General features: G+C 38.2%; 4 protein-coding genes across 4 annotated transcripts; 3 read left to right on the top strand and 1 right to left on the bottom strand.

The window, feature by feature from the left end:
• Window positions 1-16962: 16962 nt before the first annotated feature.
• Window positions 16963-18098, bottom strand: LOC113888716 (olfactory receptor 2M5-like). Its single transcript, XM_027535746.1, has one exon. The coding sequence runs from the start codon at window positions 18075-18077 to the stop codon at window positions 17139-17141; it is 939 nt and encodes a 312-aa protein (XP_027391547.1). The 5' UTR covers window positions 18078-18098; the 3' UTR covers window positions 16963-17138.
• A 24649-nt stretch (window positions 18099-42747) lies between these two features.
• Window positions 42748-43686, top strand: LOC113888712 (olfactory receptor 2T27-like). Its single transcript, XM_027535742.1, has one exon. The coding sequence runs from the start codon at window positions 42748-42750 to the stop codon at window positions 43684-43686; it is 939 nt and encodes a 312-aa protein (XP_027391543.1).
• Window positions 43687-58793: 15107 nt separating this feature from the next.
• Window positions 58794-59893, top strand: LOC113888715 (olfactory receptor 2L8-like). The gene has a single exon (XM_027535745.1). The coding sequence runs from the start codon at window positions 58951-58953 to the stop codon at window positions 59884-59886; it is 936 nt and encodes a 311-aa protein (XP_027391546.1). The 5' UTR covers window positions 58794-58950; the 3' UTR covers window positions 59887-59893.
• A 7480-nt stretch (window positions 59894-67373) lies between these two features.
• On the top strand, window positions 67374-68501 carry LOC113888714 (olfactory receptor 2L8-like). The gene has a single exon (XM_027535744.1). It carries the CDS (start codon window positions 67531-67533, stop codon window positions 68464-68466), a length of 936 nt encoding a protein of 311 aa, XP_027391545.1. The 5' UTR covers window positions 67374-67530; the 3' UTR covers window positions 68467-68501.
• Window positions 68502-72089: the final 3588 nt, after the last annotated feature.

The raw sequence follows: 72089 nt of genomic DNA, 5'->3' as shown, positions 1-72089 counted from the left end.
TATGGAAAGATGTTAACTCTCTACCCAAGCCCACAGAGCATATAGGTGATGGGGATGAAGTTTTAACCCAATTCTATCATACTCTGGAGCCCATGACCATAATCACCATCATTAATATAAAATTTTAGGCCCAAAATACATGTAGGCTTATCTATTATTAATATATAACTTATGAGGAAAAATTGTCTTAGAGATGGAACATTAAAAGTCTAAATACCATTAAATAAAAACTCTTATACAGAATGAAGATAGGCACTATTTATTAACCACCCATATCGCTATGACTTTGTTTCTACATTCTCAGTATAATTTGACATTTTGATCTGCTTGGCCCATCAGAGTTAATATACCAGGTAATTAAAATCGTATTTAATAGCCCATGATTTCATTATTAATGTAAATTACCTGTAAAATGTCAATATGATTAACTTTGTTTAGGAAGTATGAGAAAATTATAGGCATATATTCTGCTATCTTATGCAAAAGTAAATATTAAAGTTAGCTACCTTGTGAATTCTGTCACTGTCACCTGGAAATCCAGGTGTCTTCTGTGCTTCTCCCTGGGTGATAAGTGCTATGTTCCCCTTTCCTGTGTCAGAACTAAGACTAAGGATTGGTTGAGGGTGTAGGTAGATAGAGGCTCGTTTTATCTTCCAAGAGGCCCTAAATCATCATTAATATGAGTAGTGTCTGTAAATTAAGGTTACTGATCAGACGCAGGATGTGTCTGACAGTCCAGCTTTGCTAATTGAGGACCTCAGGGGGAAATGTCCTGGAAACTTGTCCAAAGGCTTTAATTAGCATGACTTTATACCCACATATTGTGATAAATTAACATATTCATCACATCTAATTATTTACAATTATTCTCTGAAGAAAAATAGCCACCATTCACCATTCTTTTCTTCAGGCTGCCATACATTTAGCCAACATTTTGCTTAACTTTACTTCTGCTTTATCCCATCACTGGACTCATTATTATGGCAAAGGATGACAAGAGGCTGGTGTGACTTACCTGGATGTGGTGTTTACAATGTACTTAAGTAAAAGTGAGAAAATATGCATTATACAAACCCGCTTCCCTGATGGCTCAGACAGTAAAGTGTCTGCCTGCAATGCGGGAGACCTGGGTTCGATCCCTGGGTTGGGAAAATTCCCTGGAGAAGGAAATGGCAACCCACTCCAGTACTCTGGCCTGGAAAATTCCATGGACGGAGAAGCCTGGTGGGCTACAGTCCATGGGGTCACAAAGAGTCAGACATGACTGAGCAACTTCACTTTCTTTCACTTAATTAAAAGTGAGAAAATATGCATTATTCAAACCAATAAATAGAGGAGAGGGCTAATGGAAATTATGGGAAGATAGTTTAGCCAAGTGTTTCTAAATCATGTCACCATTTTAATCCATATTCTTTAGTCTGGGATGTATCTACATGAGCAGATATCTGAGTAATCATTATATTAATGATTGAGTCAGTGACCTTAGGATCCAAGGTTAAATCTCTGTTTAAGCCAATTCACTTTAGAGTGAATGTAAAGGCTTCACAGACTACAACCTTTTTCCATAATCCCTATCAAGTGCTAGTTAAGATTCAGGCAAATATACCTTCTCATAAACTGTTGGTGGTAGGTTAAATTGTCACAATCTTTTAAGAAAGTAACCTGAAAACACATTAGAACACACATACCTTAAAACTATTCTACAGAAATGAAAGCACCACAATTTAAATATATGTTTAAGAATTTTATTGTAACTACCATTAACCATGGAGGCAAAATCCTGCAAATGAGCTGAACATTTTGACACACATTCATATTTTTGTATTTTGTATATGTTAAAAGCAATGTGCTACATCCAAATCTATTTACTGAGAAAAATGTCCATGAGGTAATGTCAAGTGAGAACAAGTTGCAGAGTGGCATATAGAATAACAAAACTGTAAAATTTGATAAATGTGTATTTATGTTAGTATATTTTTCTTTGATAATGGAGAAAATTGAAGAAGCATCACGGTGTCAGGATTGCATTCCTAAAGAGAGCATGAATTTAAAAAATAGGAAAGGTATATTTGAGATGTTTCTTTTGATTCCTTTATTTATTATAAAATAAATGGTGTTACAACAAATACCTTTTTAATTTTTACACGTGTAAATTCAGTTTAGGATTTTAGAAGTGGAATTGTTAGGTTGGAGGGCACTGTGAGTGTAATTTTACTAAATACAAATTTCTTTGTATATGGATTGTATCATATTCTGTTTCTACCAGCAATGTCTGAAAGTGCATATTTTGGGGCAACAGAGGATGAGATGGTTGGATGGCATCACTGACTCAATGGACATGAGTTTGAGTAGGCTCCGGGAGTTGGTGATGGACTGGGAGGCCTGGCGTGCTGCAGTCCATGGGGTCACAAAGAGTTGGATACGACTGAGCAACTGAACTGAACTGATTTTCCACAGCCTCACCAATAATATGTGTTGCTAAACTTTAGGAGATTTGTCAATGTTGTAAGTGAGGCATTGTGTTTTTAATATCAGTTTTAATATAGTATTATTTTAATTTGTATTATGAGCATCAGATTGATCATTTTTTAGTATTTAAGAACCATGTGCATTTCCCTATCTATAAACTGTCCTTTCAAAGCTTTTGCCATTTCTCTAAGGGGTTGTTGATTTTTAACTCTCATTTTTAAGAAGGTTTTAAATATTAGAAACACTAATTCTTTGTAGTACAAGTGTAAACATATTTTCTGCAGTTTTTCATTTATCATTTGACTTTGCTTGGAGATTTTTATTTTTGACAAGCTAAGGTTTTTTTTATTTTCAGATGATCAGATTCATCAATTTTATATGTTATAGTATTTTAGATTATAAATACTTTATATTTATAAAAGATAAGGTAGATTTTATTGTATGAATTTGCTTAAAAGACTTTTTGTGCTATTTTTAAGTTTTATAATCAATACTATATTTCATTAAGTTATTCTTCCATTTCAATACTCTTGTTTTTTTTAATTTTTTGTCACTAAGGCATGTGTCATGGAAGAGAAGTCATGGACTTCCCTGGTGGCTCAGAAGGCAAAGCGTCTACCTACAATGAGGGAGACCCGGGTTTGATCCCTGGGTTGGGAAGATCCCCTGGAGAAGGAAATGGCAACCCACTCCAGTATTCTTGCCTGGAAAATCCCATGGATGGAGGAGCCACGTAGGTTACAGTCCATGGGGTCACAAAGAGTCAGACACAACTGAACGACTTCACTTTCACTTTCAAGTCATGTGTGACTCTATCTGACCCCATGGACTACTGCACACCAGGCTGCTCTGTCCTCCATTATCTCCCAGACTTTGCTCAGATTCATGTCCATTGAGTTGATGATGCTATCTAACTATCTTATTCTCACTGCTCCTTCTCCTTTTGCCTTCACTATTTCCCACCATCAGGGCCTTTTCCAATGAGTTGGCTCTTAGCATCAGATGGCCAAAGTATTGGAGTTTCAGTTGCAGCATTAGTCTTTCCAATTAATATTCAGGAATGATTTCCTTTAGGGTTGACTGGTTTGATCTACTTGTGGGCCACTGATTCTCAAGAGTCTTCTCCAGCACCACAATTCAAAAGCATCAGTTCTTCAGCACTCAACCTTCTTTATGGTCCAGCTCTCACATCTGTACATGACTGCAGGAAAAACCATAACTTGACTATATGGACCTTTGTCGGTAAAGTGATGTATCTGCTTTTTAATACGCTGTCTAGGTTTGTCATAGCTTTTCTTTCAAGGAACAAGCATCCTTTAATTTCATGGCTACAGTTACCATCTGCAGTGATTTTGGAGCCCAAGAAAATAAAATCTGTCACTGTTTCAACTTTTCACCCTTCTGTTAATATTTGCCATGAAGTGATGGGACTGGATGCCAGGATCCTAGTGTTTTGAGTTTCAAGTGAGTATTTCACTCTTCTCTTTCACCCTCATCAAAAGCTCTTTATTTTTTTTTATTAGCCCCATTTTTATTTTATTTTTATTATTATTATTATTTTTTTACTTTACAATATTGTATTGGTTTTGCCATACATCAACATGCATCCACCACGGGTGTACACCTGTTCCCCATCCTGAACCCCCCTCCCACGTCCCTCCCAATACCATCCCTATGGGTCATCCCAGTGCACCAGCCCCAAGATTCCTGTATCCTGCATTGAACCTAGACTGGCGATTCATTTCTTATATGATATTATATATGTTTTAATGCCATTCTCCCAAATCATCCCCGCCCCCGCCCCCCCCCCCCGCCACAGAGTCCAAAAGACTGTTCTCTACATCTGTATCTCTTTTGCTGTCTCGCATACAGGGTTATCACTACCATCTTTCTAAATTCCATATATATGCGTTAGTATACTGTATTGGTCGGAGAAGGCAATGGCACCCCACTCCAGTACTTTGCCTGGAAAAACCCATGGATGGAGGAGCCTGGTAGGCTGCAGTCCATGGGGTCACTAAGAGTTGGACGTGACTGAGCGACTTCACTTTCACTTTTCACTTTCATGCCTTGGAGAAGGAAATGGCAACCCATTCCAGTGTTCTTGCCTGGAGAATCCCAAGGACGGGGGAGCCTGGTGGCTGCCATCTGTGGTCACAGAGTTGGACACGACTGAAGTGACTTAGCGTACTGTATTGGTGTTTTTCTTTGTGGCTTACTTCACTCTGTATAATCGGCTCCAGTTTCATCCACCTCATTAGAACTGATTCAAATGTATTCTTTTTAATGGCTGAGTAATACTCCATTGTGTATATGTACCACAGCTTTCTTATCCATTCATCTGCTGATGAACATCTAGGTTGCTTCCGTGTCCTGGCTATTATAAACAGTGTCGCGATGAACATTGGGGTACACGTGTCTCTTTCAATTCTGGCTTCCTCGGTGTGTATGCCCAGCAGTCATATGGGTCATATGGCAGTTCTATTTCCAGTTTTTTAAGGAATCTCCACACTGTTCTCCATAGTGGCTGTACTAGTTTGCATCCCCACCAACAGTGTAAGAGGGTTCCCTTTTCTCCACATCAACACACAGAAATCCCTTGCATTCCTATACACTAATAATGAGAAAATAGAAAGAGAAATTAAGGAAACAATTCCATTCACCATTGCAACAAAAAGAATAAAATACTTAGGAATATATCTGCCTAAAGAAACTAAAGACTATATATAGAAAACTATAAAACACTGGTGAAAGAAATCAAAGAGGACACTAACAGATGGAGAAATATACCATGTTCATGGATCAGAGGAATCAATATAGTGAAAATGAGTATACTACCCAAAGCAATTTATAGATTCAATGCAATCCCTATCAAGCTACCAACAGTATTTTTCACAGAGCTAGAACAAATAATTTAACAATTTGTATGGAAATACAAAAAACCTCAAATAGCCAAAGCAATCTTGAGAAAGAAGAATGGAACTGGAGGAATCAACCTGCCTGACTTCAGGCTCTACTACAAAGCCACAATCATCAAGACAGTATGGTACTGGCACAAAGACAGAAATATAGATCAATGCCACAAAATAGAAAGCCCAGAGATAAACCCATGCATCTATGGACACCTTATCTTTGACAAACAAGGAAAGAATATACAATGGAGAAAAGACAATCTCTTTAACAAGTGGTGCTGGGAAAACTGGTCAACCACTTGTAAAAGAATGAGACTAGAACACTTTCTAACACCATACACAAAAATAAACTCAAAATGGATTAAAGATCTAAACATAAGACCAGAAACTATGAATGCTGAGTTTTAAGACAACTTTTTCACTCTCCCCTTTCACTTTCATCAAGAGGCTCTTTTTCGCTTTCTGCCATAAGGGTGGTATCATCTGCATATCTGAGATTATAGATATTTCTCCCAGCTATCTTGATTCCAGCTTGTGCTTCATCCAGCCCAGCATTTCTCTTGATGTACTCTGCATATAAGTTAAATAAGCAGGGTGACAATATACAGCCTTGACGTACTCCTTTTCCTATTTGGAACCAGCCTGTTGTTCCATGTCCAGTTCTAACTGTTGCTTCCTGACCTGCATACACATTTCTCAAGAGGCAGCTCAACTGGTCTGGAATTCCCATCTCTTTAAGAATTTTCCACAGTTTGTTGTGATCCACACAGTCAAAGGCTTTGGCATAGTCAATAAAGCAGAAGTAGATGTTTTTCTGGAACTTTCTTGCTTTTTGATGATCCAATGGATATTGACAATTTGATCTCTGGCTCCTCTGTCTTTTCTAAATCCAGCTTGAACATCTGGAAGCTCATGGTTCACATACTGTTGACGCCTGGCTTGGAGAATTTTGAGCATTACTTTACTAGCATGTGAGATGAGTGCAATTGTGCGGTAGTTTGAACATTCTTTGGCATTGCCTTTCTTTGGGATTGGATTGGAAAATGGACCTTTTCCAGTCCTATGGCCACTGCTGAGTTTTCCAAATTTGCTGGCATATTGAGTGCAGCACTTTCACAGCATCAATTTTTAAGATTTGAAATAGTTCAACTGGAATTCTATCACCTCCACTAGCTTTGTTCGTAGGGATGCTTCCTAAGGCCCACCTGACTTCACATTCCAGGATGTCTGGCTGTAGGTGAGTGATCATACCATCGTGATTATCTGGGTCATGAAGGTCTTTTTTGTATAGTTCTGTGTATTCTTGCCACCTCTTCTTAATATCTTCTGCTTCTGTTAGGTCCATACCTTCTGTCCTTTATTGTGCCTATCTTTGCCCGAAATGTTCCCTTGGTTTCTCTAATTTTCTTGAAGAGATCTCTAGTCTTTCCCATTCTATTGTTTTCCTATGTTTCTTTGCATTGACCACTGAGGAAGCCTTTCTTATCTCACCTTGGTCTTCTTTGGAACTCTGCATTCAAATGAGTATATCTTTCCTTTTCTCCTTTGCCTTTCACTTCTCTTCTTTTCTCAGTTATTTGTAAGGCCTCTTCAGACAATCATTTTGCCTTTTTGCACTTCTTTTTCTTCGGATGGTCTTGATCCCTGCCTCCTGTACAATGTCATGAACTTCCGTCCATAGTTCTTCAGGAAATCTGTCTATCAGATCTAATCCCTTGAATCTATGGTGCTCCCTTGTGGCTCAGCTGCTAAAGAATCTGCTTGCAATGCGGGAGACCTGGGTTCAGTGCCTGGGTTGGGAATATCCTCTCAAGAAAGGAAAGGTTACCCACTCCAGTATTCTGGCCTGGAGAATTCCATGGGCTGCATAGTCCATGGGGTCGCAAAGAGTCAGACATGACTAAGAACCCCATGAACAGTATGAAAAGGCAAAAAGATATAACACTGAAAGATGAGCTCCCCAGGTCGGTAGGTGCCCAATATGCTACTGGGGAAGAGTAGAGTAATAACTCCAGAAAGAATGAAGACCCAGAGCCAAAGCAAAAACAATACCCAGCTGTGGATGTGACTGGTGATGGAAGTAAAGTCCGATGCTGTAAAGAGCAATATTGCATAGGAACCTGGAATGTTAGGTCCATGAATCAAGGCAAATTGGAAGTGGTCAAATAGGAGATGGCAAGAGTAAACATCAACATTCTAGGAATCAGCGAACTAAGATGGACTGGAATGGGTGAATTTAACTCAGATGACCACTATATCTACTACTGTGTGCAGGAATCCCTTAGAAGAAATGGAGTAGCCATCATAGTCAACAAAAGAGTCCAAAATGCAGTACTTGGATGCAATCTCAAAAACAACAGAATGAGCTCTGTTCGTTTCCAAGCCAAACCATTCAATATCACGGTAATCCAAGTCTATGCCCCAACGTGATTAGGTCCCATCTGTTTATATTTTTTCCATTTCTATTGCCTTGGGAGAGTGATCTAAGAAAACATTGGTATGATTTATGGCACAGAATGTTTTTCTTATGCTCTCTTCTAGTTTTCTAGTGTCATACCTTTAGTTTAAATCTTTAAGCCATCATGAATTTATTTTCATGCATGGTGTGAGAGTGTGTCCTAATTTCAATGATTAACTTTCTCACCTTCACTTGCTGAAGAGATTTTTTCTCATTTTATGTTCTTGCCTTCTTTGTTGAAGATTAATTGATCTTAAGTATGTGGGTTTATTTCTGGAGTCTCTATTCTGTTCCATTTATACGTCTGCTTTTCTACCAATACCACAAGATTTTTGACTAGTGCAAGTTTGTAATATTTTCTGAAATCTGGGGAAGTTATGCCTCCTGCTTTGGGATTTTCCCCCCTCAGGATTGATTTGGTACCAGGGTCCAAGACATTTCTAATCACATTCCACAGAGCAAAAGCATCTACAGGAACCTTTTCTGGCCCAAGCAAAGTAAAAAACAAACGTAGAAATTTAGACAGTCTTCCTGTGCCTTCTTAATGCCTCTATGGGCTAACATGTAAAGTAATATCTCAATAAACATTTGTCTATTCTTAGATGCAGAGAAACACATTTTTCTAGAGAATATTCTTGTTAATTCTGTACTCTCTTCACCCTGCCGGCAGTTAGGCAGGTACGATCCCAACTGACCCGCGTTACGGTCTCAAATTATTTACGCTTCAGATTCATGAGCAGGATCTAAAGCGTCCCTAATCATGTTCCATAGAGAAAAGGTGTCAGTGGGGACTTTTTCTAGGCCATGCAAAGTGTAATAAGTTTTTAGCTGTTTTCCTACCTTTTCCCAAGTATCTAGATTAATAGTGCCCTCTTCTGGAAACCAAAGACACTGCTCTTGTTCAAATGTAAAAAAAGGATTGAATACTAGCTTTCTTAACTTTAATTCCTCTTTTATTTAACAAATGCAAGATTACTCCTATAAAGAGTTGTTGTTCTTTTGATTTATTTTTACCCGTGTCAGAAATTTCTGTCTTTTTGCTTCTGTCTACGCAAAAAGATTCCACTTCCCACCCCTTCTCACCCTACCTATCTTATGCAGGGGGGTCTGCGACACCCTGAGTGGGGTCCTAGCCGTCGGAAAAACTGCACAATGGGAGAGACTTACCTTCGGGAGCCTGTTCCGGGCACCACTTATGGGGGTCCAGCCCCGGCAGGATCCAGGGGTTCCCTCAGGATGACGGCGTCGGCGATAAGGAAAGTAAAGGGGAGAAAAAGAGGCTTGATCTTCCTTGGTTTACACAGAAATCCAATAAAGCCAGTGACGCCAGACTTGCTCTGTTCACGGAGGCCACAGGCGCCCTCTCAGTGGGGTGAAGACGCAGGGCACCCTTCCCCTGAAGAAGCTAGGCGCCTTCCCAATTGAGTCTTAGAAGCCCGGGAGAGATAAGTGAACTCAGAGAGCCCCTGTGCTCCAAGGAGTCATCCTGAAAAAGAAGAGAGAGAGAGAGAGAGAAAAGAAAGAATGACACGGGGAGACCAAGCTTCGGTGAGCAAGGCCCGTAACTTTATTTTTAAAAGGAACTTTTATACCTTCAGTTGTACATAGAGGATAATGGAAGATACAGAGTCATGCAGGGTCAGCAGTCCTTGACCCTTATTGAGACCAGGCTTTCTTTCTGCAGACTTATCGTATACAAAGGCTTTAGGTGATTTACATCATCTTCTGGCCAGGAGGCCTGTTAACATTTTTTCTCTGATAAAGGTTAGTCAACCAGAAAACTTATTTTCTGTAAGAGTAATTTTTCTAAAGTTTGGCGCCACCCTCCGAAAGCACTAGATAGTTTGCATTCCTATAGGGCAAAGGTGCAATGGGGGAAAACAAGGAAAGAATTTATTAACTCAAGGGTCTAAGGTTGTTAACATCTAGGCTACTACTTATTTTTCTATATACCAACTATATTAATTAATATACTCCCAGGGACACAGTGGGTAAGGGATATGGAAACTTGGCAGCAAGCATTGGCTCAACAATGAAATCCTCCACCAGTTCTATTCTAATAATTTTTAACTCCCCAAAAGGCTCTATATTGTTAGAATGTCTTGAGCTTCCTGTGCCTCTCCTGGTTGGGAGGCTGTAAACAATCACATGCATAGCTGTAAGAGTCCGGATAAACCTGTCAGGCAGGTTAGAAAGCCATCTGAGGGGTTTGGATTGAAACACTCCTATTGTGCCCAGGAGACTTATTAACTAGAGCTCTAAGTTGATGTCCTTCAAAGAAAGGTGGTCGGGGATAGCCCCCCGTTAATGTCAGAGGAGTTGGTGAGAGTCATAAAATAGTTAAGACAGACAGATTCTGGTTTTGGGGTAGATGCTCGAGCAGGTCCATGGGGTCCCTGGAGTCCTGATCCACCTTTGCCTGTCAGGTCCTCTCTGCATGACCTTTGTCATGGGTGGGATCTCCCATGGTGGCTCCTGGCAATTTGGCAATTCTGGGTCTTTTATAATTTCATATAAAATTCTGGATTTTTTAATCTAGTTCTGTAAAAAAATATCATGAGTAATTGGATAGAAATTGCATTATTTGTACATTGCTTTGGGTAGCATTGCCATTTAACAATATATTTTTTTCTAATCCAAGAGCTTCAGATATATTTCCATTTCTTTGAATTTGCTTTATTTTCTTTTTTAATGTTTTATAGTCCACAGCATATAAAATTTTTTACACATATCCTTTAGAAGAAATAGAATACCCTCATAGTCAATACAAGAGTCCAAAATGCAATACTTGGTGCAACCTCAGTGGGTTCAGGCCCAAAAAATGAGAGAATGATCTCAGTTTATTTCCTAGGTAAACCATTTAACATCACAGTAAATCAAGTATATGCCCAAATAAGCTGAAGAAGCTAAAGTCAAACAGTTCTATGGAGACTTCCAAGACCTAACACCAAAAAAAGATGTCCTTTTCATCATAGGATGAAAAGTAAAAGTGAAGTCGCTCAGTCGTGCCTGACTCTTTGCGAACCCATGGACTGTAGCCTACCAGGCTCCTCTGTCCATGGGATTCTCCAGGCAAGAATACTAGAGTGGGTTTCCATTTCCTTCTCCAGGGGATCTTCCCGACCAAGGGATCGAACCCAGATCTCCCACATTGCAGGCAGATGCTTTAACCTTTGAGCCACCAGGGAAGCTCTCATCATAGGATATTGGAAGGCAAAAGTAGGAAGTCAAGAGATACCTGGAGTAACAGGCAAATTTGGCCTTGAAGTACAAAATGAAGTAGGGCAAAGGCTAACAGAAGTTTGTCAAGAGAACACACTGGTCATAGCAAACACCCTCTTCCAACAACACAAGAGATGAATCTACACATGTTCATCACCATAATACACATAGTTCAGCACCATAATCAGATTGATTATATTCTTTGAGCCAAAGATGGGGAGGCTTTATACAGTCAGAAAAAAACAATATGTGGAGCTGACTATGACTCAGATATATTACATTTACATTTAAAGTCACTCAGTCATGTCTGACTCTTTGTGACCCCATGTACTATGCAGTCCATGGAATTCTCCAGGCCAGAAAACTGGAGTGGGTAGCCTTTCCCTTCTCCAGGGAATCTTCCCAACCCAGGGATCGAGCCCAGGTCTCCCGCATTGCAGGAAGATTCTTTACCAGCTGAGCCATAAGGGAAGCCCAAGAATACTGGGGTGGGTAGCCAATCCCTTCTCCAGGGGATCTTCTCAACCCAGGAATTGAACCGGGATCTCCTGCATTGCAGGGGGATTCTTTACCAACTGAGCTATCAGGGAAGCCAAAAATCTGACCCTTGTGACTCAAATAATGAGCTCCTTATTGCAAAATTCAGACTTCAATTGAAGAAAGTATGGAAAACCACTATGCCATTCAGGTATGGCCTAAATCAAATTCCTTACAATTGATTATACAGTGGAGGTACAAACAGAATCAAGGGAATAGGTCTGATAGACAGAGTGTCTGAAGAACTATGGACAGAGTTTTGTGACATTGTACAGAAGTCAGTGACCAAAACCATCCCAAAGAAAAAGAAATGCAAGAAGGAAAAAGAAACGCTGGACTGGAAGAAACACAAGATGGAATCAAGATTGCCGGGAGAAATATCAATAACTTCAGATATGCAGATGACACCACCCTTATGGCAGAAAGTGAAGAGGAATTAAAAAGCCTCTTGATGGACATGAAGTGTAGAGTGAAAAAGTTGGCTTAAAGCTCAACATTCAGAAAACGAAGATCATGGCATCCGGTCCCATCACTTCATGGGAAATAGATGGGGAAACAGTGGAAACAGTGTCAGACTTTATTTTGGGGGGCTCCAAAATCACTGCAGATGGTGACTGCAGCCATGAAATTAAAAGACGCTTACTCCTTGGAAGGAAAGTTATGATCAACCTAGATAGCATATTCAAAAGCAGAGACATTACTTTGCCAACAAAGGTCCAACTAGTCAAGGCTATGGTTTTTCCTGTGGTCATGTATGGATGTGAGAGTTGGACTGTGAAGAAGGCTGAGCACCGAATAATTGATGCTTTTGAACTGTGGTGTTGGAGAAGACTCTTGAGAGTCCCTTGGACTGCAAGGAGATCCAACCAGTTCATTCTAAAGGAGATCAGCCCTGGGATTTCTTTGGAAGGGATGATGCTGAAGCTGAAACTCCAGTACTTTGGCCACCTCATGCGAAGAGTTGACTTATTGGAAAAGACTCTGATGCTGGGAGGGATTGGGGGCAGGAGGAGAAGGGGACGACAGAGGATGAGATGGCTGGATGGCATCACTGACTCAATGGACGTGAGTCTGAGTGAACTCCGGGAGTTGGTGATGGACAGGGAGGCCTGGCGTGCTGCGATTCATGGGGTCGCAAAGGGTTGGACTCGATTGAGTGACTGAACTGAACTGAACTGAGGAGGCCTTACAAATAGCTGAGAAATGAAGAGAAGCAAAAGGCAAAGGAGAAAAGGAACTTATACCCAACTGAATGCAGAGTTCCAGTGAATAGCAAGGAGAGATAAGAATGCCTTCTTAAGTGAACAATGCAAAGAAATAGTGGCAAACAACCAAATGAGAGAGACTAGAGGTCACTTCAGGAAAATTAAAGATACCAAGGGAACATTTCTTGCAAAGATGGGCACAAAAAAGGACAGAAATTGCAATGACCTAACAGAAACAGAAGTGATTAAGAAGAGGAGGCAATAATACACAGAAGAACTACACAAAAAGAGGTCTTAATGGCCTGGATAACTATGATGATGTGGTGACTCACCTAGAGCCAGATATCCTAGAGTAAGAAGTCAAGTGGGCCTTAGGAAGCATTATTATGAACAAAGCTATTGGTGTGTTGGAATTCCTGTTGACTTATTTCAAATCCTGTAGTTATAGAAGAAATAAATGTTATAGTGCTATATTCAATATATTAGCAAATTTGGATAACTCAGCCATGGCCACATGACTGGAAAATGTCAGTTTTCATTCCAGTTCCAAAGAAGAGTAATGCCTAAGAATGTTCAAACTACCATACAATAGCACTCTTTTCATGTGCTAGCAAAGTGATGCTCAAGATCCTTCAAGCTAGACTTCAACAGTATGTGATGTGAGAAATTCCAGATTTCAAGCTGGATTTAGAAAAGGCAGAGGAACCAGAGATCAAATTGCCAACATCTGCTGGATCATAGAAAAAACAAGGGAATTCCCGAAAAGACATATACTTCTGCTTCATTAGCTACGGTAAAGCCTTTGACTGTGTGTATGACAACAAACCATGGAAAATTCTTAGAGATGGGAATACCAGACCACCTTACCTGCCTCCTGAGAAACCTGCATTCAGGTCAAGAAGAAACAGTTAGCACTGGACATGGAACAACAAATTGGTTCAAAACTGGGGAAGGAGTACCCTGACCCTGTGTATTTAACTTATATGCAGAGTACATCATGCAAAATGCCAGGCTGGTTGAATCACAAGCTGAATTAAAATTGCCAGAAGAAATATCAACAACCTCAGATATGCAGATGATACCATCCTAATGGCAAAAGTTGAAGAGGAACTAAAGAGCCTCTTGCTGAAAGTGAAAGAGGACAGTGAAAAAGCTGGCTTAAAACTCATTCAAAAAACTAAGATCACAGCATCCAGTCCCATCACTTCTTGACAAATAGGAAAAATGGAAACAGTGACAGATTTCTATTTTCTTGGGCTCCAAAATCACTAGAGATGGTGACCACAGCCATGAAATTAAAAGACAGTTGGCTCCTTGGAAGAAAAGTTATGAGAAACCTAGACAGCATATTAAAATGCAAAGACATCACTTTGCTGACAAAGGTGCATATATTCAAAACTATGGTTTTTCCAGTAGTCATGTACAGATGTGAGAGTTGGACTATAAAAAGGATGAATGCTTAATCTGAAGACTGATGCTTTCAAATTGTAGTTCTGGAGAAGACTCTTGAGAGTCTCTTGGACAGCAAGGAGATAAAACCAGCCAATCCTAAAATAAAATCAACCTTGAATATTCATTGAAAGGACTGATTCTAAAGCTGAAGCTCCAGTACTTTGGCCATATGATGCAAAGAACTGACTCATTGGAAAAGACGCTGATGCTGGGAAAGATGCAGGAGGAGAAGGGGATGACAGAGCATGAAGTGGTTGGATGGCATCACCAACTCAGTGCATATGAGTTTTACCAAACTCCAGGAGATAGTGAAGGACAGGAAAGCCTGCTGCCCAAGTGATTTCAAGGAACTGGACATGACATAGCAACTAAACAACAATTCCTAGATATTTTATTTATTTGCATTTTTTTTGGTTGACTTTACTTGGTTATGTATGATTGTTGTTATGTTTTGTTGCATTTGATTGGGTAATATACTGTTGAGAATTCTTGGACCTATATTCATTGAAGATATGGCCTTTAATTTTCTGTTTTGGTGGTATCTTTGGTTTTTGTATTAGGGTAATTGTGGATTGATAGAATATCTTTGGGAGTGGCCCCTTCTCTCCAACAGTTTGAAAGTGTTTGAGAATGATTAGTATAATCTCTTCCTTGTATATTTGTTAGAATTCACCTGTGAAGTCATCTGGTCTTGGACTTTTTTGTGGGGAATGTTTTTGTTTTTTTAAATTACAGATTCTATTTCATGTCTAGTGATTGTTCTATTTAAATTATTTGTTTCTTCTTGATTCAATTTGGTGGGCTATATGTTTCTCAGACTGTTGTCCATTTCTTCTAGCCTTTCAAAAATTTGTTGTCATATAACTGCTCATAGTATTTTCTTTTCTTATTTCTGAGATATCAATTGAGATTTCTCCTTTTTCAGTTTTTATTTTTTGAGGTTCTTTTTTTCTTCGTAGTGAACCTGGCCAGAGTTTTGTCAGTTTTGTTAACCCTTTCAAATAATCAGCTCTTGGTTTTATTGTATTTTTGTCTTGTTGTTTTTTCTTTTAATATCTATTTATTTCCTCCCTGATCTTTGTTATTTCCTTCCTTTAGATAACATTGAGTTTTGTTTGTTCTTTATCTAATTATTTTAAGTGGTCTGTTTGGTAGTTTGAGTTTCTCTTGGTTTTTGGTTTTGTTTTGTTTTGTGAGGAAGGCCTTAATTGCTATGAACTACCAAGAAATGGTTTTGCTCCATCCTATAGATTTCATATGGCTGTTCTTCATTTTCTTTTGCCTCAAGGTATCTGTTAATTTCTTTTAAATTTTTTTTTTTAGTGTTTTCATTGAGCCATTTATTTGGTAGCATGTTATTTAGTCTCCATGTAATTATTTTTTCCTCATTTTTTTTCCTGTGGTAATTTCTGGTTTCAAGCTGTTGTGGTCAGAAAAGATGCTTGAAATAGTTTCTACACTATTAATTCATTCTATGCTAATAAATTAATTTATTTGGTTGTGCTGGGTCCTCATTGCTATGCAGGCTTCTCTAGTTGCAGCATGCAGAGGCTACTCTTCCTTGTAGTGAACAGGCTTCTCGCTGCAGTGGCTTTTCTTATTGTGCAGCATAGGATCTAAGGCACATGGGCTTCAGGAGCTGTGGTGCATGGGCTCAGTAATTGTGGTTTCCATGCTGTAGACCGTAATTGTGGCTCACAGGCTTAATTGCTCCGCAGCATGTAGGATCTTCCCAGATCAGGGATCAAATCCATGTCTCCTGCATTGGCAGCTGGATCTTGACCACTGAATCACAAGGGAAGCCTCTACTATTTTTTTTAAATAACAGTTTTTGCCATCTATGTAACTCATTCTATGCTTCATTATAAACAGATCAGGAAACTTTAAGACTGAAAAGTCATTTTGTAATGATGCTCTAGGAAACTAAGTCATTAAATAGATCAGTGGCTCCTACCCAGTGTTTCATGAAAGAATCAATGGAAGAAGGCCTTCCACTCAGATTCCTGAGGCTCACATAGTATATTCTAATTCTGCTGGTCTGAGATGGACACAGAACTGAACTTTATAGATACTATTAATAAAGGCAATAAGTAATTCTAAAGCAGATGATCAAAGAACTACTCTGTAAACAGTGATGTGGATTGAAGACTTTGCATTTTCATATTATTTAGAGGTACTACATTCCTGTTTGGTGGAACAAAACAACACTGGAAACTTTATAATGCTCATTAATTTAACAAGTGAATGATTTTGAGCACCACCTGTGTGCTTGACAATATTCTTCATTTTACAGGTGCAGATATTGACCTTTCTCTCATGAAACAACAAGAAACTTGGCAAATATTATGGTACATGAGGTTATCAAGTATGAATGGTGTAGAGGGCTGATGAGCATAATATCTTTTCCCTCATCAGTGTATCATCTAGGATGATTGAATAGAAATTCCAAGATGGAGAAAGGAAAGGATATCAAACATTTGTTTTTTCTTCTAGATGAAGTCAGGTTGAGGGACTCTGTGCAACCCCATAGATGGCAGCCCACCAGGCTCCCCCGTCCCTGGGTTTCTCCAGGCAAGAACACTGGAGTGGGTTGCCATTTCCTTCTCCAATGCATGAAAGTGAAAAGTGAAAGTGAAGTCACTCAGTCGTGTCCGACTCTTAGCGACCTCATGGACTGCAGCCCACCAGGCTCCTCCATCCATGGATTTTCCAGGCAAGAGTACTGGAGTGGGGTGTCATTGAGGGAAGCAGCTCTTAAAAACTGGTTGACTTTTTCAGGGATTAGAAAATATAATTCTTACAGGGATAATATTTTAATTAAAAAATGCCTCTTTGCAGGTGCATCACTAAGATTGTTTGCAGCTAAAAGGAAAACTCTGCCCTCTATCTGGTGGACTGAAACCTCCCCATCAACTTTTTTAGTGAACATAGAACTTCTTTGTTTCTAAGACTGTATGCAAGAGGGTTCAGGAGAGGGGTAAGGACAGTCCCAAAGAGAAAGAGACCCTGGTTCAACTTTGGAGTCTTGGCAGAACCAGGCCTCATGTAGATGCACATACCTGGACCAAAATAGAGACCCACCACACAGAGATGAGAGGAGCAAGTGGCCAGAGTCTTGTTCCTGCCTTCTGGGGAGTTCATTCGGAGTACAGCAAGGAAGATGAGAATGTAGGAGGACAAGATGAGAGATAAGGGCAGCAGCAGGACTAGGATGCTGGTCACCACTACAGCCTTCTCATAGGCTGAGATGTCCTCACAGACAATCCTAAGAACAGCCATGACTTCACAGAAAAAGTGAGGAATCTCTCTGGGGCTGCAGATATGAAAATGTAAGGTGAAAGCAGTGTGGCCAGAGGAAGTAAGGGCACCTCCAGCCCAAGACATGGCAGCCACCTGCCAGCACATCCTAGGACTCATGATGACAGGGTACCGCAGGGGATTGCAGATAGCCACATAGCGATCAAAACACATGACAGTTATAAGGATGCATTCTCCAATGGCTACTGTCAGCGAGAAAAAGATTTGAGTCCCACAAGCCAGGAATGAGATGCTTTGCCATCCAGAGAAGAAGTTGGCCACCATCTTGGGTATGATGCTAGAGGTCAAAGTCAAATCCATTAAGGAGAGCTGACTGAGCAGGAAGTACATGGGAGTATGGAGCCGGGAATCCAACCAAATGAGGAGGACCAGAAGAGTGTTGCCAATGAAGGCAGCCATGTAGATGAGGAGAACAATGGAAACCAAAGCTGTGGTGTATCTAAATTCAGGGAAGAATCCCAGGAGGATGAAATTTGTGGATTCTGTCTCATTCCCTCCCCACATGGCTCTCTGTGATGACAACACAAAGGGAGGAGATTAAAAAAAAAAAAAAAGTCAGTGCTGAAACAGTTTTTTAAAGTTTGTTTAAAATAATTTATAACAAAAATGACAAGCATAAAGTGTTTATCCATGATTATCTGCATCAATTCTTAACATTTTTTTTTCAGTAACCCCGAACCACGATCTAATGTACTTTAGAAACCAGAGTGTAAGTTTTTAAATGTGACTCATTATCATTAATGTTTGAAATATATTTTCTTATATTAAGAACAATTTTTGATCATTACAGTTTTTTCTTTAGAATGATAATGTTTGTTATTGGGTTGAGAAATCACAATCACCACTTGCACATTTTCAGTTTTTTGCTGTTTTTAGAAAATGATGATATTTCCATTTTTATCTTTTCAATGATTTTCTTAGCAATATTTCTGAGGAATAATTTACATTTATTTCCAGGTCATATAATATAGTATTTATTTGCTCATGAAAAATAGTACTAATTTAATTTATACAAGGATTTAAAACATTTTTAAATGCTCCTGCTTAATCAAAGCTTCTGGCCTTGGGCATTATAAACATACAAATAAACTGGTCATTAGGACTGTGTTTTGTGTTATGTACATTTAAGGTTATTTTAAGCTTTTAATGTAATCGACCCTTCTTTATACTCTGGCAAATAAATGCATTATATCTACATGGTTTCGATACAATAAATTCATACCAAGTATCAATAAGGGAAAAAGGTATTTCTACATGAACTAGCAGGGTTCCTGATATTGTAAAATTCATATTACCTAAAATTTTAGTTACAGTATTTATGTGCATGATCGACACAGAGAAATTTTAGGGCTCCTTTCTCTCAGGCTTAGGAACTTTTTCTTTTAAGACTCTCTGTATACAATCCTTCTCCTTGATGCCTGTATAACCCTTTAAATTCCTAGACATACTCCTGCTGGGGTTACAAGAGGACTTTACTCATCTCTACTGAGATTCACAGGGCTTAGTTACAAAATCCTGACCAAACAGTATAAGGATGGGAAAACTGTAAACAAGTACTCATGAAAATAGTTTTAAAAATTCTAAAAAAGATCAAAGTGACTCTAACAGTGTATTAAAGCCTCATAATTGTCCAAATTTAATGTAAGCACAATTAACATTAGAATGTTTATAAAGTAAGAATGGATGTGTCTAAGCATTTGAACAGATTAAAGAAAAAGTATACACATTAGAACAAAAACTTGATAAAATTAATTACTAAATACTGATTTAAAATCCATCCTAACTATTAATAACTAGTAGTAGAATAAGATATTCTAACATCCTATTGTATTACTTTCCTGCCAATATGTGACATTCATTTGTTAATGGAATTACTGAAAATATTATCTCTAAGGAGCTTCCCTGGTGGCTCAGATGGTAAAGCGCCTGCCTGCAATGCGGGAGACCTGGGTTCTATCCCTGGGTTGGGAAGATCTCCTGGAGAAGGAAATGGCAACCCACACCAGTACTCTTACCTGGAGAATCCCATGGACGGAGGAGCCTGGCAGGCTACAGTCCATGGACTCGCATAGAGTTGGACACGACTGAGTGACTTCACTTTCACTTTTCACTATCTCTAAGGGGCTTCTCAGGTGGCTCAGTGGTAAAGAATCTGCCAGCCAATGCTGGAGACGCAGGAGATGCCAGTTCGATCACTGGGTAGGGAAGATCCCCTAGAGGAGGAAGTGGCAACTCGCTCCAAAATTCTTCCCTGGAAGATTCCATGGACAGAGGAGCTTGTTGGACTACGGTCCATGGGGTCACAAAGAGTCTGACACAACTGAGTGACTGAGCACACACACACATCATCTCTAAATTGTTAAGCTAATTCTTTCTTCACAGGTGTGCACTGTATATTTGTCAACATTAACAGCAAGATCCAGGTTTCCTTTACTTTTTGCAAGAAGTCTTTTTGCAGAGAGTCTTTCTCCCTCTAACACAACATTCCTTTCTCAGAAACAGTGAACTCAAACATTAGGTCCTTGTATACAACTCAATGGACATGAGTTAGAGCAAGCTTCAGGAGATAGTGAAGGACAGGGAAGCCAGGTGTGCTGCAGTCCACGGGGTCACAAAGAGTCGGACACAACTGAGTGACTGAACAACATTTCTAATCTTGTGCAATTTGACCTCAACTCCTTGCTTCCATCCAGATATTGATTTAAATTTGTTCATCAAAAATGATGATAAGTTTTTAATGCAGAAATTCTGATAACAAAAATGGTCTAAGTCTGTTCTCCCATTGATTAATCACTGCTGCTGCTGCTGCTGCTAAGTCGCTTCAGTTGTGACCGACTCTGTGCGACCCCATTGACAGCAGCCCACCAGGCTCCCCTGTCCCTGGGATTCTCCAGGCAAGAACACTGGAGTGGGTTGCCATTTCCTTCTCCAATGCATGAAAGTAAAAAGTGAAAGTGAAGTCGTGCAGTCGTGTCCGACTCTTAGCGACCCCATGGACTGCAGCCCACCAGGCTCCACCATCCATGGGATTTTCCAGGTAAAAGTACTGGAGTGGGGTGCCATTTCCTTCTCCAATGCATGAAAGTGAAGTCGCTCAGCCGTGTCCGACTCTTAGCGACCCCATGGACTGCAGCCTACCAGGCTCCTCCGTCCATGGGATTTTCCAGGCAAGAGTACTGGAGTGGGGTGCCATTGCCTTCTCCGATCAATCACTAAAAGGCTTCATTTCTTGTGAAGAACTAGCTGAACTCTGTGGGTTGGCACTGCCAGATTGAGACATCTATCTTTACATATCCACCTTTTATTTGAGCATACCATGTTGATCACCTTCAAACCAAGAAATCACAGTTAATCAGGGCCTTTCTCCTGGGTGAATGTCTTGAAGGGTTAGCCTGATTTTAGATGTGGACAGTTTAAGATTTAAAAAAGTAAATTTAATAATAAAAATGGTCAACGTTTATCTTATTCTCTCCTGCCTTAAAGGGAGCCTTCGTGCAGTCAGGGCACTGTATGTGGTTCATCTAGAGTCATCAGATGGTGAGAAACTGAGATTTCAGACTGGCCAGATCTTTGAAAATTTTCTGACTTTATAAATAAGAAAGCAGGGTTCTGTGATGTAAGTGCTTGTTACACGTCATCCCATTTCTAGCACAGGTGCTGCTTTCCTACTTGGCTAGGTTCAATTATAAACTCTCACTCCAAATTCCATTCATCGCAGTCTGAATTTAAACCTACATTTCATCATTGTTGCGGTTACATGTGTTAATATGTATCTCACCCTTTAAGTCATAAAATTTGTGATGGAAGAAACTGTATTTGCTAAGTTCCACCTTTTCTCTCTAGATCTGACATGTTGCCTTCAGTGAAAATAAGTTAGATACACTATCAATTCAGGATTGGAATACAGGTCTTAGAACTCTGGATTTAATTCCTGTATCAAAAAAGAAGCTTACAGGACAAAAACCATTTTTCTACCTAACAGCATTATTTTGTTGCTTTTATGATCCCTCATTGACTTCAGAGCATTTGGCAGCATTTTATCTGGTTGAACTATATGGGAAGAGGATCATCATTTCTATGTCCACTTGAGAAATAATATGCATAAATGACTAAAGGACATACAACTTTGCTAGTCACATAGTTAAATAACACTTTCTTACTGTTTAATAGTTATCTGCTTAACAAGATTGAACCCTACAAATATTATTTACAAATAACTATAGAATTAACATTAGGAATGGATTTTTCACAACCAGAAAAAATTGGATTCTCTATCAAGATGCTTACCTTGAATTTGTGCTCAGTCATAAGATCTTACAAAGTATAAAGTATTAAAAATTCCTTTGGCCCAGTGACTCTGATTATACCGTTTAAAAAGACAAGTAAACTATTCAGTAGGAAAAGATAGGTAATTGGGTATATCTTGATAAGCTGTCTCTCCTCAGCCTAAATTGTAAGCAGAACTGGAATCTCCCTAATTCCTCAGTGGCCTGGGATTTAGCATAGAGCGGCCAGTCACTCCGAGCATTGCTGCTTCCTGACTCAGCCCCACCAACTGCTCATTAAGGGTTGAGGTGCCCAGGTGTAGTGGCCTAAAGGAATCTTCTCTCCAGGATATAATTAGTGTTTTTTAAAACTATCCACTAGCTACATACTCTGAATTTTTTGTTTGCTTTCCTGTCAACATCACCATCATTTCCTCTAAGTTCCAACTTGTACTTTTCTTTTACTTTTAATCATTAATTTCATACAACCATTAAGTAACCAATATTGATTTCTCTTTTCTAACAATTCTTATTTTCTCCTTCATTTCTATTCATAGGACCCTCACTCTAGACCTATTTCCCCTGTGTAGAATATCACTTTTTCTTATCTTCTTAGCTAAATTCTCCCTTTTCTTCAAGGTCAGATTTAAGTCTTATCTCTGCATCAAAATCTACCTTTATTTCCACAGTGAATACCAGCATGTTTTCATTAGTTAATTACATCTCTCTCTCTCTCCCTTGGCTTATCATACCTACGTCACACTGTAAATGATTTTTTCCAACTCCCTTACAATTAACAGTGGGAATAAAGCTATGGAAGCCTAGGATTTTGCTTCAGTCCTCATTATGTTCCCTCCTTTTTTGTCCCTCTTTTTCATAAATTATCTTTTTCTTAGTAGGCACTGACTTAACACTATTAATTAAATTTATGTTTCATTAAAATCAACAAAAGCTGTACTATATGCTGAGAACTGAAATGGAAAAATAATAAATGCAGTAAGATCTGATCAAGTGGGGAAATTGATTTATGAAAAAAAAGAGAGATTATGATATGACCGATTAGTACCACAACAAAATTATGTAGAAATTGCTATGGTTCCACAAGTGAGGGAGGATTAAGTTGTCTAGATAGATAATTGGTAGATGATTAAAGGATGGTTTCATGTGTATAATAACATCTGAATTGAATTTTAAAGAATAAGTAGGAATGAATGAAAGTAGAAATGAGGAAAATTTAAGCATGGGAAGCTGTTTCAGAACAGATGGACTAACATGGTTTTTATGGAAAAAATCATCCATAATTTTGATGGATATAGAAGCTGTAGGAATGGACAGGGAATGATGATGGAATATAGAAAGAGGCTCAAATGTATACTCAGCTTAGGGGAAGTGAGTATGATCTGGGCACTAAATTATTGTACACCCCGACCAAAGGGAGAAGCTTTTATGATTAACAGGTATTATGAAATAAAAGACAGGTATTAGAATAATCAACATACTTAAATGGCCACATAATTGAAGACAGACACAGCAAGGACCTTGAAGAATTTAAGGAAATGTGGAAACATCTTGTGTTTGGAGAATTCTGTGCCTTTTCATACTCTCCTCTACTCTTCTTTTCCTCACACTCGACTTTGTTGCTTCTGTCCACAATTGCTTTTGACCTCCAATCAATTATTTTGGCCATTAGAATTTATCAGGCAGAGTTTTTGGATACTTTCCTTCTAAATATGAATTCAAATAGGTTCTTGATCAAAAAAATTTAAACTGGTTCATCAAACTACACACTTTTAATAGACCGATAATACTTTAAAATAAACTTTTATTTTCTGAAAAGTTCTTGATTTACAGAGAAGTTGTAAAGATAATACAGAGAGTTCTCATAAATTCCTCACCATGTTTTCATCTTTCTTGACATTTTATTGCTGTTCAGTTGCTAAACTGTATCCTACTCTTTGTGACCCCATGGACTGGAGCACACCAAGCTTTCCTATCCTTCAATATCTCTGAGTTTGCTCAAACTCATGTCCATTGAATTGATGATGCCATCCAACCATCTCATGTTCTGTCACCCCCTTCTCCTCCTGCCTCAATCGTTCTGAGCATCAGGGTTTTTTCTCAGTGAGTCAGCTCTTCGCATTAGGTATCCAAAGTATTGGAGTTTCAGCTTCAGCATCAGTCCTTCTAAGGAGTATTCAGGGTTGATTTTATTTAAGACTGACTGGTTTGATATCCTTGCTGTCCAAGATACTCTCAAGAGTCTTCTCCAACATCACAATTCAAAAGCATCAGTTCTTTGGTACTCAGCCTTCTTTATGGTCCAATTCACACATCTTTACATGATTAAAGATGAAAAACCATAGCTTTGACTAGACGGACCTTTGTTGATAAAATGTCTCTGCTTTTTAATATGCTGTCTAGGTTTTTTCTTCCAAGGAACATGCATCTTTTAATTTCATGGCTGCAGTCACCATCTGCAGTGATTTTGGAGCCCAGAAATATGAAGTCTGACACTGTTTCCACTGTTTCCCCATCTATTTCCCATGAAGTGGTGGGACCAGATGTCATGTTTTCTGAATGTTGAGCTTTAAGCCAACTTTTTCACTCTCCACTTTCACTTTCATCAAGAGGCTTTTGAGTTCCTCTTCACTTTCTGCCATAAGGGTGGTGTCATCTGCATTTCTGAGGTTATTGATATTTCTCCCGGCAATCTTGATTCCAGCTTGTGTTTCTTCCAGTCCAGCGTTTCTCATGATGTACTCTGCATATAAGTTAAATAAACAGGGTGACAATGTACAGCCTTGACGAAGTCCTTTTCCTATTTGGAACCAGTCTGTTGTTCCATGTCCAGTTCTAACTGTTGCTTCCTGACCTGCATACAAATTTCTCAGGAGGCAGATCAGGTGGTCTGGTATTCCCATCTCTTTCAGAATTTTCCACAGTTTATTGTGATCCACACAGTCAAAGGCTTAGGCATAGTCAATAAAGCAGAAATAGATGTTTTTCTGGAACTCTATTGCTTTTTCTACGATCCAGCGGATGTTGGCAATTTGATCTCTGGTTCCTCTGCCTTTTCTAAAACCAGCTTGAACATCAGGAAGTTCACGGTTCACATATTGCTGAAGCCTGGCTTGGAGAATTTTGGGCATTACTTTACTAGCATGTGAGATGAGTGCAATTGTGCGGTAGTTTGAGCATTCTTTGTCATTGCCTTTCTTTGGGATTGGAATGAAAACTGGCCTTTTCCAGTCCTGTGGCCACTGCTGAGTTTTCCAAATTTGCTGGCATATTGAGTGCAGCACTTTCACAGCATCATCTTTCAGGATTTGGAATAGCTCAACTGGAATTCCATCACCTCCACTAGCTTTGTTCGTAGTGATGCTTTCTAAGGCCCACTTGACTTCACATTCCAGGATGTCTGGCTCTAGGCCAGTGATCACACCATCGTGATTATCTGGGTCATGAAGATCTTTTTTGTACAGTTCTTCTGTGTATTCTTGCCATCTCTTCTTAATATCTTCTGCTTCTGTTAGGTCCATACCATTTCTGTCCTTTATCGAGCTCCTCTTTGCATGAAATGTTCCTTTGGTATCTCTAATTTTCTTGAAGAGATCCCTAGTCTTTCCCATTCTGTTGTTTTCCTCTATTTCTTTGCATTGATCACTGAAGAAGGCTTTCTTATCTCTTCTTGCTATTCTTTGGAACTCTGAATTCAGATGTTTATATCTTTCCTTTTCTCCTTTGCTTTTTGCTTCTCTTCTTTTCACAGCTATTTGTAAGGCCTCCCCAGACAGCCATTTTGCTTTTTTGCATTTCTTTTCTATGGGAATGGTCTTGATCCCTGTCTCCTGTACAATGTCACGAACCTCATTCCATAGTTCATCAGGCACTCTGTCTATTAGATCTAGGCCCTTAAATCTATTTCTCATTTCCACTGTATAGTCATAAGGAATTTGATTTAGGTCATACCTGAATAGTCTAGTGGTTTTCCCTACTTTCTTCAATTTCAATCTGAATTTGGCAATAAGGAGTTCATGGTCTCAGCCACAGTCAGCTCCTGGTCTTGTTTTTGCTGACTGTATAGAGCTTCTCCATCTTTGGCTGCAAAGAATATAATCAATCTGATTTCGGTGTTGACCATCTGGTGATGTCCATGTGTAGAGCCTTCTCTTGTGTTGTTGGAAGAGGGTGTTTGTTATGACCAGTGCATTTTCTTGGCAAAACTCTATTAGTCTTTGCCCTGCTTCATTCCGTATTCCAAGGCCAAATTTGCCTGTTACTCCAGGTGTTTCTTGACTTCCTACTTTTGCATTCCAGTCCCCCATAATGAAAAGGACATCTTTTTTGGGTGTTAGTTCTAAAAGGTCTTGTAGGTCTTCATAGAACTGTTCAACTTCAGCTTCTTCAGCATTACTGGTTGGGGCATAGACTTGGATTACTGTGATATTGAATGGTTTGCCTTGGAAACGAACAGAGATCATTCTGTCGTATTCGAGATTGCATCCAAGTACTGCATTTCGGACTCTTTTGTTGACCATGATGGCCACTCCATTTCTTCTAAGGGATTCCTGCCCGCAGTAGTAGATATAATGGTCTTCTGAGTTAAATTCACCCATTCCAGTCCATTTCAGTTCGCTGATTCCTAGAATGTCGACATTCATTCTTGCCATCTCTTGTTTGACCACTTCCAATTTGCCTTGATTCATGGACCTGACATTCCAGGTTCCTATGCAATATTGCTCTTTACAGCATCAGACCTTGCTTCTATCACCAGTCACATCCACAGCTGGGTATTGTTTTTGCTTTGGCTCCATCCCTTCATTCTTTCTGGAGTTATTTCTCCACTGATCTCCAATAGCATATTGGGTACCTACTGACCTGGGGAGTTTCTCCTTCAGTATCCTATCATTTTGCCTTTTCATACCTTTCATGGAGTTCTCAAGGCAAGAATACTGAAGTGGTTTGCCATTCCCTTCTCCAGTGGACCACATTCTGTCAAATCTTTCCACCATGACCCACCCGTCTTGGGTTGCCCCTCGGGCATGGCTTAATTTCATTGAGTTAGACAAGGCTGTGGTCCTAGTGTGATTAGATTGACTAGTTTTCTGTGAGTATGGTTTCAGTGTGTTTGCCCTCTGATGCCCTCTTGCAACACCTACCATCTTACTTGGGTTTCTCTTACCTTGGGCGTGGGGTATCTCTTCATGGCTGCTCCAGCAAAGCGCAGCCATTGCTCCTTACCTTGGATGAGGGGTATCTCCTCACCGCCGCCCTTCCTGACCTTCAATGTGGGACAGCTCCTCTAGGCCCTCCTGCGCCCGCGCAGCCACGGCTCCAGAAACTATTAAACATTACAATGTTTATAAAAAACAGATGTTTATTAAAGAAAAAGCATTGCATTAGTTATAAAAACCTGATCAAATTTGTCACTAAGTCATGATTTAACATCCACCCTAAGTTATGACCAACCTAGATAGCATATTCAAAAGCAGAGACATTACTTTGCCAACAAAGGTCCGTCTAGTCAAGGCTATGGTTTTTCCTGTGGTCATGTATGGATGTGAGATTTGGACTGTGAAGAAAGCTGAGCACCGAAGAATTGATGCTTTTGAACTGTGGTGTTGGAGAAAACTCTTGAGAGTCCCTTGGACTGCAAGGAGATCCAACCAGTCCATTCTGAAGGAGATCAGCCCTGGGATTTCTTTGGAAGGAATGATGCTGAAGCTGAAACTCCAGTACTTTGGCCACCTCATGCGAAGAGTTGACTTATTGGAAAAGACTCTGATGCTGGGAGGGATTGGGGGCAGGAGGAAAGGGGATGACAGAGGATGAGATGGCTGGATGGCATCACCGAAAAACTCAATGAACTTGAGTTTGAGTAAACTCTGGGAGTTGGTGATGGACAGGGAGGCCTGGTGTGCTGTGATCCATGGGGTCACAAAGAGTGGGACACAACTGAGCAACTGAACTGAACTGAAAGCTGTTAAAGCCATATAAATTTTTTTCTGATCTGATATAGCAGGAGTTTTTTTGTTGAGTAGTTACTCTCATGGCAGCATTAGTTTCAAGGATTATATCACAAATAGAGAGAGTGAAGTGGATTTAAAGGCAAAGACTGGGGAGAACCAAGATGGCAGAGGAGTAGGTGGATATCGAGTGCATACATCTCTGTCCACAAATGTATTGGGAATACAAGTACAGTTTTCACAGATCATTGGAAGAATACTAGCAGGAGTCCTTAACCAACAGAAAGAATTATATGGATAGACACATGATTGGGTATGGCAAAAGAAAGAAGGAAGATGGAGGAACAGAGCAAAATCAGGAGAGGACCTGCAGTGGGGGTGGGAAAGCTGAAGCAGAAGAGACTCCTACATCCAGGGAAATCAGTTGGAACAGAAGGGAAGCATTTGAGGCTGTTGAAGGAGGGTGAAGCAGCTGATCTGTGAGAGTCTGAAATGAGTGAAAACCACAAAATCAGTTCTGCAGCTGTACATATCCCAGACTGAGACACAGGTCCAATGGTATGCACCAGGGCTGGGGACTAGAAACTCAGGTGGAAGACTGCTGTTGACTGAGGGGATTTGGCATGAGGAATGGTAGGGAGGAAATTCACAATAGACATTTTCTCCAATGTCTTTGGAGAAAAACTGAGTACCCATGGAAGCTAGGGGCTACTTCTGAGTTGTGTACAGGACTGGAGCCACCACTATAGACCTTCTCTCCCCACTTGGCAGTGCTATCAGTTGAGCAATAGAGGCACCAGTCAGGACTGCCCTTTCAGTGCTTGCTGCTGGAGGCTAGAAAAGGCTCCTAATAGAGCCATATCTCTTGTGCCCATGGCTGTCAGATTCTCTGCACACCCTGTGTTGCCAAAATCTCTGCAATCCAAGCAGTCATGCCACCTCTATTCATTGTCCTTACTAGGGCAGACCCAAGTCCTCCAGGGACACCTCAGGAGCATACTCCTGTGGCTGTCTCACACACAGAGGTGAGTATAAAACCACAATTGAGCTCTAGGGGTGGGGCAAATAAGAAGCAGGATTAAAAACCTTTCTATCAGCTGCACAAGCTGCAGATGAAATACATACAATCAACTAGTTATACTGTGTCTATGGAATATGTAAAAGGACAATGAGTATCTTCACATAAGAAAACACTAGGTCTGGCAGCTGCAGACATTGGAGGCAAGCACACATATGAGCAGGGCCAGACTAGAGTCTGAGCTGCCCACAGTAGGTCCAGAGACCAGCCCTCCCTAGAATTGGAGGGCTTCTTAAGAAGGTGGAGGAAGGTTGTGTCTGAAACCTGGATCAAGAACACTAACAGCTGAGACCCTATGAAAACATAGAATTATTTTAACAATGCTTTTATTTCATTCCTATATTTCTACTTCTACTGTTTGCTGTTTTATGTCTTTTCTAGTTTTGTTTGTTTGTGTATGTATGTATGTATATATATATATGTGTGTGTATATATATATTTATTTATTTCTATTTTAACTTTGCTTTTCTGTTTTTTCTTTTATTTTCTTTACAATTTTGTCTGTTTGTCCTATTTATGTCCGTTTGTCCTATTTGCTTTATTTCTCACTAGGCACTCTCTTTTGTTTTTTTGTTTTTTTGTTTTTTTTCTCTTTTGTGTTTTAGTTAGTTGTTTTTAATTGGTTAATTTTGTTTTTTATTTATTTTGTTCTTTGAATTGCTCTCTTATAGTGTGTTTTATTTGGTCTCAAGTACAACCTTGAGAACTTTTTTTTTCTTTTTTCAACCACACTTTTAATTTCATTTATATATTTCTAACTCCATTTTGGCTTATTGAAATGCTTTTTTTTTTTTCTGTCTTGTTTCTTTGTTTTTCTTATTGTTCTTCTCCTGCTGTAGTCATTCTTTAATACATACAAATCTTTCTATTACTTCTATTTAACTTTGCTTTTCTGTTATTTTCCTCTTACCTTTTCTTCCTCTTTCTTTCTTTTTCTTTTTTAACCATGTTTGTTAGTTTGCTTTGTTTTCTTTGCAATATTCACCAGTTGGCACTCTGCTTTGGTTTGGCTTCCTGGATTATATTTTAGCTAGCTTTGTTTCTAACTGGTCGATATAATTTTTTAATTCCTTTGCCTACCAGGTCAATCTAGTGTATTTTTATTTCCTTTGTACTGTTTCGACTTTGTTTATGTGTATGTGTGTGTGGGTATGTTACATTGTTTTTGTTATTATTAGTCCAGTTTTCCACATACCATTCCTCTGGGCTCAACTTTTATCTTTTATTATGTTTTTTGTTTGTTTTCTTTGTATGTTTTTTTTTAATCCCCTTTAATACCATAACAAGTGACATGTGGAGTCTTGATTCCCTGCCCAGAGATCAGTCCTAAGTCTTTGGAGTGGGACTGCTGAGTCCAGGACCCTAAACTGCCCAAGAACTCTTAGCCCAGGCAAGTACTAATTAGTGAGAACTCCCAGAAAAGCCTCTACTTATATGCAAGACCCAGCATCGCCCACCTGCTGACAGCACCCTGTACAGGATGCCTCACTCAACTAGCAAGCAAGAGAAAAATACAGACTCAATCAACAGCAGACAAGATTACCAGAGACACTCCAAAACATACCATCTCACACAGCCCTACTCATCAGAGGGAAAAAAAGAAAACTCACCTCTGCCCTCCAGAATGCAGACACAAGTCACTCCCAACATGAAGCCTACACAAACAACTGGACCAACCTTATGCATCGAGGGCAGAAAACAAAAGGAAGGAATAATATGACCCTAAAGCCTAGGAAAAGGAGACCTCAAATATAGTAACTTGGAAACAAAGTGATGAAAATACAGAGAAATACTGCACAAATGAAGGAACAAGGCAGAAACTCACAAGACCAAATAAATGAAAGGAAATAGTCAAGCTAGCTGAAAAAGAATTCAGAGTAATGTTAGTAAAGATAATCCAATACCTTGAAAATAAAATGGAGAAAATGAAAGAATCAGTTGGGTCACAAACGAAGCTTCAGTAAATTTAAGAAAACTAAAAACATATGAAGCATCTTTTCTGACCACAGTGCTATAGGACATTTATCAGTTACAGGGAAAAAACTGCAAAAACATAAACACTAGAGATTTTACAATACATTTCTAGACAGTGAATAGATTACTGAAGAAATAAAAAGGGAAATAAAATTCCTAGAAACAGATAACAATGAAAACACAATGACCCAAAACCTATGGGGTGCAAAATTTATAGCAATACAATCCTACCTGAAGAAACAAGAAAGGCATCAAATAGACAAGCTAACTACATGCCTAAAACTACTGGAAAAAGAAGAACAAAAGAACCATAAAGTTAGTAGAAGCAAAGAAATCATAAAGATCAGAGCAGAAATAAATGAAAAAGAAATGAAGGAAACAATAGGTTAATAAAACAAATATGGTTCTTTGAAAAGATAAACAAAATAGACCAACCATTAACCAGACTCATCAAGGAAAAAAAAGGGGAGAAGAATCAAATCAACAAAATTAGGATGAAAAAGGAGAGGTTATAACAGGCAATATAGAAATACAAAGAATCATAAGAGACTATTATGAACAACAAAATGCAAATAAAATGGATGATCTGGAGGAAATGGACAGCTTCTTAGCAAAGGTCAACTTTACAGGGTTGAACCAGGAAGAAAGAGAAATGATGAACAAACCAATTACAAGCACCTACATCAAACCTGTGATTAAAAAAAAAAAAAAAACTTCCCCAAAAAACAAAAGCTCAGGGCCTGATTGCTTCACAGGTGAATTCTATCAAACAGAGAAGAGCTAAGCCCTATCCTTTTGCAACTCTTTCAAAAAACTGTAGAGGAAGGAACACTTTGAAACTCATTCTACAAGGCCACCACCACAATGACACCAGACAAAGCCAGACAAAGACAGCTCTCTGTCACACACACACACACACACAAACACACACACATACACACACAGGGGGAAAAATTACAGGTCAATATCACTGATGAACTTAGATGCAAAAATTCTCAACAAAATTCTAGCAAACAGAACTCAACAACACATTAAAAAGATCATACATCATGATCAAGTTGGATTTATCCCAGGGATACATGGATTCTTCAATATACAGAAATCAATCAATGGGATACACCATATTAACTAATTGAAAGATTAAAAACCATATGATAATCTCAATAGATGAAGAAAAAGCCTTTGACAAAAGCCAGCACCCATTTATGATAAAAACTCTTCAAAAATGGGCATAGAAGAAACCTACCTCAACATAGCAAAGGCCATAATACAACAAAACCACAGCAAACATTATTCTCAATGGTGAAAACTGAAAGCATTCCCTCTAAGATGAGGAGCAAGACAAGGGCACCCACTCTCACCACTATTGTTCAATATAGTTTTGGAAGTCTTAACTATGGCAATCAGAGGAGTAAATGGAATAAAAGGAATCCAGATAGAAAAAGAAGTAAAACTCCCCCTGTCTGCAGACAACATGATACTATACATAAAAACCCTAAAGATACTATCACAAAATTACTAGAGCAAATCAATGAATTTAGTAAGGTTGCAGGATACAAAATCAATACACAGAAATCACTTGCATTCCTATATACTAACAATGAAAAACAGAAAGAGAAATTAAGGAATCAATTCCATTTACCATTGCATCAAAAAGAATACAATACATAGGAATAAACAAAACTAAGGAGACAAAAGAGCTGTATACAGAAAACTATGACACTGATGAAAGAAAACATAAACAGATGGAGAGATAATCTGTGTTCCTGGGTTGGAAGAAACAATACTGTGAAAGGGACTGTCCTACTAAATGCAATCTACAGAGTCAATGTGATCCCTATCAAATTATCAATTGCATTTTTCAGAGCTAGAACAAAAAACCGTCACAATTTGTATGGAAACACAAAAAAATCACAAATAGCCAAAGGAATCTTGAGAAAGAAGAATGGAGTTGAAGGAATCAACCTTCCTGACTTCAGAGTATTCTAAAGAGCTACAGTCATTGAGACAGTGTGGTACAGGCACAAAAACAGAATACAAACCAAAGGAACAAGATAGAAAGCCCAGAGATAAACCCACACACCTGTAGGCATCTTATCTTTGACAGAGGAGGCAACATACAATGTGGCAAAGATAGTCTCTTCAATAAGTCACGCTGGGAAAACTGGACAGTTACATGTAAAAGAATGAAATTAGAACACTTCCTAAAACCATATGCAAAAATAAACTCAAAATGGATTAAATACCTAACTTTAAGATGAGAAACTATAAAACTTAGAGGAAAACATAGACAGAACACTCAGTGACATAAATCACAGCAACACCCTCTATGACCCATATCCTAGAATAAAGGAAATAAAAAACAAAAATAAACAAGTGAAACCTAATTAAACTTACAAACTTTGCACAGTAAAGGAAAGTATGAACAAGGTGAAATGACAACTCTCAGGATAGGAAAAAATAATAGCAAGTGGGAAAACTAACAGAGGATTAATTTCCAAAGTATACAAACAGGTCATAAAACTCAAAATCAGAAAAACAAACAACCAAGTGAAAAAGTGCAGAAAAGACCTAAAGAGACATTTCCCCAAAAAAGATATACAGATGGCTAATAAACACATGAAAGGATACCATTCATTATTAGAGAAACGCAAATGAAAACCACAATGAGGTATCACCTCACGCCAGTCAGAATGGCCATCATCAAAAAATCTACAAATGCTGGAGAGAGTGTGGAGAAAGGGAACCAAGCCTCTTGCACTGTTGGTAGGAATGTAAACAGATACACCACTCTGGAGGACAGTATGGAGATTCCTTACAAAACTAAGAATAAAACTACCATACGACTCAGCAGTCCCAGTCCTAGGCATATATGCTGAGGAACCCATAATCTGAAAAGGCACCTGTACCCCAATGTTCATTGCAGCGGTGTTTACAATAGCCAGGTCTTGAAAGCAACCTAGATGTACATCAACAGATGAATGGATAAAAACGTTGTGGTGCATATATACAATGGGATATTCTCAGCCATAAGAAAAGAATGAATTTGAGTCAGTTGTAGTGAGGTGGATGAACCTAGAGCCTGTTGTAAAGAGTGAAGTAAGTCAGAAAGAGAAAAACAAATACCATATGTTAATGAACATATGAAATCTAGACAAATGGTAATGATCACCCTATTTTCAGGGCACAGATATAGAGATTGGACTTGTGGACACAGTAGGGGAAGGTGAGTGTAGGATGAATTGAGGGAGTAGCTTATAAACATATACATTACTATACGTAAACTTAAAAGCTTCTGCACAACAAAGGAAACTATAAGCAAGGTGAAAAAACAGCCTTCAGAATGGGAGAAAATAATAGCAAATGAAACAACAGACAAACAACTAATCTCAAAAATATACAAGCAACTCCTACAGCTCAATTCCAGGAAAATAAATGACCCAGTCAAAAAATGGGCCAAAGAACTAAATAGACATTTCTCCAAAGAAGACATACAGATGGCTAACAAACACATGAAAAGATGCTCAACATCACTCATTATCAGAGAAATGCAAATCAAAACCACTATGAGGCACTATTTCACGCCAGTCAGAATGGCTGTGATCCAAAAGTCTACAAGCAATAAATGCTGGAGAGGATGTGGAGAAAAGGGAACCCTCTTACACTGTGGTGGGAATGCAAACTAGTACAGCCACTATGGAGAACAGTGTGGAGATTCCTTAAAAAACTGGAAATAGAACTGCCTTATGATCCAGCAATCCCACTGCTGGGCATACACACTGAGGAAACCAGAATTGAAAGAGACACGTGTACCCCAATGTTCATTGCAGCACTGTTTATAATAGCCAGGTCATGAAAGCAACCTAGATGTCCATCAGCAGATGAAAGGATAAGAAAGCTATGGTACATATACACAATGGAGTATTACTCAGCCATTAAAAAGAATACATTTGAATCAGTTCTAATAAGGTGGATGAAACTGGAGCCTATTATACAGAGTGAAGTAAGCCAGAAAGAAAAACACCAATACAGTATACTAACGCATATATAAGGAATTTAGAAAGATGGTAACAATAACCCTGTATACGAGACAGCAAAAAAGACATTGATGTATAGAACAGTCTTTTGGACTCTGTGGGAGAGGGAGAGGGTGGGATGATTTGGGAGAATGGCATTGAAATATGTATAATATCATATATGAAACGAGTCACCACTCCAGGTTCGATGCATGATACTGGATGCTTGGGGCTGGAGCACTGGGACGACCCAGAGGGATGGTATGGGGAGGGAGGAGGGAGGAGGGTTCAGGATGGGGAACACATGTATACCTGTGGCAGATTCATTTTGATATATGGCAAAACCAATACAATATTGTAAAATTAAATAAAATCAAATTTAAAAAAAAAAAGTAGAAGTTAGTTGGAAGTGGCCGTGTAATACAGGGAGCTCAACTCGGTACTCTGTGACAACCTAGATGGGTGAGATGGGATTGGGGGTGGCAGGGAGTTTCAAGAGGGGGGAAACATATGTATTCTTTTAACTGATTCATGTTGTTGTACAGCAAAAACCAGTACAACATTGTAAAGCAATTACCATCCAACTAAATATAAATTTTAAAAAATAAAGGAAAACGCCATTAGTTTAATTTGAATCAGTTGTGAATGATGCTTGACAGTCTATCCAAATGCAGCTTTTAATAGTCTTTTAATAAATATGACACAGTATTCCTAAGATATAATTTGAATCATCAAACTCCTAGAATATCATTTCTTGTGAACAACTTCTTAGTAAGAACTTATTAACATATACTTGTATATTTTCATCATACTTTTACTTTCATGAGAAAAAAATCAAGTGTTTACATAGCTAATTTCACGAAGCATTAAGGGAATTCATAGGCCTTCTACTCATCAGCAAGAAACAAAACCCTAGGGAAACTTTAAGATGACAACAGGCTCAGGGCCCCAAAGGAGGTGATATTATATACATATTCCAGGGCCCAGTGGGGAAAAAGTGGCTGTTTAACTGTGGGTATACCTTAGAGAAGTTCTGGAAGCTCAGGGAAGTGGAAGATCCTAATAATTAAAGTGAAGGGACAGAAATCCCACAGGGGATCTGAAACAAGGCCCTAAGCACTATTAAGTCACCAGAATGAAAGAGGTTTGCTTCCTTTTATGAAATACTTCACTTTAATACTTTGAGGGAGGTTTCACTCCCTCAAACCCAGCTCATATTTAATCCTTAGTTTATTTTGGCATCAAAACCTGTCCTCAGGGCTAAGCCTGTGACCCGATGAAAGTGAAGATGTGTTGATCTCTGTCAATATCACATTTCATTTCTTAAAAACACAAGGTGTCTCCTTGTGAGAACAGTCACCACCCACTGAACAAAAGTCTGAAAACCAACATTTATAAGAAAAAGATCGGATGGATGGACTTGAATAAGTCTGAGAAGTTATCAACTTGCTAAAACAATATTCTGAGGTTTGTCATTTTCTTGGCATTTTCTAGTCATTATACAAGCATTTTCTGAAGCATAAAATTACAATTAATAGACACGATTGAGTCAGGGCTTGGGAATAGATGTAGAAATATATGAATGACTACGACAATAGTAAGTTTACCTGTACTTTATTTTCAGCCCTTCCTCCAAGAAAAAACAAATCCTTGCCACTTTTTGCCACTACTAGGGCATTTTCCAGGGCTTCCTCAGTGGCTCAGATGGTAAAGAATCTGCCTGCAATGCAGGGGACAGGGTTTGATCCCTGGGTCAGGAAAATCCCCTGGAGAAGGGAATGACTACCCACTCCAGTATTCTTTCCTGGATAATCCCATGAACAGAGAAGCCTGGTGGGCTACAGTCCATGGGTTCACAAAGAGTCAGACATGACTGAGTGACTAAGCAGCCGAGAATTTTCATAATTAAAGCTCTAAAAGGATATGGAGACCATTTAGCTTGTCTCTTTCCGTGCTATATTTTACAGCACAACAACAAATGGTTCATGTGAGTAACTACGCCAGCACAAATAAACCTTTGGCCAAACTCCTGGTGTTCTCATTAGGTGTTCAATGCTACGGGAATAGAGATGAAGTATGAAATTGTGACATGACAGACTAAGGACTCAGGATATGGCATATACCTGTGAAAACTTGGGCCAACTTCTGAATCTTTCAACATCAGTTTTCTTGTCTGAAAAATAGAGATGATACTATTTTCTTCATAGAGTTATGATTTATTCATTCTTCATTTATTAGCACCTTCTATGTTCTACAAATAATACTAAATGTGGAGGTTATCAAGATAAATGAGGCAGGATCACAGCAGTCAAAAAACTCATGGTGGAGATAGATATATAGATAGAAACTAAAACTGAAAAAAAATTGAGAATAATAAGAAATTATGAAGGACTGCTTGAAAGATGTTAACTTCTCTATAAATATCATGTAACTAATGATTTCTTACATTGTCAGGCACAATCACTCCTTCCTTCAGCCTTCTGTCAAGGCCCCTTATCAATATTTTTACAGCCTCTCCAATTTTTTTCCTGTCTTGTTTCAGTGCTGTGTCCATTCACACCATCCTCCTTCTGCTCTCCCAACATCACTGTTGATATCTGTGCTGTTTCTAACCAATCTAGGTAGATTGGTTAGAAATGTAGCACATTCCACTTTTCCAGCACCTAAACTCCCCACCCTCTCTTTTTTTCAGCACTCAGGTGCCCCTACTTATTGTGGACCCTTGTGGAAAACCTTTAGGAGAAGGAAAACATCCTTGAGCTCTATGGCATTTGAGAGGAAGAAGACCCTGGCTGTAGAGCTGCTCGGGGTCCTGGTTTGAAACCTGACTCTGCTCCTTGATAGCTGGATGGGAAATTATAGAACCTTTCTGTGCCCCTGTTTCACTTCAGCAAAAAAGGAGATAGTACTAATAATATGAACCTCTGTTTTAAATGAATATTTGTGGCATCTTTAATTAGTACTAAGGAGATCAGTCCTGGGTGTTCTTTGGAAGGAATGATGCTAAAGCTCAAACTCCAGTACTTTGGCCACCTCATGCGAAGAGTTGACTCATTGGAAAAGACTCTGATGCTCGGAGGCAGGAGCAGGAGGAAAAGGGGATGACAGAGGATGAGATGGCTGGATGGCATCACCGACTCGATGGACGTGAATTTGAGTGAACTCCGGGAGATGGTAATGGACAGGGAGGCCTGGCGTGCTGCGATTCATGGGGTCGCAGAGTCGGACACGACTGAACGACTGAACTGAACTGGACTGAACTGAAGCAACTGAGTATTCACGCACGCACGCACGCACTTAATGCCCGGTAAGCAAGTTCTCACCATTTGTTTTCTTGTCTGTTGTTGCAGAGATCACCTTATTTGATGAAAGGTTGACAAGCCCTGGAAATGTCCTAAGCTCCATCCCCTTCTCTGCTCCCATTGGGTCTCCTGGAACACAGGCTCCAGGGTCTCTTTCTATATGATGGAATAGTGAGAAGCAGCAGCTCTCTTCATCAGCCCCACCCCCTACTCTGCTTTTTCTCTAGTGGAGAGAAACTTAGTTCCTGATGAGGTTCAGGGGAGAGTTCTAAACATGTTTTCCTCCAAAAACAACCAGGTGATAACTATCATAGGATTCTACAGAGCAGACACATAAGCCACTGATATTAGAGGTAGAAGTTTTTGGTTTAATGCCTGAAGCTGTTGCTAACAGATTTAGAGTGACAGGGGAAGCAGCAATGTGGTGGGTGTGGCAGTAAAAGCAGAGAGAGCTATACCTAAGAGCCCAGTTATTTCTCTCCTTTTCTCCTTTATTTCTCCCTCTTATCAACTGCCTTATTCACTTACTATTTCTATGGTGTCCCACCCACCTTTATTCCTTATCCTATGGTATAAAATGACCAACAGGAATTAATCTCAATTAATAAGCAGTGGTCCAAGAGCAGGAGACTTCTTTGCTTTTATATTTGTTGGTGATAAATGTTCACTGGTTTAAGTAACACATTCTAGTTCTAAAAAGGTCCATAGACTGCACATTATATCTCCTACTTTTGGAGATAGGATCTGGCTGCATTCCAGTATTTAGTCATGTTCTAGTGCTAAGCTTGAAACCAGGTTGCCAGTTGGAATTAAGCTGATGCATAATACCCAGGTCTCCCGCATTATAGACAGACGCTTTACTGTCTGAGCCACTAGTGAAGTCCGATGCATAATAACTCTCACCCAATTTGGAGATTTGAGTGCATGTGTTTATCTAGCTGTCTCTACCTCTCTTCATAGAAAATTCAGATTTCTTTGTAAACATGGTATAATTAAGTCATGTTGTGTTCAGTCTCTCAGTCATGTCCAACTTTTTGCAACCTCATGGACAGAGAAGCCCACCAGGCTTCTCTGGTCTATGGAATTTTTCAGGCAAGAATACTAGAGTAGGTTGCCATTTTCCTCCTCCAAGGAATATTTCCAACCCAGGGATTGAATCTGCATCTCTTGTGTCTCCTGCATTGGCAGGCAGATTCTTTTAACACTAGTGCCACCTGGGAAGCCCTAATTAGGTCATGAAGAGTAGTCAAATTCCGTCAGTTAGAGCTCTGATTCTATACCAATTTTTTTGTGATTGAGAAAATTTCTTGGTTTTTCTAAAACTAATTTACTGTCATACATAATAGAAGAAGCACATTTCTCACAAACTGTATTTTATTATGACAAAGAGCCATAAGGAAAGTTTGTTAAAATAAAAAGTTAATTAACAAGTACATTAATTCACATGAATGATTACTCACAAGTGATTAGAAGGACCCAGGGCTTAGAGGCCTCAAAAGTGACCCACAAGCAGAATTTTTGTAATAATATCTATGGTATGTGCTGATAATATCATAAAAGAATAAAACTTGGGCACCATTTTATTTTATATTTTAGCCACATCTCATGGCATGTGGGATCTTAGTTCCCTGAGCAGGAATCAAACCCATGTCCCCAGCAGTGGAAATGGGGATTCTTAACTATTGGATTGCTAGAGAAGTTCATGGGCATCATTTCAGTTAACACATTTCCTCTTCTTCTTTTTCCTTTACATTCTCTAACATCTTATTCCTCCCCCTCCTCTTATTTTACTTCTTTTATCTCCATTCCACTTCTTTCTCTTTCTCCTCCCAATCTTTATTCAACTCCCTTTTTCATGAGCTATTTTAACTCTAGGTTTCAATGATTTGTGACAGCAGCCAGACATACTGCTTGAGCACTGAGCTTGTCAAAGTAAAGAAATATTTCATTTTCATATGTTCACAAAAGTGAATAATAGCAAAGATATAATAATCTTGAAATATCTGCATTCCAATACTTTCTTATACACTTACCTATTTTATGATCCATGTTGTAAAATTGTACTGAGGGAACAATATGTAGGGATTATCAACTACAGGTATTAAAGTTACTACTCTATTCAGTTCAGTTCAGTTCAGTCACTCAGTCGTGTCCGACTCTTTGCGACCCCATGAATCACAGCACGCCAGGCCTCCCTGTCCATCACCAACTCCCGGAGTTCACTCAGACTCAAGTCCATCCAGTCAGCGATGCCATCCAGCCATCTCATCCTCTGTTGTCCCCTTCTCCTCCTGCCCATAATCCCTCCCAGCATCAGAGTCTTTTCCAATGAGTCAACTCTTCGCATGAGGTGGCCAAAGTACTGGGGTTTCAGCTTCAGCATCATTCCTTCCAAAGAAATCCCTAGGCTGATCTCCTTCAGAATGGACTGGTTGGATCTCCTTGCAGTCCAAGGGACTCTCAAGAGTCTTCTCCAACACCACAGTTCAAAAGCATCAGTTCCTTGGCGCTCAGCCTTCTTCACAGTCCAACTCTCACATCCATACATGGCCACAGGAAAAACCACAGCCTTGACTAGACGGACCTTTGTTGGCAAAGTAATGTCTCTGCTTTTGAAAATGCTATCTAGGTTGGTCATAACTTTCCTTCCAAGGAGTAAGCGTCTTTTAATTTCATGGCTGCAGTCACCATCTGCAGTGATTTTGGAGCCCAAAAAAATAAAGTCTGACACTGTTTCCACTATTTCCCCATCTATTTCCCATGAAGTGATGGGACCGGATAACAAGTGTTGAAATTCAAAGGGAATCAAATATTTTAAAAAGAAGGTAAAATCAGTTTTTGATCAGAATGGAATGGACAGAGTTTTGAGAAGAATTCAAAAAGGCACTGACATCGATCAGAATGTTAAATGATGGGAAGGATTTGATACAGCCTTTACTGGAGGGAGCCTGGTCTAAATAAAAGGAAAACTATCAGTACATAAGTAAATGCATGAAGATGGAAAGATATGATATTTCATAAGATTATAGTGTAAGTCATTATAAGGGAAAATTTTTGTTGCAATACCAAAAAATTGGCCAGCTAAATTAGTGACAAACTTGTTGAGTATTTAAATGCAAATATAAGCAGCATTGAGCTTAATTCACTAATTCATGGAGAACATTTCAAATGTTGCCACGGAGAGTGACTCAATCACAGCTATGCTTTAAGGTGATTATGTTTGAAGAAGAAGGAGTCTGGACAATCACGAGAAGAAGGCTAAAGATTTAGAATTGAGTGAAATAATAAGTTTGGAAAAGAGGGGAATGTCTGAGAGATATGATAGTTAAATATGGTTAGATCAATTAACTAATTAAATATATAAGGAAAAATAATTAAACGTGGTCTCAATATTATAAGCCTGAATGTTTGTGTTAGAGGAGAGGTGATGACTGAAATAATCAAGGCATAAAAGGTGGGAGTTGAGCTCAGTTTTGGCATGATAAATTGGAAGTGTTGGCAGGACATGTGATGAAAGTGTTTAAGAAATTGTTGGAAATACAGAAGTGAGCTCCAAAGAGGATAGACAGGTAAATATATTGTTCTGAGAGCCTGAACTCATAGAATCAGGAAAAGCTTCACTCTGAGGTCATACAGTGTCCTGTGCTTAGGAGTGGCCCATGTGTGATTTAATGATCTGATGTTGCCATCTTGAAATTTTTCATAATTTTGAAAAAAGGGTACCACATTTTAATTTTGCCATGTGAAATATGTATTTGGTCCTGCATGGGGCTATGAAAGATTGACAAGGGAGATGATATAGACAGAGGAGAGGAGGAGCTACTTAAGACGCTTGAGGAAATGGTCCCATTGATAAGTCAAAAACTAAAAGGAGACCAAAATATGGAGTCTCATTGTCCCAGGAAATTCCAAATAATGAGTTTTTAATTCTTGGATGGATATGATAACTGTAGATATGAAATAATTTTTAAATAGTGGAGTAAAATGATCAGCATTTAGTGTTTATCAAACAATAAGTTAAAGACTGGTGAACCTCACCTTTTTTTTTTAACGGATTTCTGATTTATCATAAAAGGATGTGATAAAAGATATGGACGAACATTCAGATGAAATAAATATGTAAGACATGGAGGTTCCATGCCTTGTCTGAGTGCTTCACTCTCCCCAACTCTCCATATGTTCACACCCATAAGTTCCTCATGTGCATGCTAAATCGCTTCAGTCATGTCCAACTCTTTGCAACCCTATGGACTCTAGCCCACCATGCTCCTCTGTCCATGGGATTCTCCAGGCAAGAATACTGGAGTGGTTTCCATTTCCTCCTCCAGGGGATCTTCCCAACCCAGGGATCGAACTCACATGTCTTACATCTCCTACATTGGCAGGCACCACGTGGGAAGACTGTAACTTCCTCAAGACATTTTAAATATCATTTTGTTCAACTAAGACATAGAAAGAATGGATAGGGGAATAACTAGTCTAAAATAAAGGTTCTTAACTAGGCATAAGATTTACGAGATGTCCTATATTTTTTCTCCCACAGTGCATCAGCCATCATAGAGGAAGTTAAGATATGGCAAAAAGAAATAACATATCTACTACAGATTTCATCCTCTTGGGCCTCTTTCCTGAGTTCCAATATGCCAGCCTCCTGGTCTACCTCATTCTTCTGGTCTACCTCATTGCTCTCACAGGGAACTCCATACTCACCTTCCTGATCTGGCTGGATGTTCACCTCCACACTCCCATGTACTTCTTACTCAGTCAGCTCTCTCTCATTGACTTGTTTTACATCTCCAGCTCAGTTCCTAAGATGGTCATCAACCACTCTTTGGGGAAGCACAGCATCTCTTTCACTGGCTGTGGAATCCAAATGTTTTTCTGCCTGAGTCTAGGTGGTGCTGAGTGTCTCCTTCTGACCTTCATGTCGTATGACCAATTTGTGGCTATTTGTAATCCCCTGCAATACACAGTCATCATGAATTCTAAGGTCTGTTTGCTCATAGCAGTAGCATCATGGACTGGGGGTGCTCTAAATTCACTCATTCAAACCATCTACACCATGCATTTTCCCACATGTGGTCTAAAGGAAATAAATCACTTCTTCTGTGAGATGCCAGCCGTCTTAAAGCTATCCTGTGAGGATACTTCAGATTATGAGATGGTGGTATTTGTGGTAAGTATCATATTTATCCTCATCCCTTTCAACCTCATAATTGCCTCCTACATTCAAATCTTCCTCACTGTTCTCAAAATGAAATCTCCTGAGGGGAGGAACAAAGCTCTGGCCACGTGCTCTTCTCACCTGACTGTGGTGAGTCTCTACCTGGGGCCAGGCATAGTGGTGTACATGACACCTGGCTCCTCCCACACCCCAGCATTGGATCAAGGTCTTTCTGTGTTCTACACTATTCTTACTCCCATGCTGAACCCCATTATATACAGCCTGAGGAACAAGGAGGTGGTGGGGGCCCTGAGAAAGGTCCTGAGGAAGAAGCTGGTATCAAAGTAATTTAAGAAATATCATTACCGTAAATCTAGTTTCAATATGGAAGTCCTGGCTTGCTTTTTCTTCCTCTACACAGAATTCCTATTTAGGAACATATATTATTTTAGAAATATTGACTATCCAGTTACTTTATTATGTTTGAAACAAAATAATTAAGTTCAGTTATGAGTTGCTTTCATAGAAATATTTGGAGAAAAAGGCTTTAATAGCACATAGATGGAAGCATATATACGCAGTTTCCTAATTCATCCACAAAAGTGGATGAGGATTCCCATCATTTTTTTTTATCATCACAGAGATAGAGAAAGCTGGGACTACTTATTCTAACATTTGACCAAGTATCAGCCTGGTCTGAGAGTAGAACAAAGAAAGAGATAGGGTCATTAATTTTCTCCAAGAAGAACTGTTTTCTCCAGGTTAATAATATTTCTTTTGATTGAGTGAAAACCAAATTTATTTCTTTGACAACTATTAAGGAACAATTATCTATTGACTGTATTTCATATCTTTTAATTTAATGAAATCGCATTCTGACCTCATAGTTACAGTAGGAGTTTTCAGAGATTTGTTACTTTACAGTTTCTTAGTTCTCTAACCTCATCTCCCATTATTCATTTCTCTCAGATAAACAAAACCAACATATCTTTCAGAAAGAAATTTCAAGAACAGATGGATGTCCAATCCCTCCCCACTTCCTATGAGAAAAAGTTGGATGGTGAAAGTAGGGGAGCGATAAAGGAGAGATGAAGACAGTACAGTGTTTTGTTAGTAGATTGTATCTCATTACCCTATCAGAACCTCATGGAGGTCAGCAATATTATAGCCAAACAAAGGAACTGTGTCTTGATACGCAGGGAAACGATTCCCATGATCCCTTCACGATCTCAGAGAGACAGAACATTAGTAAAAGTAATAGTAGCTGATATAACAGATATCCCTCCCAAATCTTAGCTCACTAACACAATAGAAGTTTATGTTTTGTTCATAAAAGGTCTAATCTTTAGAGAGGTAGAATCTGTGGTTCTGTTCCTTACAATCAATGATCCAGACTGACATAGGTTCTGACATCATTAGCATGTGATTTCTAAGATTGAATGGGCTTTGGTGTATATCCAGCAAAAAGAAGTGCAGAAATGTCTGAGATGGTCTTACAGGCTAGTCAGGGAAGTGGCAAACATGACATCTACCCATATTGAATTTGTCAGAGTCTTACACCATGGGCTTTCCTGGCAGCTCAGTGGTATAGAATATGCCTGCCAATGTAGGAAATGTAGGTTTGATCCCTGGGTAGAGAACATACCCTGGAGAAAGAAACGGCAAACCACTCCAATATTCTTGCCTGGGAATTCCCAAGGAGCTTGGTGAGCTACCATCCATGGGGTTGCAAAAGTGTCAGACACAGCTTAGTGACAACAACAGCAAGTCCTATGCCACATCTTACTGAATGGTGGCTGGAAAATATCTTCTAGCTGTGTCACCAGAGGAACAGAAAATGGGTATGGTGAATACTTAGCCAAATAATTGTGTATTGTGCCCTGGTTGTTGCTGTTCAATCACTCAGTCATGTCAGACTCTTTGTGACCCCAGTGACTGCAGCACCCTAGGCTTCCCTATCCTTTACCATCTCCTAGAGCTCGATTAAACTCATGTCCATTGAGTTGGTGATGCCATCCAACCATCTTGTCCTCTGTCATTCCCTTCTCCCCCTGCTTTCAATCTTTCCCAGCATCAGGGTCTTTTCTAATGAGTCGGCTCTTCCATGAGGTGGCCAAAGTATTGGAGGTTCAGCTTCAGCATCAGTCCTTCCAATGAATATTCAGGATTGAATTCCTTTAGAATTAACTGGTTTGATCTCCTTGCAGTCCCAGGGATTCTCAAGAGTCTTCTGCAACACCACAGTTCAAAAGCAATCCTTCAGCGCTCAGCCTTCTTTATGGTCAAACTCTCACATCCATACATGACTACTGGGAAAACCATAGCTCTAACTAAATGGACCTTCGGTCAGCAAAGTAATGTCTTTGCTTTTCAATATGTTGCCTAGGTTTGTCATAGTTTTTCTTCCAAGGAGCATGCATCTTTTAATTTCATGGCTGCAGTCACAATCCACAGTGAATTTGGAGCCCAAGAAAATAGAGTCTGTCACTGTTTCCATTGTTTCTCCATGTATTTTCCATGAAGTGATGGGACCAGATGCCATGATCTTCATTTTTTGAATCTTCAATTGTAAGCCAGCTTTTTCACTCTCCTCTTTCACCTTCATCAAGAGGGTCTTTAGCTCCCCTTCACTTTCTGCCATAAGGGTGGTGTCAATTGCATATATGAGGTTATTGATATTTCTCCCAGCAATCTTGATTCCAGATTCTGCTTCATCCAGTCTAGCATTTCACATGATGTACTCTGCATATAAGTTAAATAAACAGAGTATCAGTATACATCCTTGACGTAATCCTTTCCCAATTTTGAACCAGTCCATTTTTCCATGTTTGGTCTTAACTGGATCTTCTTAACCTGCATACAGGTTTCACTAGGCAGGTAAGGTGGTCTGGTATTCCCATCTGATTAGGAATTTTCCACAGTTTGTTGTGATCCACACAAAGGCTTTAGTGTCGTCAATGAAGCAGAAATAGATGTTCTTCTGAAATTCTCTTGCTTTTTCTATGATCCAAAACATGTTGGCATTTTGATCTCTGGCTCCTCTGCCTTTTTCAAATCCAGCTTGAATATCTGGACGTTCTCGGTTCATGTACTGTTGAAGCCTAGCTTAGAGAATTTTGAGTATTACTTTGCTAGCATGTGAAATGAGTGCAACTGTGTGATACTTTAAACATCCTTTGACATTACCCTTCTTTGGCATTGGAATTAAAACTGATATTTTCCAGTCCTGTGGCCACTGCTGAGCTTTCCAAATTTGCTGGCATATTGAGTGCAGTCCTTTCACAACATCATCTTTTAGTATCTGAAATATCTCAGCTGGAATTCCATCACCTCCACTAGCTTTGTTCATGGTGATGCTTCTAAGGCCCACTTGACTTGGCACTCCAAGATGTCTGGCTCTAGTTGAGTAATCACACCATTGTGGTTATCTGGATCATTAAGATCTTTTTTTGTATACTTCTATGTATTCTTGCCACCTCTTCTTAATGTCTTCTGCTTCTGTTAGTTTCATACCATTTCTGTTCTTTATTGTGCCCATCTTTGCATGAAATGTTCCTTTGGTATCTCTAATTTTCTTCAAGAGATCTCTAGTCTTTCCCAGTCTATTGTTTTTCTCTATTTCTTTGCACTGATCACTGAGGAAGGCTTTCTTATCTCTCCTTGCTATTCTTTGGAAGTCTGCATTCAAATGGGTATATCTTTCCTTTTCTCCTTTGCCTTTCACTTCCCTTCTTTTCTCAGCTATTTGTAAGGCCTCCTCAGACAATCATTTTGCCTTTTTGCATTTCTTTTTCTTGGGGATCACTGCCTCCTGTACCTGTTATGAACCTCCATCCATAGTTCTACAGGCACTTTATCAGATCTAATCCCTTGAATCTATTTGTCACTTCCACTGTGTAATCGTAAGGGATTTGATAGGTCATAATAGAGTCAATAACATAGTTACTGGCTTCAGCAAAGCAGTTGAATAATACACATGCTCTTCAGTATCAAAAGAAAGAAGCTACTAAAGGACATGCTCACAGAAACAAGGTAAAATGAGAGGTTAATTGCATAATATGCTAAAAATGTTTTTTAATTACAGCAAGCAACCAGATTGGGCCTCAAACAGTTCATTTCCTATGAAAAACTATATTTAAAACTGTTTTCTCACTGTTTTATACAACTCAATTTTTCTATCATATCATAAAATAACTTGAAAAGTTGTTGTGTGTGTATAGCATACCTGTGCATGTGTGCTAAGTCATCTCAGTCGTGTCCAATTCTTTGTGATCCCATGGACTGTAGCCTTCCAGGCTCCTCTGTCCATGGGATTCTCCAGGCAGGAATATCAGAGTGGGTTGCCACATCCTTTTCCAGGGGATCTTTCTCACCCAGGAATCAAGCCAGCATCTCTTATATCTCTTGGGTTGATAGGAGGGCTCTTTACCACTAGCACCACCTGGAAAGCCCAGTATCCTTATAGTACTTTGTAGTATTCATGATGTATTTATCACCTGAGAAAACTGAAAAATTATTCTAATTAAATCCCAAATAACATCTACCATATGGTTCTCCAGAACAGTGACTCTTAAACACATCTGGACCATGTTAAGTACCCTGCTTAAGTAATGAAAATGAGAACTAAGATGCATTTCTTTCCTGAGCTCTCGTTACTCTCAAGGATTTACCAATCATATTTATCAAATTGAATATAACATATTGTGAAAATATTATGTGCCATAAACTATGCTAATGTTTGTGACCAAAGTCCCATAAAATGCATATGAATTAAAATCTGTCTATTTTTAATGTTGGGATGGGCACATCAAAAAGACTACAAACAATACATGCTGAAGAGTACGTGAAGAAAAGGGAACCCTCTTACAGTGTTGGTTGAAATGAAAACTGATGCATCCACTATATAAAACAGTATGCAGTTTCTTTTTAAAAATGGAGTTACTATATGATCCAAGATTCTCATTCCTGCACCTATATCCAAAAAATGAGAAATGTAATTTGAAAAGACATATGCATCCCAATGATCATATCAGCACTATTTATAATTGGCCAAGACATGGAAGCAACCTAAGTGTGCATCAACAAATGAATGGATAAAGAATATACACATACACAATGGAAAATGGAATATTACTTCTACAAAAGGAATGAAACATTGCCATTTGCAGCAATGTGAGTGGGCTTAGACATTATCATACTAAGTAAATCAGACAGAGAAAGAAAAACATTATATGATATTATTTATATGTGTAGTCTAAAAATAGTACAAGTGAACTTACTTACAAAACAAAAACAGACTCATAGACATACAAAACAAACCTAGAGTCATCAAAGGGATAAATCAGAAGTAAGGGATTAACAGATGTATACTACTATACATAAAATAGATAAACAGCAAGGATTTGCTGTATAGCACAGGGAACTACATTTAATATCCTGTCATAACTTGTAAGGAAAAAACTCTGAAAAAAAATTACATATCTGAATCATTTTTCTGTACACCTGAAACTAATCAAATCTTGTGAACAAACTATACCTGAGTAAAAAATAATGTTGGGATGAGCAGACTTCCAAGTTTAGTACATTTAGGGAGTGTCAAGGAAGATTCCTCTGAGGAAGTTTACTTTTTAAATTGAAGTATTGTTGATTTATGATGAAGTTTGCTGAAGTTAAAACATGAAAATAGGGAGTAACCAAGTTGAGGAAAAGAGAAACTGTATTTCAGGATAAAGAACAGAAAGCAGGGGATTCTAGAATTTGTGAAGTACTTAGGGTATTGATGTCTCCAAGCCTTCGTGATCGTAACTAGCAGGAAAGCAAAGAGTGGTGGGAAATAAGTTTGAAGAATTTCTTGTCTTGAGTTCTCCTGAAAACAGAACCTGATACAGGGACTTGGGAGATGATCTCAGGAAGCAAGAGTGATACAGTAGGGAGAGTGACATAGAGAAGGTGGAAAAATATCAAGTTTTTATTGGGTTTTTTTGTTTGGTTGGTTGGTTCATTTTCTGGCCGCACTATGCAGCATGCAGGATCTTAGTTCCTCTACCAGGAATGGAACCTCTGCCCCCTGTGTTTGGAGTGCAGAGTCTTAACCCCTGAACTGCCAGGGAAGTATGTATTATAAGATTTTCATTTATAGGGTATTCAAGGATGTTACTGTGTGTAGCTGGAGTTCTATTTTGTTGGCCCTCCTAAGAAGCATACATAATGCCTTCCAGAATTATCCAACTGAAGGTCAGAAGAAAGAAAAATCCCTCACCAGTCTCAGTCTCCTTTGGTCAATGTCTATTCTCAGGAGGTACTTCCACAGTTGCATCCCGTGTTCAGGACCTATATTTTGACAGAACCCAAGCTTAAGGGAATGGGAAGCATAAATGTCACAAGTGACAGAGTAAAGGGAGGAAGAAGCAATCATTGCTTTACCCTTGCACTGATACATTCCCGGTATTGTGCAACAACACCATGCAATAACCCTTGATTCAGTACATATGCCACATCCTGAGGGACAATACCCCATCTCACTGACCTTTAGCTAGAATCTTCAATGAAACTCTAAAAGGTATTCTGTTGTTCTATCAGGTTAACAGTTTCCACATTAATTCTCACATGGTAGGATGAGAGAATCATGAGGTCATACATGCATTGCCACAGGCCCATCCCTGTAAAATAGGCATCTTTGCCTGAGGCAATATTGATGTAAGATTCAGTATTTCTCAATAAGGAACTGTGCAAACTCTTGAAGAAGTACTGGAAGAGGTAGTGCAGAAAATAAAAATCAAATTCACCACCACAGATGCCAATTCCATGAAGAAGCTTCCTTGTCTTGTCTGGGGTACTATGGTCCAATGTGGCAATCATAGTGTTCATTCAGCATTGGTTTCTAGATAATCCCCAATTGATTGATTTTGGTTCAAGGGTACCCATGGTATTGGACCCATGCACAGCCTGCTTCATTGCATTCATTGTCATTCCATTCATGGTCCTATTATATATAAGCACCAGGTTGGCCACTGATAAAAACTATATGACCTTTACTGGATAAGTCATTCTGTCCACCTCTTTCTTTAGTGGCCATTCAATGATGGGTGCTCTAAGAAGGCACTGATATGAAGTAGAAAGTTCTGCTCAGTTTATTCCTATCTTACAGATTCATTCATACTTCATGCTCCTTCCATAGACTTCTTTGTTTCTGATTTTTCAAATTATGCTTCCCCAGGCCACATACAACTAGCCAAGCCATTAACCATGGCTTAAGTTATGTATGTCCTTATCTCAGTCTATATCTCTCTACATACAGAGTAAATAATTAAACCTCTGCCCTGAGGGAAGATTTTCACACACAACTGTCCTTTAGGGTCTCCTAAGAATGGGGTCATAAGGTAAAAGAAATCCCTTATTTTGGCTTAAACCAATGTACTAAACTAATGCATCAGTGAATTAGGTTCACATTTTTGCTTTTTCCATTCTTTGATCTTAGGAAGAGGCATTGGTTTAACAAAAGTAGATGTCTTTGAAGACTGATTGGGCTACCATTCATGGTACCATTCGTGGATCATTACTTATGATCTCTGAATCTGCTTAATTCAATTTCTCAATACATCATTTTCATTATATGTTGGATTGCTGCGCCTGGTTAAACTCACAATTTGATCCATTTAAAATAGTGGCTCATGGTAGGCTACTCCTGCTGCACAGTCACTTGTCATATACAGGCGTTCAGTTTCTGACATCAGGTTGTGTGTCCAATGATAAGCCACGCTGTGCTGTAGAAGACATGGACAACTTTAAAATCCTAGGATTCTGAATTGTAACTCTTCTATAGCTCCTGTTTAAGAGTCCACACACCATTTTAAACACTACTGTGGAAATAACTGAAGATATTACAAATGAGAGAATATCAAGGATATTTAATTAGAGCTTTTACAGTAAGGAGGGTTTCTCTGGTGGCTCAGAAGGTAAAGAATCTGCATGCAATGCAGGAGGTCCAGGTACAATCCCTGGGTTAGGAAGATCCCCTGGAGAAGGGAATGGCTACCCATTCTAGTATTCTTGTTTGTCTGTTTGTTTGTTTTTACTTTTTATTTTATTCTCCTATAATTTTGTTGTTGTTGTTGTTGTTGTTTTTTCTAGTATTCTTGCCTGAAGAATTCCAAAGACAGAGGAGCCTTGTGAACTGCAGTCTATGGGGTCACAAAGAGCTGGACACAACTGAGTGACTAATGCTTTACAGTAAGGGAATCAGCTACCATCACTTCAGTTTGGTAAAGAATCAAAGTCAAGTAGAGGAGTGGGAAAACTTCATTGTGGGAAAAAGGAAGGTGTCATGTATGCCCTATTGGAGATTTTTGACTTGTGGAAGCTGTCGGCAGGCTAACTAAAAACAGAGTGTCCTGTGTTATTGATTAGGAGAGGATATTTGGCTTCTTTCAATTGGTCAGAAGTTGGAAATGAGCATAAAAACTGTCTGATAATAATTAGTCAAGTCTTAACTGGTACAGGTCAGTTGCTATTGGGTGATCATCTGATCTCTTGAATTGGTTACTAGAGAATATAGGCTGGCTTCCTGGGCTGATAGCTGAAAGTTGTGGGTAGAAGTTCTGTTTTGATACAGAGTCTGGCTGTTATCCATTTGTTATTCATTTGTACGCTTACCTCACACTTCTAGCAATATTTGATATGGAGAGTTTTAACACTGCAAGACTGTGAATATTTACTACTTGTACTTCCCACATAATAACTGAATGCTTTTTATTCTCTTTATTGAAAAGTGAAGTGAAGGTGTTAGTTGCTCAGTCATATCTGACTCTCTGTGACCCCAAGGAATGTAGCCCACCAGGATCCTTTGTCCATGGAATCCTCCAGGCAAGAATACTGGAGTGGGTATCCATTCCCTTCTCCAAGGGATCTTCCTTACCCAGGGATCAAACCTGGGTCTCCTGAATTGCAGGCAGATTCTTTACTGTCTGAGCCACAAGGGAAGCCCCATTCTCTTTATTGGTGGGAAATTAAAACAACATTTTTGCAAGATTAACAACCAAATACCAGTACTAGAGATTGTGATTATTTTATTCATCAAAGATATCACATTTGGAATGAAACCATTCTAGGGAATATCACCAACCTGCTAATCCCTTCATCCTTAAAATGGAGAATAAAATTAAATATAATTTCATATTTCATATTCACTAACAATTAGTGATGGAGAAGGCAATGCACCCCACTCCAGTACTCCTGCCTGGAAAATCCCATGGACAGAGGAGCCTGGTAGGCTGCAGTCCGTGGGGTCGCTGAGGGTCGGACAAGACTGAGCAACTTCGCTTTCACTTTTCACTTTCATGCATTGGAGAAGGAAATGGCAACCCACTCCAGTGTTCTTGCCTGGAGAATCCCAGGGACGGGAGAGCCTGGTGGGCTGCCATCTATGGGGTCACACAGAGTCGGACACAACTGAAGTGACTTAGCAGTAGCAACAGCAACAATTAGTGAATATGTTTTCAATAAACTTATAAAGATAACAAAGACCAGAAGTTGGCAAACTTTTTCTTTGAAGATTCAGATATTTAATATTTTAGTCTTTGTGGTCTATAGGGTCTCTGCCACAACTAATCAACTCTGAAAATATAGAAGCAGCTGTAGCTAATATGGAAATTAATCAGAATGAATAAACCTTCCTGATGGACACTGAAATTTGAATTTCACACAATTTTCTGAGCCCATGGGCCATACAAATATATGCAGCAGGACACATTTGGTGGTAGGTTGCTGACTCTAAATAAAGATGATATAAAGGTAAATTAGTGTTATCTTTGTCCTCAAACAGCTGCATTATAACATGAAACTGTAAACACATATTCTAGAGTAATTCAAATAACAAGGCAGAACTTTTGATCAAAAATCCAGAGTACTGTATGGTATGTTTGTTCATACCACTTGTACAAATTAAGCACATAAGTTTATACATTTGTATGCAAAGAGTTGATATTGCCAAAATACTACATATTAATTTAAAATTGCATTTTAAAAAAATAAAATAAATAAAATTGCATTTTTATTGATAAAACATAAAATTATTAAATTATTTCCAACCCTTTTGAGATTTGCATGTGTGATGAAGGGGTTAAAGTGTTCAGAACTAAGCTTACATTTTTAACTAAGGTACATTACTTTTCCAACTTTTTCTGAATGTATTTGCCTGATTTTTTATTTCCTTTGACAATTGTCTGTTGTTTTTAAGGAATTGAAATGTATATTTCAAAACAATCTGGTTTTCATGATAATTATTTTGCAAATTATTTTTGAGTCTTTGTCGGCAAATATTCAGTCATAGTCAGTTAGACTGCTTTTAGAGACAGGAAACATTAAATCTTTAGATACTGTGTTTTGCTCTAGATATGCAAAAGGTACTCTCAAAACCAGGTAATAATAATAAACCAAGAGAGACTTCACATTGACTTTCTGAAAAACATTACAAGGACACCATTAATTTTGTTAATTCAAATGGGTTATATAAAACACAGCCTAGTGAGGCAGCTTTACTATGCCCACATCCACAGACAACATTACTAAAACTCAGAAATCTAATTTACTTGAATAAAATTTACAGTTAAAAAATTGGAGAGATGACCATTAATTTAGGTCCATCTGATTTCAGTTAATTTTATTTACCATATGTCAGTATGTTAAAATGAAGCTATATTATCAAACTGCTATAAAATGAACTTCATTAGAAGTCATATTGGCTATAAAGAATCATATAAAAATTGGGTAAAGTTTCTTGGGGGGGCGAGGTAAATGTAGAGATACTGAATATTGAGTATCCTTCTATTTTTGAAGTTTATCATAGGGCAGATTACATGTCCCTGATGGAAATTTATCATTTGCCTTGTGGTTTATCATGTGAAAATATTTTAAAACATCTGAATATTTTTCCATGGTGAGGGATATTTTTGTACATTTTAACTGTTGCCAATTAATTTCTAAGTTTTCCTATTACAATCTGGAATCAAAATTAATTAAAGTCTGGGGACTGTGTTCCCATAAGTCACTCACTAACAAGGTCTCCAGATCCTTGAAGGAAAATTATTAAACAATCTTACTGTCAAGTTAGATCTTCACTGATATACCAACCAGTATATAATATACACAGAATCATAGCCACTGATCTCACTTTCAAAATGCATGACTTGCCATCAACATCATGTCAGTTGCATTCACTTTTCTATGCAAAATAAAGGGCTAATGCTGCATAGTGAGAAGGTATGCCTGATCACAGAAAATTTGGAAGTTTTCAGCAATTCCAAGAGGCAGAGGAGACTGGAGATAAATAGAATTTAAGGTAGAAATGAAACCAGGAAAATAAAGAGTTTTGAACCTTGCCTGGTAATGGAAATTCTGTAGAGAATCTATATGATTAAGTCCTCAAATGTCAGACTTTGGTGATTGTATTTGTCAAAGGAAAATAAAAATCTGACTGTAGGCTTCCCAGGATTGAGGTCTAGGGGAAAACTACATAGAATTACATTTCTGTTTGACTATCTGTAGGAATTACATCACTTAAATAATGAGTCATAAATACTCATATAATCAAACACAGTATAATACTAAGCATGTACTATTTATGATGTCAAGTAAAACATTTGAGAATGAGAATTACTATTCATTTAGACTCAAAACTGATATCCAAAGATGCACCTAAACTCAGGAAACGATTTAATCTCTTGATAATTTCTTGAATCAATCCTGCTGCTTTAGAAAAGCTGTTTGATGACTGAGTTGTGATTTCATTTCCATCTGCCTTGTATGAACCCATAATAGGTATGGCCTCAAAGTATGCTAACAATAAGGGCAAACTCTGTTCCTAAAATGATATAGTAGTCATATCATTGTAAAAAGTCTTAAAAGGTCAATAAAATTCTACAGGTTAATATCACACTGTCCTCTTTATAAGCAGATTCATCTTCCATATTAGAGAAATAATGGAAATATATTCAGAGTTGACTCTCAGTAAGTACTTATTCCATTGAATTAAACTAATAAAATTGATCCACTTTTGTGAGAAAAGTTTAATAAATAATACAGAAATATTTACTAAGGGATAGTTTATTGTTCTATTTTAAAAATACTGTGTATAATTGGGTTATGCTATGATCCAAGGTTTCTACTTCCTGAACACCAACCAACAATTTGTTTTCAGGTAGCTGGTTATTATTTAATAAGAATTTATAAAAAGCAAAATAAAAGTATCAGGTAAAAAATTAAACACATTTGGAGGTTTTTTCTTAAAGTTTTGGCTCCAAAATTTTTAAACACTGACTTAGTCATCTTCATTAACCTCTTTGCCAGTTGTATTCTCATTGTTATAAAGTTAACCACTCATAATCTTAAAGAATATCATACCTTGGGTAATTAAAGTCAGGAGCACAGACCTAAAGCAAATTGTCAAATAGGGTGGTTGCAGTGATACTCATGATTTCTGAGATTTAGAATGTTTGAATGTTAGAATGTTTGCCATACCTCATACTCACTTTAAGTTGAAAGTCCTTTGATTATTATTCTAGCGAGAGAAATCAAGTATTTTTAGTAGACATATGAGTTCAACATAAAATACCAAAAGAGTTGGATGTCTCGACTCATTGAAGTAAATGGCAGGACAAGTTACGCGGCATGATATGACTGTACAGTTAAGAATTCCATGAGGTTACTCAGGAATGAGAAAACCTCAGGCTTTCAGAGTTATATAGTTCAAAACAGTTGAATAAAAAAGTGTGTAAGAATTCTAATTTGTTTCCCACTCACTCAGGAAATGTGATTTTCGCCATCAATGTGTTTTTAACCACAACAAACTCTGTGTTGCCTCAATCTTTAAATGTACATGAGTTGCTGTGTACTAAGGTAGATATGGGGCTTCCCTGGTGGCTCAGATGGTGAAGAATCCACCTGCAATGCGGGAGACCTGGGTTCGATCCCTGGATTGGGAAGATCCCCTGAAGGAGGGCATGGCAACCCACTCCAGATTCTTGCCTGGAGAATCCCCACGGACAGAGGAGCCTGATGGACTACAGTCCATAGGATCACGAAGAATCAGACATGACTGAGCGACTAAGCACAGCACAAGGTAGATAGAACTCAAATTAAACCTTACCTAATTATCCACTTACATCGTACTCAGACATTAGCTCTGTCTTCTGCGTTGGCATGTCACCGTGTAGGAGACTTAGTTATAGCACTTGTTTCACTCTTCTGTGATTAGTAGATAGAAATGATTTCATATCTAAGCTCACAGTTCATTGAAGGTATTGAAGGTATTGACTGTATCTGAATGCATTGCTGCCCCTTCTTCAACACCTAGTACAGAATGTGTAAAATATAGTGATTACTAAGTAAATGTAGAATGAAAAATAAGTGGCTGGTAAAAGTATTTCAAGAACTATTCTGTAACTCTTCTGAAATCATATGAATATGACTTTAGCAAAATGTGTGCTTCCTGATCATTTTCAACAAGATTACCTTCATAATTTATATTGTAGCAGAGTTGTCACTAAAGGAACAATAATAGTATTTATTAACTGACATTTTGTTACAAAAATCATCAGGATAAACACATTCAGAAATGAACCATCACCATTAAACCAAAGGAGGGCATTGTTTAAATTATGAAATTCCTGCTGCATTCATAGAGAACAGGATTTCCAGCTATTTTGATGTCTATGCTATATTACTGCACTTCTGAGAGAAAACAGCAAAGAATATGAAATTTCCCCATATACAGCAACTGTCTTATTCAGGAGCAGGAAATCCACTTTTCCGTAAGATGACATGGAAGGAATGAGCTTTAGTTCTCATCATCAATGCCAATCCAGTGAGGGATTTGTCATATATTCTACATGAAAATGTTACTACTAACTCCATGGGGTTTGTTCAACTTTCTGGTTAAATATTCATTGACTATATATTCTTCTATAGCTACTGTGCTGATTTTATTGAGATAGAGTAGATAAGTAAAACATAATCCTAGCACTTAAAACCTCAACATTTATGTTGGAGAAATATGTATACATGGAAAACTATAATAAACATATACAATAATAACTCATCTAAGCTTCATGACTACACTCTTGATGTTATTTGATTAACTTCCTTATTTTAAAGATCAGGAAAGTGAGGCACAGATAGTAAATGATGCAGCTAGGCTTGAATTTGGGTATCCTAGCCCTTGATACCCTGAGGTGTCTCAGTGGTAAGTATCCATCTGCCAGGGCAGGAGACGCAGGAAACGTGGGTTCGATCCCTGGGTCAGGAAGATCACTTGGAGGAAGACATGGTAAGCCATCCAGTATTTGTTCCTGAAAAATCCCATGGACAGAGGAGCCTGGAGGGCTACAGTCCTTTGCGGTCACAAAGAGTCAGAAGACTGAGTGACTGAACACGTATGCAGCCTCTGACATATGCTCTTAGACTCCAAGCTACACTGCCTCTTAGTTATGATGATAAATAATTATATGTCTGATGTTATTAGGGACCGTAGGAATGTGGATAGGAAAATTTCTTCTTCATCAGCTTTCAGTATACTGATAATTCTGAGCAGAAATAAAAGCGAAGGAGTTCAGCTGTGTGAATACATAAGTCCTGTGGAGAAACCATGAGAACGTATGTTTGACTGGAATGTGGGTTGTCTGTTTTAAATTAATGGAATCTAAGATTTATAAGCTTTCTTGGACCCAAGTCATGGAAAATCTAAAATTCTAGACTGAAAATATAAGCTTTATTTGGTCAGAAATAGGGAATATTGATGGCTTCCTAGCAGGTAATAATGTAAGTCTAGGAATTTCTATTACTCCATCTATGATGGTATGCATACCTGCTAAGTTGCTCAGTCAAGTCTGACTCTTTGTGTACCCATGGACTATAGCCTGCCAGGCTCCTCTGTCCATGGGATTTCCCAAGCAAGATTACTGGAATGGGTTGCCATTTCCTATTCCCGGGAATCGTCCCAATCCAGGGATTGAACCTGTGTCTCTTGCATCTCCTGCATTCGCAGGCAGATTCTTTACCACCTGTGCCACTTGGGAAGCCTGTTTATGATGGCACTTACCATAGAAAGTAAATCAACGGGATATTTCATTAAAATTTGAAAAGCAATTGATTTGTGATTTTCAAAACTAAATTGAGTGAATTAAGTTGATATTTCTTTTGCCCAAATCTATAAGAGTTAATAATCAGGGTCCATGACTATCAGAAATAATATATACATTTTGAGGTTCAAATTTGTAGAAAGTAGATCCATTGCTATGATAAGTTTCTCCAAGAAAAAGCAAAGAGAGAGGAAAAAATAAAGAATAGAAAGAGGAAAACAAGATGAATCTTAGCGAGGTGAAGAGGAACTAAATTTGATCATTTTTTATAATATTCTTTATTTAACACACTTTTAGGCAATTGCTCAACAAAATGTAGTTAAATACTTCTGATGAGTTAATAGCACATATTGTGAAAGTCCAAATGGGAGGAAAGATATAAAATTTTAGATCCACATATTGATATAAGACATGTACTGAGTGTTCATTGTTCTAATGCATTTGATTTGTTCCCCAGCCCTGTTATATTTCTTTTAGAGGCATGGTGGGTGGGAATGCGTCATCAGTAACTGATTTCATCCTTGTGGGACTCTTTCCTGAGTTTCAGCATTCCATTGTTCTCAACTTCGTGGTCATTTTCATCTACATCCTTGCTTTCCTGGGAAACTTACTTCTCATTGTCTTGATTTGGGGGGACTCTCGGCTCCATACACCCATGTACATTCTCCTCAGTCAACTCTCCCTCACTGACTTGACATTAACTTCCACCATTGTTCCGAAGACAGCCTCTAACTTTTTCACAGGGAAAAGGACCATATCATGGATTGGCTGTGGAACACAGAGTTTCTTCTACTTGATGTTGGGAATGTCAGAATGCCTCATCTTGACTCTCATGGCTTATGACCGCTACGTGGCTGTCTGCATCCCGCTGCGTTATCTCACCATCATGAGCCCCAGGTTCTGTCTGCACATGGTTGCTGGATGTTGGATTGGAGGCTCCATAAGTTCATTTATCCATACAGTCTACCCTATGCATTTTCCCATCTGTGGGTCAAGGGAGATCCACCATTTCTTCTGTGAGGTCCCAGTCCTCATTAAGCTTTCCTGTGAAGACACTTCAGTGTATCAGTTAGTGGTGGTGGTCACAAGCATTGTACTGCTTGTTGTGCCTTTCAGTCTCATCATAGCTTCCTATACACTCATCTTCCTCACTGTCCTGCGTATGAACTCTGTCAAGGGCAGGAAAAAAGCCCTGGCCACCTGCTCTTCCCACCTAACTGTGGTAAGTCTCTTCTTCGGCCCAAACATATTCATCTACATGACTTTCACTTCCTCACATAGTCCAGAGCAGGACCAGGCTCTCTCTCTTTTCAGCAACATCCTCACTCCCATGCTGAACCCCCTTATCTACAGCCTGAGGAATAAGGAGGTGGTGGCAGCTCTCATGAAGTTGATGGGGAGATGTGGGGTATCTTAGTAGATAAGGAATACTTCTCAGTTGTGGAAAGAACATGCTTGTGACCATGGACTAAACTACAGTTCAGAGTTTAAATCCCAAGGTGTTGCATGGTTCAGGAAACCAGGGTGATTGCGACCCTACGTAAATAAAACTTTTCACGTGTGATTTCCAGGTTTCTAATGGAGGTCCTTAATTTTTCACTGGGGCATTATCATGTAAGGAGAAATTTAAGAAAATTAGTTTACCTGTTAAGTTAAATAATATTTGAAATCTTTGAAGTTATTAGAAATTTTTTCTAATAAAATATAAATTCACTATGGACCTCAAGATGAACTAAAATTCCATGAGCTGGCTTACTATTAAAATTAGCAGATAAGTTGAAATACAATCAATAAAAATTATTTTAAATGAACCAGGTTTAGGTGCATTCCAAAGTTTAATATTAAAATAAACTGGTATCTTTCATAATACAAGATGCTAAGGAAAGTGGCATTTTAAACTACAAGATGATGAGATAAAGTCATTTTAATATGTATGAGGTGTTATGAGCTCATACCCTACTGTATAAATATCTTATTGCATAGTTGACTCATAATTAGTTATTAAAATCACATTAAATAAATGGATACAAATTCCATACTGTAATTTAAAGGGAGGAATAATACCTATAAGTAGTATACTGAACAATTGGGGAAATTATGAGATGTTGCCCTTCTGCTGTTTTCTCCCCAACATTTTTCCCTTCCCTTGAATGAAACCTCAGGAACTCTGCAGAGTTGATTTGCTTCCCCTTAGACAGTGAGAATTCCTTGTTCATTTGAAGCTACTCACTTTAGTAAATTTCCTTGAGATATGTTTCTATATCTCAAGAAAACAGCTTCTAGAACTAACACCCAAAAAAGATGTCCTTTTCTTCATAGGGGACTGGAATGCAAAAGTAAAAAGTCAAGAGATACTTGGAGTAACAGGCAAGTTTGGCTTTAGTGTACAAAATGAAGCAGGGCAAAGACTAACAAAGATTTTCCAAGAGAACACACTGGTCATAGCAAACATCCTCTTCCAACAACACAAAAGACAACTATACGCATGGACATCACCAGATGATCAATACCAAAATCAGATTGATTATATTCTTTGTGACTGAAGATGGAGAGGCTCTATACAGTCAGGAAAAACAAGACCTGGAGCTGACTGGGGCTCTCATCATGAACACCATATTGCAAAATTCAGACTTAAATTAAAGAAAATAGGGAAAACCACTAGGCCATTCAGATATGACCTAAATCAAATCCCTTATGATTATGCTGTGGAAGTGACAAATACATTCAAGGGATTAGATCTGATAGACAGGGTGCCTGAAGAACTATGGGTGGAGGTTTGTGACATTGTAGAGGAGGCAGTGATCAAGACCACCCCCAAGGAAAGGAAACACAAAAGGCAAAGTGGTTGTCTGAGGAGGGCTTCCAAACAGCTGGGAAAAGACAAGAAGCTAATGCAAAGGAGAAGAGGAAAGATATACCCATCTTTGGAATGAAACCATTCTAGGGAATATCACCAGCCTGATTATCTTTTCATCCTTAAAATGGAGAATAAAATTAATTAAATACAATGTCATATTTCATATTCACTAACATGTTTTCATTATAAAGATAACAAACTTTTTCTTTTAGTATTCAGATATTTAATATTTTAGGCTTTGTGATCTATAGTGTCTCTGCCACAACTAATCAACTCTGAAAGTATAGAAGCAACTGTAGCTAATATGGAAATTAATAAGAATGAACATATTCTAGTAAACCTTCCTGATGGACACTGAAATGTGAATTTCACACAATTTTCTGAGCCCCTGGGCCATACAAATATATGCAGCAGGGAAGTTTTGGTGGTAGTTCACTGACCTAAATACAGATGATATAAAGAGGAATTAGTGTTATCTTTGTCCTCAAACAGCTGTATTATAACATGAAAGTGTAAGCACACATGCAAAGGAGAAATTCAATATACCAAGGCAGAAATTTTGATAAAAAATCCAGAGTAGTGTATGGTATGTTTGTTCATACCACTTGTACAAATTAAACATTTATTAATTTATACATTTGTATGCAAAGAGTTGATATTGCCAAAATACTACATATTAATTTATAATTGCATTTTCATTGATGAAACATAAAATCATGCAATTATTTCCAACCCTTTCTTTAACTAAGGTACCTTACTTTTCCAACTTTTTCTGAATATGTTTGCCTGATTTTTTACTTCCTTGACATTTCTAGTTGTTTTTAAAGAACTGAAGTGCATATTTTAAAACAATCTGGTTTTCATGATAATTATTTTGCAAATTATTTTTGAGTCTTTGTGGGCAAATATTCAGTCATAGTCAGTCAGATTGCTTTTAGAGACAGGAAACATTAAGTCTTTAGATACTATGTTTCCCTCTAGATATGCAAAAGATACCCTCAAAACCAGGTAATAATTAACCAAGACAGACTTCACATTGACTTTCTGAGAAACTTTACAAGGACTCCATTAATTTTGTTCATTCAAATGGGTTATATAAAACACAGCCTAGTGAGGCAGCTTTACTATGCCCACGTTCACAGACAACATTACTAAAACTCAGAAATTTAAGTTACTTGAACAAAATTTACAGTTAAAAAATTGGAGGGATGACCATTAATTTAGGTCCTTCTGATCTCAGTTGATTTTATTTACCATATGTTAGTATGTTAAAATGAAGCTATATTATCAAACTGCTATACAATTAACTTCTTTATAAGTCATACTGGCTAAAAGAATCATATAAAAGTTGGGGGAAGTTTCTTGGGGGGGGTGAGGTAAATGTAGAAATACTGAATATTGAGTATCCTTCTATTTTTGAAATTTATCATAGGACAGACTACATGTCCCTGATGGAAATTCATCATTTGCCTTGTGGTTTATCATGTGAAAATATTTTAAAACATCTGAATATTTTTCCATGGTGAGAAATATTTTTGTACATTTTAATGTTTGCCAATTAATTTCTAAATTTTCCTATTACAATCTGGAATCAAAATTAATTAAAGTCTGGGGACTGTGTTCCCCTAGGTTATTCACTACCAAGGTCTCCAGACCCTTGATGGGAAATTAGTAAGCCTTCTATCTAGATCTTTGCTGATATACCAACCAGTATTTAATATACATAGTATCATAGAATCATAGCCACTGGTCTCATTTTCAAATGTATGACTTGCCATCAACATCAAGTCAGTTGCATTCACTTTTCTATGCAAAATAAAGGGCTAATGCCGCATAATGAGAAGTGTACCTGATCACAGAAATAATCCGGAAGTTATCAGCAATTCCAAGAGGCAGAGGAGATTGGAGATAAATAGAATTTAAGGTAGATATGAAACCAGGAAAAATAAGGAGTTTTGAACCTTGCCTAGTAATGGAAATTCTGTAGAGAATCTATATGATTATCATTAAGTCCTCAAATGTCAGACTTTGGTGATTGTATTTGTCAAAGGAAAATAAAAATCTGACTGTAGGCTTCCCAGGATTGAGGTCTAGGGGAAAGCTACATAGAATTACATTTCTGTTTGACTATCTGTAGGAATTACATCAATTAAATAATGAGTCATAAATACTCATATAATCAAACAGCATAATACTAAGCAGGTACCATTTATGATGTCAAGTAAAACATTTGAGAATGAGAATTACTATTCATTTAGACTCAAAACTGATATCCAAAGATGCACCTAAACTCAGGAAACGATTTAATCTCTTGATAATTTCTTGAATTAATCCTGTTGCTTTAGAAAAGCTGTTTGATGACTGAGTTGTGATTTCATTTCCATCTGCCTTGTATGAACCCATAATAGGTATGGCCTCAAAGTATGCTAACAATAAGGGCAAACTCTGTTCCTAAAATGATATAGTAGTCATATCATTGTAAAAAGTCTTAAAAGGTTGATAAAATTCTACAGGTTAATATCACACTGTCCTCTTTATAAGTAGATTCATCTTCCATATTAGAGAAATAATGGAAATATATCCAGAGTTGACTCTCAGTAAGTACTTATTCCATTGAATTAAACTAATAAAATTGATCCACTTTTGTGAGAAAAGTTTAATAAATAATACAGAAATATTTACTAAGGGATAGTTTATTGTTCTATTTAAAAAATACTGTGTGTTATTTGGTTATATTATGATCCAAGGTTTCTACTTCCTAAACACCAACCAACAATTTGTTTTCAGGTAGTTGGTTATTATTTAATACGAATTTATAAAAAACGAAGTAAAAGTATCAAGTAAAAAATTAAACACATGTGGATGTTTTTTCTTAAAGTTTTGGCTCCAAAATTTTTAAACACTGACTTGGTCATCTTCATTAACCTCTTTGCCAGTTGTATTCTCATTGTTATAAAGTTAACCACTCATAATCTTAAAGCATATCATACCTTGGGTAATTAAAGTCAGGAGCACAGACCTAAAGCAAATTGTCAAATAGGGTTGATACAGTGATACTGATGATTTCTGAGATTTAGAATGTTTGAATGTTAGAATGTTTGCCATACCTCATACTCACTTTAAGTTGAAAGTCCTTTGATTATTATTCTAGCGAGAGAAATCAAGTATTTTTAGTAGACATATGAGTTCAACATAAAATACCAAAAGAGTTGGATGTCTCGACTCATTGAAGTAAATGGCAGGACAAGTTACGTGGCATGATATGACTGTACGGTTAAGAATTCCATGAGGTTACTCAGGAATGAGAAAACCTCAGGCTTTCAGAGTTATATAGTTCAAAACAGTTGAATAAAAAAGTGTGTAAGAATTCTAATTTGTTTCCCACTCACTTAGGAAATGTGATTTTCGCCATCAATGTGTTTTTAACCACAACAAACTCTGTGTTGCCTCAATCTTTAAATGTACATGAGTCGCTGTGTACTAAGGTAGATATGGGGCTTCCCTGGTGGCTCAGATGGTGAAGAATCCACCTGCAATGCGGGAGACCTGGGTTCGATCCCTGGATTGGGAAGATCCCCTGAAGGAGGGCATGGCAGCCCACTCCAGGATTCTTGCCTGGAGAATCCCCAAGGACAGAGGAGCCTGATGGACTACAGTCCATAGGATCACGAAGAATCAGACATGACTGAGCGACTAAGCACAGCACAAGGTAGATAGAACTCAAATTAAACCTTACCTAATTATCCACTTACATCGTACTCAGACATTAGCTCTGTCTTCTGCGTTGGCATGTCACCCCATAGGAGACTTAGTTATAGCACTTGTTTCACTCTTCTGTGATTAGTAGATAGAAATGATTTCATATCTAAGCTCACAGTTCATTGAAGGTATTGAAGGTATTGACTGTATCTGAATGCATTGCTGCCCCTTCTTCAACACCTAGTACAGAATGTGTAAAATATAGTGATTACTAAGTAAATGTAGAATGAAAAATAAGTGGCTGGTAAAAATATTTCAAGAACTATTCTGTAACTCTTCTGAAATCATATGAATATGACTTTAGCAAAATGTGTGCTTCCTGATCATTTTCAACAAGATTACCTTCATAATTTATATTGTAGCAGAGTTGTCACTAAAGGAACAATAATAGTATTTATTAACTGACATTTTGTTACAAAAATCATCAGGATAAACACATTCAGAAATGAACCATCACCATTAAACCAAAGGAGGGCATTGTTTAAATTATGAAATTCCTGCTGCATTCATAGAGAACAGGATTTCCAGCTATTTTGATGTCTATGCTATATTACTGCACTTCTGAGAGAAAACAGCAAAGAATATGAAATTTCCCCATATACAGCAACTGTCTTATTCAGGAGCAGGAAATCCACTTTTCCGTAAGATGACATGTAAGGAACGAGCTTTAGATCTCATCGTCAATGCCAATCCAGTGAGGGATTTGTCATATATTCTACATGAAAATGTTACTACTAACTCCATGGGGTTTGTTCAACTTTCTGGTTAAATATTCATTGACTATATATTCTTCTATAGCTACTGTGCTGATTTTATTGAGATAGAGTAGATAAGTAAAACATAATCCTAGCACTTAAAACCTTAAGATTTATGTTGGAGAAATATGTATACATGGAAAACTATAATAAACATATACAATAATAACTCATCTAAGCTTCATGACTACACTCTTGATGTTATTTGATTAACTTCCTTATTTTAAAGATCAGGAAAGTGAGGCACAGATAGTAAATGATGCAGCTAGGCTTGAATTTGGGTATCCTAGCCCTTGATACCCTGAGGTGTCTCAGTGGTAAGTATCCATCTGCCAGGGCAGGAGACGCAGGAAACGTGGGTTCGATCCCTGGGTCAGGAAGATCACTTGGAGGACGACATGGTAAGCCATCCAGTATTTGTTCCTGAAAAATCCCATGGACAGAAGAGCCTGGAGGGCTACAGTCCTTTGCGGTCACAAAGAGTCAGAAGACTGAGTGACTGAGCACGTATGCAGCCTCTGACAAATGCTCTTAGACTCCAAGCTACACTGTCTCTTAGTTATGATGATAAATAATTATATGTCTGATGTTATTAGGGACCGTAGGAATGTGGATAGGAAAATTTCTTCTTCATCAGCTTTCAGTATACTGATAATTCTGAGCAGAAATAAAAGCGAAGGAGTTCAGCTGTGTGAATACATAAGTCCTGTGGAGAAACCATGAGAACATATGTTTGACTGGAATGTGGGTTATCTGTTTTAAATTAATGGAATCTAAGATTTATAAGCTTTCTTGGACCCAAGTCATGGAAAATCTAAAATTCTAGACTGAAAATATAAGCTTTATTTGGTCAGAAATAGGGAATATTGATGGCTTCCTAGCAGGTAATAATGTAAGTCTAGGAATTTCTATTACTCCATCTATGATGGTATGCATACCTGCTAAGTTGCTCAGTCAAGTCTGACTCTTTGTGTACCCATGGACTATAGCCTGCCAGGCTCCTCTGTCCATGGGATTTCCCAAGCAAGATTACTGGAATGGGTTGCCATTTCCTATTCCCGGGAATCGTCCCAATCCAGGGATTGAACCTGTGTCTCTTGCATCTCCTGCATTCGCAGGCAGATTCTTTACCACCTGTGCCACTTGGGAAGCCTGTTTATGATGGCACTTACCATAGAAAGTAAATCAACGGGATATTTCATTAAAATTTGAAAAGCAATTGATTTGTGATTTTCAAAACTAAATTGAGTGAATTAAGTTGATATTTCTTTTGCCCAAATCTATAAGAGTTAATAATCAGGGTCCATGACTATCAGAAATAATATATACATTTTGAGGTTCAAATTTGTAGAAAGTAGATCCATTGCTATGATAAGTTTCTCCAAGAAAAAGCAAAGAGAGAGGAAAAAATAAAGAATAGAAAGAGGAAAACAAAATGAATCTTAGCGAGGTGAAGAGGAACTAAATTTGATCATTTTTTATAATCTTTATTTAACACACTTTTAGGCAATTGCTCAACAAAATGTAGTTAAATACTTCTGATGAGTTAATAGCACATATTGTGAAAGTCCAAATGGGAGGAAAGATATAAAATTTTAGATCCACATATTGATATAAGACATGTACTGAGTGTTCATTGTTCTAATGCATTTGATTTGTTCCCCAGCCCTGTTATATTTCTTTTAGAGGCATGGTGGGTGGGAATGCATCATCAGTAACTGATTTCATCCTTGTGGGACTCTTTCCTGAGTTTCAGCATTCCATTGTTCTCAACTTCGTGGTCATTTTCATCTACATCCTTGCTTTCCTGGGAAACTTACTTCTCATTGTCTTGATCTGGGGGGACTCTCGGCTCCATACACCCATGTACATTCTCCTCAGTCAACTCTCCCTCATTGACTTGACATTAACTTCCACCATTGTTCCGAAGACAGCCTCTAACTTTTTCACAGGGAAAAGGACCATATCATGGATTGGCTGTGGAACACAGAGTTTCTTCTACTTGATGTTGGGAATGTCAGAATGCCTCATCTTGACTCTCATGGCTTATGACCGCTACGTGGCTGTCTGCATCCCGCTGCGTTATCTCACCATCATGAGCCCCAGGTTCTGTCTGCACATGGTTGCTGGATGTTGGATTGGAGGCTCCATAGGTTCATTTATCCATACAGTCTACCCTATGCATTTTCCCATCTGTGGGTCAAGGGAGATCCACCATTTCTTCTGTGAGGTCCCAGTCCTCATTAAGCTTTCCTGTGAAGACACTTCAGTGTATCAGTTAGTGGTGGTGGTCACAAGCATTGTACTGCTTGTTGTGCCTTTCAGTCTCATCATAGCTTCCTATACACTCATCTTCCTCACTGTCCTGCGTATGAACTCTGTCAAGGGCAGGAAAAAAGCCCTGGCCACCTGCTCTTCCCACCTAACTGTGGTAAGTCTCTTCTTCGGCCCAAACATATTCATCTACATGACTTTCACTTCCTCACATAGTCCAGAGCAGGACCAGGCTCTCTCTCTTTTCAGCAACATCCTCACTCCCATGCTGAACCCCCTTATCTACAGCCTGAGGAATAAGGAGGTGGTGGCAGCTCTCATGAAGTTGATGGGGAGATGTGGGGTATCTTAGTCGATAAGGAATACTTCTCAGTTGTGGAAAGAACATGCTTGTGACCATGGACTAAACTACAGTTCAGAGTTTAAATCCCAAGGTGTTGCATGGTTCAGGAAACCAGGGTGATTGCGACCCTACGTAAATAAAACTTTTCACGTGTGATTTCCAGGTTTCTGATGGAGGTCCTTAATTTTTCACTGGGGCATTATCATGTAAGGAGAAATTTAAGAAAATTAGTTTACCTGTTAAGTTAAATAATATTTGAAATCTTAGAAGTTATTAGAAATTTTTTCTAATAAAATATAAATTCACTATGGACCTCAAGATGAACTAAAATTCCATGAGCTGGCTTACTATTAAAATTAACAGATAAGTTGAAATACAATCAATAAAAATCATTTTAAATGAACCAGGTTTAGGTGCATTCCAAAGTTTAATATTAAAATAAACTGGTATCTTTCATAATACAAGATGCTAAGGAAAGTGGCATTTTAAACTACGAGATGATGAGATAAAGTCATTTTAATATGTATGAGGTGTTATGAGCTCATACCCTACTGTATAAATATCTTATTGCATAGTTGACTCATAATTAGTTATTAAAATCACATTAAATAAATGGATACAAATTCCATACTGTAATTTAAAGGGAGGAATAATACCTATAAGTAGTATACTGAACAATTGGGGAAATTATGAGATGTTGCCCTTCTGCTGTTTTCTCCCCAACATTTTTCCCTTCCCTTGAATGAAACCTCAGGAACTCTGCAGAGTTGATTTGCTTCCCCTTAGACAGTGAGAATTCCTTGTTCATTTGAAGCTACTCACTTTAGTAAATTTCCTTGAGATATGTTTCTATATCTCAAGAAAACAGCTTCTAGAACTAACACCCAAAAAAGATGTCCTTTTCTTCATAGGGGACTGGAATGCAAAAGTAAAAAGTCAAGAGATACTTGGAGTAACAGGCAAGTTTGGCTTTAGTGTACAAAATGAAGCAGGGCAAAGACTAACAAAGATTTTCCAAGAGAACACACTGGTCATAGCAAACATCCTCTTCCAACAACACAAAAGACAACTATACGCATGGACATCACCAGATGATCAATACCAAAATCAGATTGATTATATTCTTTGTGACTGAAGATGGAGAGGCTCTATACAGTCAGGAAAAACAAGACCTGGAGCTGACTGGGGCTCTCATCATGAACACCATATTGCAAAATTCAGACTTAAATTAAAGAAAATAGGGAAAACCACTAGGCCATTCAGATATGACCTAAATCAAATCCTTATGATTATGCTGTGGAAGTGACAAATACATTCAAGGGATTAGATCTGATAGACAGGGTGCCTGAAGAACTATGGGTGGAGGTTTGTGACATTGTAGAGGAGGCAGTGATCAAGACCACCCCCAAGGAAAGGAAACACAAAAGGCAAAGTGGTTGTCTGAGGAGGGCTTCCAAACAGCTGGGAAAAGACAAGAAGCTAATGCAAAGGAGAAGAGGAAAGATATACCCATCTTTGGAATGAAACCATTCTAGGGAATATCACCAGCCTGATTATCTTTTCATCCTTAAAATGGAGAATAAAATTAATTAAATACAATGTCATATTTCATATTCACTAACATGTTTTCATTATAAAGATAACAAACTTTTTCTTTTAGTATTCAGATATTTAATATTTTAGGCTTTGTGATCTATAGTGTCTCTGCCACAACTAATCAACTCTGAAAGTATAGAAGCAACTGTAGCTAATATGGAAATTAATAAGAATGAACATATTCTAGTAAACCTTCATGATGGACACTGAAATGTGAATTTCACACAATTTTCTGAGCCCCTGGGCCATACAAATATATGCAGCAGGGCAGTTTTGGTGGTAGTTCGCTGGCTCTAAATACAGATGATATAAAGAGGAATTAGTGTTATCTTTGTCCTCAAACAGCTGTATTATAACATGAAAGTGTAAGCACACATGCAAAGGAGAAATTCAATATACCAAGGCAGAAATTTTGATAAAAAACCCAGAGTAGTGTATGGTATGTTTGTTCATACCACTTGTACAAATTAAACATTTATTAATTTATACATTTATATGAAGGAGATCCAAGCAGTCCATTCTGAAGGAAATCAGCCCTGGAATTTCTTTGGAGGGAATGATGCTGAAACTCCAGTACTTTGGCCACCTCATGCAAAGAGCTGACTCATTGGAAAAGACTCTGACGCTGGGAGGGATTGGGGTCAGGAGGAGAAGGGGACGACAGAGGATGAGATGGCTGGATGGCATCACTGACTTGATGGACGTGAGTCTGAGTGAACTCCAGGAGTTTATGATGGACAGGGAGGCCTGGCGTGCTGCGATTCACGGGGTCGCAAAGAGTCGGACACGACTGAGCGACTGAACTGAACTGATGCAAAGAGTTGATATTGCCAAAATACTACATATTAATTTATAATTGCTTTTTCATTGATGAAACATAAAATTATGCAATTATTTCCAACCCTTTTTTTAACTAAGGTACCTTACTTTTCCAACTTTTTCTGAATATATTTGCCTGATTTTTCTTTCCTTGACAATTCTAGTTGTTTTTAAAGAACTGAAGTGCATATTTTAAAACAATCTGGTTTTCATGATAATTATTTTGCAAATTATTTTTGAGTCTTTGTGGGCAAATATTCAGTCATAGTCAGTCAGATTGCTTTTAGAGACAGGAAACATTAAGTCTTTAGATACTATGTTTCCTTCTAGATATGCAAAAGATACCCTCAAAACCAGGTAATAATTAACCAAGACAGACTTCACATTGACTTTCTGAGAAACTTTACAAGGACTCCATTAATTTTGTTCATTCAAATAGGTTATATAAACACAGCCTAGTGAGGCAGCTTTACTATGCCCATGTTCACAGACAACATTACTAAAACTCAGAAATTTAAGTTACTTGAACAAAATTTACAGTTAAAAAATTGGAGGGATGACCATTAATTTAGGTCCTTCTGATCTCAGTTGATTTTATTTACCATATGTTAGTATGTTAAAATGAAGCTATATTATCAAACTGCTATATAATTAACTTCTTTATAAGTCATACTGGCTAAAAGAATCATATAAAAGTTGGGGGAAGTTTTCTTGGGGGGTGAGGGTAAATGTAGAAATACTGAATATTGAATATCCTATTTTTGAAATTATCATAGGGCAAGACTACATGTCCCTGATGGAAATTCATCATTTGCCTTGTGGTTTATCATGTGAAAATATTTTAAATATCTGAATATTTTTCCATGGTGAGAAATATTTTGTACATTTTAATGTTTGCCAATTAATTTCTAAGTTTTCCTATTACAATCTGGAATCAAAAATTAATTAAAGTCTGGGGACTGTGTTCCCCTAGGTTATTTCACTACCAAGGTCTCCAGACCCTTGATGGGAAATTAGTAAGCCTTTATCTAGATCTTTGCTGATATACCAACAGTATTTAATATACATAGTATCATAGAATCATAAGCCACTGGTCTCATTTTCAAATGCATGACTTGCCATCAACATCAAGTCAGTTGCATTCACTTTTCTATGCAAAATAAGGGCTAATGCCGCATATGAGAAGGTGTACCTGATCACAGAAATAATCCGAAATT

This window comes from Bos indicus x Bos taurus, unplaced genomic scaffold, assembly GCF_003369695.1.
Source record: "Bos indicus x Bos taurus breed Angus x Brahman F1 hybrid unplaced genomic scaffold, Bos_hybrid_MaternalHap_v2.0 tig00001207_arrow_arrow_obj, whole genome shotgun sequence".
Lineage (NCBI taxonomy): Eukaryota > Metazoa > Chordata > Mammalia > Artiodactyla > Bovidae > Bos > Bos indicus x Bos taurus.
This window is presented reverse-complemented; position numbering and strand designations above follow the sequence as displayed.

Excerpts from the sequence above, each read along its gene's own strand:
- LOC113888716 (XM_027535746.1), bottom strand. The coding sequence starts at position 18,077 with ATGTGGGGAGGGAATGAGACAGAATCCACAAATTTCATCCTCCTGGGA.
- LOC113888712 (XM_027535742.1), top strand. The coding sequence starts at position 42,748 with ATGGCAAAAAGAAATAACATATCTACTACAGATTTCATCCTCTTGGGC.
- LOC113888715 (XM_027535745.1), top strand. The coding sequence starts at position 58,951 with ATGGTGGGTGGGAATGCGTCATCAGTAACTGATTTCATCCTTGTGGGA.
- LOC113888714 (XM_027535744.1), top strand. The coding sequence starts at position 67,531 with ATGGTGGGTGGGAATGCATCATCAGTAACTGATTTCATCCTTGTGGGA.